The 62305-nt window shown below is 41.7% G+C and overlaps 1 long non-coding RNA gene across 1 annotated transcript; it reads left to right on the top strand.

The window, feature by feature from the left end:
* The first annotated feature begins 2509 nt into the window (after positions 1-2509).
* Positions 2510-19803, top strand: LOC116083481. The gene is made up of 3 exons (XR_004115740.1): positions 2510-2716; positions 17293-17454; positions 19200-19803. It is a non-coding gene; the product is annotated as an uncharacterized LOC116083481 (long non-coding RNA).
* Positions 19804-62305: the final 42502 nt, after the last annotated feature.

Here is a 62305-nt window from a genome sequence, read left to right as displayed (position 1 = left end):
CACTCTGTAGACCAGGCTGGCCTCGAACTCAGAAATCCTCCTGCCTCTGACTCCCAAGTGCTGGGATTGAAGGAGTGTTCCACCGCCCGGCCCTTTTTTCTTTTCTTTTTTTTTTCCAAGTTCTTATTTGGATTTCTGTCACTAGCAAAGGAAGGACTCCTAAGCACTTTTACGGTCAGATACACCAAGGATAGTGGAAGGACAGGGAAAGAGAAGCCATGGGAAACTGTGTTTATTGAAGGACCCCATGAGCACTGTCAGACTCTTAATGCCGCACAAGGTCATGGTCACACTAAGCTCACTCTAAGATAAAGTACAGAGATGCATATGGTGAAAGCTGCTAACCAAAACCAAAGTAAGACCTAAGCTGACCTTGCCAGGAAGTCCTCAGGCCTCCTCATCGGCTCCAAACCATCATAAACCCTGCATCCTGGAGTATAACTCCTGGTTTCCACTCACTTCTGCACAACCAACGCTTTCCAAATCTCCTGTCCTCGAACCCCAGAATTCTAAGTATAATGTGTTCCCTGCTGTACAGAGCTCCTGTTTCTGAACACTGTAGGTTGCCAGCTAACCTCTTTGGATGAGGCACTAAGTTCAGTTCTATTGGAGATTCTCCAAAAAACAGCAACAAAAATCTGGAGGTCAGGATGGAGACACTCTGTTGTATATTGCAGATGTGTGTCCCAAAACAACAGGAACCGTCTTTGGATGAATTATCAAACAATGGAATGAAACTATTTCTAACTGTTTCAAGAAGTAAAATACACCAGAATGCACAAAGTGGGAGAAGACACATGGCCTTGAGCTGCTCTGGACCACAGCCAGTTCTAGGAAAACTGGTACCGCCTAGTTGGGTTGTTTTTAGCTCAGAAGCAGTGCTTGCCACAGCCATCTATGGCAGGGGCTTCCCTGTGGCCTGCCCAAGCTCTCTGGAAGGGTTCCCTCCTGTTCCATGTTTTCCAGTGTCAGGAGTCCACGTGGATCTAAAGTAAGTCTTAGCAGGTGACCTTGGGCAAATCTCTGGTTCTGAAGCTTCTGCTTCTCCATTTGAAGATGAAATTGCCCACCTTCACGGGGCTGCTACTACAAGCAAGTGACACAGTGCCTTCAGAGCGCTTAGGGGAGCCACAGAATAAGTCTTCAACCCTCAGCTGGTGCTAGGTGTCATTACGGAGGAATGCCACCACTATTCCCCCCTTCTTTGATCAAGATGAGTCCAGGGACACTTCCTTGAAGGTCTCTAACCTTCCCATCTATCTGTTGACATTAAGTCAGTCTTTTCTAACAAATATCCCCTCCCACAAATGAAATAAAAAAATCTACATTAATTTCAGTTCTATAGTGATACGTTCAGCATAGGCGTGGTTTTTGTACAATGGAAAGGACAGAGAGAGAGAAGGAAGGTTGGAAGAAATCTTACTTGTAAACACTATATTCCACTTGAAAATTTAATACTTCATTACAGAAGAGATACTTAATGTTAACCAAGGCATCAGTGAAACAATAAAACTACCGAGCAAAAGATCCCCAAAAGCCTTTTAATTCTCTGATAGAGATAACCGGGTATATTTACTTCATATAAAAACATGTATTTGGTCCGACATACCCCTAGTACTATCAAAAGTTTACTTTTAAAAAGATAGAGAAAGGTTGGGAGGCTATGGTTTAAATATATTCTACAATTTTAAAATTTAATTTTATACACTGCCATGCTGTTCCATTACATATGCAGGAAAGGGAAGAAGAATGTTTTTCAGACTTGAAAAAAATTAATCCACATTTCTTGGCATCGACAGATAATGTTATATTTAAAATATACATATATAATGTGAGACCCATTATCTAATAAAAGTCACGAAATCTAGCTTGTTCATTTTGTGACTTATAATAATTGGAAGTTGATCAAAGAAAACTACTTCCATTTTTATGACATTGTTACTATTTTTATGGACAAAATTTAAAATGTATGATAAAAATCCAATATACAATAATTGAAACATACAGTCCAACCCCACAGAGCTTTGATAAATCTGTTCATTCCTGGCCATTTTCAGTGTTGCTATAGTGAACAGTGTTGACAAGTGGCTGAAAAAAGCTTATAAATGGAATTCAGATCATAGATAAAACCGAACATAAACTATCTCGTAGCATTTCTGCATGTTGGGAGGCCTGGTTTGTGCCACAGATGGCCATCTCCCAATAATACATAAAACACTTCTTTCTGGAGCCCAGCACACATTGTTGAATACACAGGTCATTTGAACAGAACAATAATTCAATTCTCTTAATAATGATCTCACGAGGAGCCAACACAGACACAGGGTGATGCTGTTAGAGGAACAGAATTTGAAAAACCGAGTTTGAAAAATTAAATTCTTAAAAAGCCACCATGCTCTCTTGTCAAAATAGCACCTAAATGTATGCAGTGTTTAGAGATGAGGCAAGCTCGCTGAGTTTATTTTAGTCCCTTGAATTATACTGCTGTGTGTCTGCACCATGCTTCCTCAGTCTTCACGCTGGAAGCTTTCCGGGGAGGGTCAGTAATGGCCACTGAGCCCTCTATCGGCTTATTGGCTGAGCTCATTGATGAAGAAACCTTGAGTTCGTCACTTTCTCTTCTCTAATTGCTGAAGTGGCCATCATTGAAGATGACAGAGCATTTCTGAAGGACACATGGGAATCATTAACCAGCCCAATAAAATGATCTATTTATGTAAGTAACAGTTATTATAACCTCACCCCCATGGCCATATTTCTCTAGAATTTCTTTTTATTATTATTTTTAGGGCTACTTTTATTCAAGCTTGCAAGTCTTAAAATCCTGGAGTCCCTCCCTCTGTTAGCAGTGATGAATGAACTCAGCCAGGTAAAAGCAAACCTAGAGAACCTGCAGCATCTGCATGAGTCTCACTTCTGACACATCTGGAATGCAGCTCCCCCTCCTCCTTTTCTCGCTCCCTCCCTCCCTCCCTCCCTCTCTCTCTACCCCGTCTCTCCCCCCTTTGTCTTTCTTCCATTTCTCCCCTCCCCCATTTTTCTTTCCTTCTTTCCCTTCTTCTCTTTCTCCTATCTTTTGTTTTTTGATGGGTTGTTTATATAGCCCAGGCTGGCCTCAAATTCAGAATCTTCCTGTCTCAGCACCTCAAGTCCTGAGATTTTATGAACCCATGCTGCTATGTCCTGGTCAGGGTGATCATCTCTCTATATTTAGGACTAGGTCTAATGCTACTGAGATGATGTACCTTATTGTTACAGATTTATGTTGCTATCATGTTGCCTTTTGTTATAGCTTCATTTGCTAATGAATCAAGGTCTTTAAATATGCTGCGGGTTGCACTGAAAGATCCTTAGGTTTTAGGATCTCATTCTAGACTTGAACAGAGGAGTCATCTAAAACAAATGGACGAGCAAAAAGCAAATAAAGCAGAATTACAAGAGCAAAACGGAAAAACAAACAAATCCCAGGAATAATATTGATATAAAACTATTCAAATTGTTAACTTAATATCATACAACTTGTAAAAAGTCTTGCAATGACTGTTTTATAATTGAATAGTTTAATTAAAAGTTTCTCATCTACCTGCCCTTGTAGGTTTGAAAAAATTGAAATCTTTCCTATAAAATAGTTCTTTATGCTTGGGAAGCCATTGCCCTGTAGGACCTGCCTCTGCCCTGCCATGGCCACTTCTGTGATGGTGCTAACCTTGGCAGAAAAGCAGAAAGAAGAGCACTCATTCAATTTGTCCATGAAACAATGGCCAGGGCAGGGTGTTTGGGGGCACAGTGATACTGGGGGGAAGGGGAGAACACTGTTTTCCACCTGCCTGAGAAGCCACACAGGACATCTTACTTCAGCTTTAAAGTCCCTCCCCTCATCTCACTGATACTTCTCCCAGAAAGCATAACCCCACCTCTGAAAAGACATTGTCTAAAGGAGAGAGCAGGAAAGGAAATGACTGAATATAGAAGGCCCCAGATAGTGCAGAGATCATGTGCATAGCGGCATCTTAGAGGAAGTGGAGCCAGGACAGGCTTTTAAAAGGATCTCCAGACTTGGATGCAGCCTCCCTCCCCGCCCCCACCTAGAGAGGAGGCTGTTTGCTCTCCCATCTGCCCAGATGCAGATCTTTCTTCACCTGCACCAGAAGCCCTGTGTCTGGGTTCACATGGAAGCTTTTGGAAGGCAGGCAGAGCTTGCAGAGACCAAGCCCGAATCCTGCACCTTCTGATCAAAAGCTAAGATCCAGGAGCTAAGAAATCACACTCTTTACTAGGCTCCAAAGGGCAGAAACCAAAGCAGAGAAACAACATTTAAACTGCGTTCACTGTGCTCAGGATAATGCCATTAATTTGGGTCAGCCTCACAGCAATCCTACAAAGAGCTAAGAGTCATATCCCCATTTTACAGATGAGTTATACGAACACTAAGTAACTTTCCAAAGAGCAGATAGCTACTTACCTGGCAGAGCTGGGATCTGAGCCCAGACCCAGCTGGACTCCAGCTCATCTGTGGTTCTATAGCTCACATTAGAATCACTTGGAGAGCCATTAAACAATACTGATACCTGGGCTCAGTCCTAGGAATATGACTGTAGTTGATCATCAGTGGGGCCCATGACATCAGGACTTTCCAATTTTCTCCAGGCGATGTTGACGTGCAGCCAGGCTCACCAGCCATATTACTCTGTCTCTCACTACAGCTCACTCTCATGATCTCCGAGCCTTCTCTTGCCTCCCCATCACTTTGACTATTCCACCCTGGCCTCAAACTTTGCCCCAGCCCCAGTTTTCTTTCTACATAAGAATAGTCCTTGTGGTGGGTTTCAAATAGGTCTGCAACTTTTGGGACGTTGTAAGAGTGCAGCTGAAGCCTGCTGACATCTCAGGTTCGAACTGTGAATTCATTTACAATGGGACATAGCTAAGTGCATTTTACATAGGTATATAATGTGTATAGATTTTTTTTTTGAAACCCTCTAAGAGAAACAAGCCAAATAGTATAGAGCCAAGGACAGAAAGAACAGGACTAAGAGAAGGGGAAGAAGCTGGAAGCATTTTGCCCCTGCTCTGTTGTCTACCATGCTGCTTGAATATGTTGGGGATGTCTCACTAAGAATGTATCTATGCATTATGTGGGGAATTAAGCTTATATTTCCCACTACAGGAAATTAGGGAAGTTTTTTGTTGTTTTATTTTGTTTTGTTTAAGATATATAACCATCCTGGGCAGGGTATGCTAGAAGCTCACGACTAGGAATATAGTCCCACAGTTTATTATGGATACAGTAGTGTTTGTAGCCTGTCCTGGGGACCTTAATAGCATGTAACACTGAATTATAGACACCATAGTGTTGAAGAATTAAAGAGCAGTATGTTTTGGAGCCTGCCCCCCACACGTGTTTGATTCTTGGCTCTAACATCCACTACTTTGGCAAGACCTGCTATGGTTCTGAGCCTGTTCTCTCATCCGTACAGAACAGCATTCAAGAATTAAAGAAGCTAAATGGGAGTCTTCCTGGAGTGAAAATGAAGGAGAGGTGGCATCCGTAAATGGTAGCTATTGTCCTGTAGGAAAAATCTGTCCCTGGTTCAAAACACATACATTTTGGGATCATTAAGTACAAATAAAAGCGGGCTTCATGGATAATATCATCCTATCAATTAACCTTTCAAAAGAGTACAAAACACTCATGACACAACATGGACATCTGTGGGTACTGAGGAAGAAGCCCATGGCAATAACTCACTGACCACTGAGCCTTACCCCCAGTTTGAAGCAAACTTTCAAGATGGGAACTGTATGAATTTTGCAAAAATTTAAACGGCCAGATGTTTATTTCCTATTTAAAGTAAGAGGGCCTAGTCATGCAGACCTTTAATCCCAGGACTCAGGAGGCAGAGGCTGGCACACCTCTGTGAGTTAGAAGCCATCTTAATACACACAGTGAGTTCCAGGCCAGCTAAGGTTACATGGTGAGATCCTGTCTCAAAACTGAAAAATAAAAGAGTGATTGGAGTGTGGGTGAGTTATATCCCTCGGCTACAGAGGAGAAGCAGGACCCTGAATGTGAACACACAATCAAAGCTAAATCCTACTGGATGTTATCATTACAAGTGTTTTCTGTTTTATTCTGATTGTATATGCTAGAGGTCACACAGGGCCCCCAAAGACTTCAGTGTGCCAAGAAAGGTGTTTTGTTTGCCCCATGCAACATTTTTCAAAAGTGGTGGAACTGATTCTACATTAAAAATGTTTACTTACATAAACATACAAGTTGTATTTTGTTCTTGGAGAGCTGAAATATATATAATATGCATACTGAGGCTCCAAGGCATACTGCTGTTTAATTCTTCAACACTATGGTGTCTGTAATTCAGCGTCTACATGTTGTTAAGGTTCCCAGGACAGGCTACAAACACTACTGTATCCATAATAAGCTGCAGCACTATATTCCTAGTATATATAGGACTGATGTATATACATCATATATACCTATACCTGTACCTATTTATATCTATTATATACATATGAAATGATATCTAATGTTCTCATCGCCAAGAACTGATAAACATTTAAAGCAATGAATGATTTGCTCCTTAATCCAATGTGTACATGTGTAGAAACATCATATTGTGTATAATTATTTTGTGACAAGCAAGTAAGAGAATAAGACAAGAAAATAAATCTGGCTTATGTAGCTTTTTGTGGGCTAGCTGGGAAGAACTGAGATTCCCCAGTAGTCAGGGCTAAGAAGCCACAAGCCTAAATGCTCTCCCCATTCATTGGCAATACCTCCTTGCCTTTTAGGCACTGAATTTGTACCTATAAAACTTGGGATGTGTTCTCTGAGACCATAGGAATGCGGTTGGGATGAGGGATTACATAATTACATCTGCCTATGTATGCCTGCATTGTAGAGGTCCCCCAAGTAGAGGCAGCCTTTCTCTGTTTACATTTTCATGGACCAAAGAAAAGGAAGAGGGAGCTCTCTGAAGTGTTTTTGCAAAGAAACAAAAGCTGCCATTTATAATCTACCTGCTTTCTGCAATGAGCTCATATTTATCAGGGGACTATCATTTCTCCAACACCCTAAGACGCTTGTTGTCCCAGCAATCTCTCTGCGCCATCTTTGCCATCGGGCTGAGGAGTCTGAGGTTCTTCCCTTTCACACATGGCTGGGTCCTGGAAGAGAGAGCTGAACCATGACCCTTGCCTTCGATATATACAGAGAGATGCTTATCAACTTTAGTGATATTGACTTCATTTTTAATATCATAAAGTCAGTTGTGAATCAATATCTGTCCAATTCTTGTCTAATAAATGTCCTTATCTGAAAGTTATTAAAAACAAACAAAAATAGGTCCTATTTCCTTAACTCAGCTGGGAAATCTCCCCATGACAAAATTATTTCCCATAATTAAAAAAGAACAAGATTTGAATTTGTTATAAAAAGAATCTTTCATTTGCCAATGCTTTTAGTCTAAGTCATTTCTCCCCAGGTCACTGTTGACTAAGAAAAATTACAGGGCTGGAAATGTTGCTCAGCAGTACAGAATTCACCTAACAAATGCAAGGCCCTGAATCTTATTCCCAGCACACTGGGAGGGATCGGGAGGAAACCTCTAAACATACGAGTAAATCTAAAGGATACTATAGTCAGCACATGGGCCAATGCTCCACAGACAGCACTGGCCTCCTTTTCTCTAGCAAACACCCATCATGCCGCAGTCAATCCATCAATTCATCCTCATTCCTGATACACTAAGCAGCACACTTCTCCCCTCAACACTTCAGCATCTACTTCATCAGAGTTCAGTATTATGCCTTCACTTATGCCTTCACGGAATTGATTGGGAAGAGGGTCTAAAAGTCCAACATACTCCCTCTATTAGCACGCATCCTGGGTGTAACATTGGAGGGTCACAAAATAAAATAAAACAAAAGAAAGTGTTATAATAAGTAAACAAGATAAAACTCACCGTTGCAATCATTCTGAAGTATGCCAACCTGTGGTAGTACGTGTATTCATTCAAACTATTGTGTAATAATATCCCCACCATTCAACTACAGAATGTTTCCTTTTCTCTCAGTAAAACTCTGCCTGTTAGCCACCAGCTTTGTCCAGTCTAGAGCCACTCCCATGCTATAGTTTATCTTTCTGAAGTCAACTATCCTAGGTGCTTCATATATGTAGACACACACAGTGTTTTTTCCTCTGGAAGTGGCCCATTTCCCTTAGTGTAAGGTTTTTAAAGCTTGTCTATTCTGTGCCAGGATTGTCTCTTTTAATGAGGGAATCCTATTTCATTGGATGCATATACTGCAATTTTGTTTATCTTTTCGTTCATCAGATTCTAGGCTGTATCCACTTTGTGTGTGTGTGTGTGTGTGTGTGTGTGTGTGTGTGTGTGTGTGTGTGGTAGATTTTTTATATTTAGAGGAGATATAAGGTTCTTCCCTGTTAACTGTTATAAATACCATTCTGTGGACATGGGTGCACAGGCCTCTGTTCAAGTGTCTCTTTCCAGCACCATTTGGGTGCATGCCTTGGAGTAGAAGGGGTGTATCATGTACTAAGCCTACATTTAATTTTTTTCAAGATCTGTGGCTTTATATATATATATGTATATGTATATATATATATATATATCATAAAATATATATTACTAAAGAGTACCATTTGATGGTTTGTGACAAACATATACTAGATTTTTTCCCCATTTTTCTTTTTCAGGTTCTTGACATATAAGAAAATATTTTAGTCAGGAAATCAGTGATTTCTGTGACCAGAATTCCAATAGGAGAAATGTAGGCTTAGATGACATCAAGGTATCCAGAGATAGAATCCAGTCCTACCAGCATTTATAAGGTCTTTAATGGCTCTCACAATTCCCTCTGGGAGTTTGCAAAGCTAATCACCCTTCTTCCACTACTGACTATGAACACTTTACCTTGTGTAAGCAACTGCCACATCTCCTTTAAAGAGGGATGTAAGCGGAAGAATGGGAACTCAATTTTCAACTCCTTATTTCTATCTCTCCCCACATCTAACCAACACACAGACTCTCCAGAGTCTGAGGAAGCTCAACAAGCAGTGGGCAAAGTTTATTTTATAGATCAAGGGTTTATCATTGATCTGAAACACACATAGACACACTCACAGACACATACATACAAAACAATGTACATAGCCATATGTTTCTGCTAGCAGATTCACCCAAAACTAGTAATAGTCTCACAGGGAGGGGTGTGGAGAAAAAAAAAATTCTCTGATTCTGCAGACAACATTAAATAGTAGCTGGGCCTGGTGGCACACACATTTAATCTCAGTACTTGGGAGGCAGAGGCCAACTGGGTCTACAGAGCAAGTTCCAGGGCAGCCAGGACTCCATGGAGAAACTGTGTCATAAAAAAAAAATGAAAAAGGAAAAAAAAGAAAGAAAAAATATTTAGTAAATCCATTTCTATTTCTATCACATGTCTAATGTGGCATGTACCTGATTTAAGGGTTCTATATTTAGTAATTTCTCATATAGATACATTTTTAGAACTATGCCAAGGTATATGTGTATGGCTGTTCATGGCCACATATAGGGTCACAAATTAATTACTGGAAACAATCCAAATAGCAATCAGAAGGGAAATGTTAAAAAAGCAATCCTGAGAGACTACATTTCACTAGTGTAACTCACTTTACCCTCTTGGACACAAATGAAGTTACATCTTTAAAAAAAATTTTTTTCCAGTGGCATTGGGGCCAAATATCTGTGTACAAGATTAGAACCAGAGGACGTTCACTGGCTGTCTCCTCCAGCAGGCCTGTCCATCCCCATGAGTTGTTCAACCACCCTGAGGCTTTCCTCCTGCAAAGTGGCCAATCCTGCTTCCAAATGCCTCCTGGAGAGAGAGCCGAGAATCTGATTAGTCTACTAGGAGTCCTGTTTGCAGCGTCTGTTGCTCCTGCTTGCCACAATATGACTGTTGAAAGCTGCAAATTTAATAAGCAGGGACTAGCATCTCAAAATAAGGTTGGGGACAAAAGGGTTGACTGGCTTTGCGAAAAATAGAAGTAGAGATTATCTTGTTTATCTTTAGACATTTTTGAAGAATGTATACCACAAAATTGAACATAGACTCTATCTAAACAGTGCTATAGTTTTTTTCTTTTAGAAAAAAAACAAAGAATAAATCAACTGTTGATCTAGCAGAAGAACAATTTTTCTAACAAAGGTATTCTGCAACAAAATTTGACACCCTTCGCTTTGTACTTTTATAGCGGAAGAGTGGGGTCACTTGCAAGAAGATGTAGAGGTTTCATACATTTTCCTAAGAGCCTCTTCTAGTCCTGTGAGGTTCCAGCTAGTCTCCTTTTGAAGCATGGATTTGGCTAGCATGACTAGCACTGTGTTGTTTTTCTCATTGTGAGAGGGCCCAGCACTGCCAGACGCTCATTTGCTTATGAAACGCTTGTCCAGAATCACTTCCAATGGCTTCATAACATCCTGCATCTTCTGCAAGATTAGCAACTTTGCACCGAAACTGAAATGCATTTTATTTACATTGTATTGTGGGGAGTTTATAACATCTGCAATCAGCAGAACTGGCTGGTGGAGAGGGGATAGATGCTGGAGTTAAGTCAGGGGAGCCCATTTAAGTGGAGACTGATTTAGTAAGTGGTCAGTTCGTTACTGGATATTTTCCTGTTAGGACTAATTTCTGCTTCCCAACAAAACTTAGCAACTACTGGGATTCAGGTAATGATGATGGATAGTTGGATAACAAGGAACTTCCACACTGTGCATCAGTAACTAGGAATACAGTGTGTATGAACGTGAAAAGCCATTCACAATGTATTGTTATGGAAAAAAAGCCAACTCCAAATGAAGAGTATAACTGTGTTTTTATGGATAGTTGTAAAGCATTAAAATGTAGCAAAAAAAGCTAGCCTGAAAGATATTGCAAAGGAGCAGTAGTAACTCTGAAGGGTGTGGCAATGAAGAGAGCCCGCCAGAGTAGCCTCGTTTTTAATGAGCTTTTAAATTGTAAAATTCGATAAAAGCCAGTTAAGAGTATTTTTTTCAATAGTTTATCCGAGGGAGGGTTAAATAAAGAGAAAGAAGGAAGAAACAAAAAGGTAATTACTGAGAAGAGAAGAATGGATGGCGAGCAGGCCAGGTCAGTATTCAAACAAGGGATCCCTCCATTTCCCAGGCATGCAACTTGTTTCCTTCTAATGTCTGCAATGCTCCTTCTCAAAATAGTCAAGCCGCAGACGTTTGCTGAGACACTGTCATTTTCAGGGAACGATGTATGCTGCAGAGGACTGCTCAGAGAAACTCAGCGTCTGTAACAGCCATGGGTGGAGGCGTCGGTGTGCAGAGAGGGGAGTGGGCAGGGAGCAAGAGTAGAGTCAAGGTGTGTCCAGGGCCCAGAAATCTCATCCTGAGATTGGCAGGAGTAAGATGCTCCCTGATGCCATGGGCCTGACTATCCAGGCGCTGTGCCCCCACTTTCGCCCTCCAGAGAAGGTTATGTGTCCCGGAAGCCAGGTCAAACTTCCTCTCCTCTTATAAGTTCACTTAGAATTCCCCCTTATACAAATGAGGCATCCCTAGTGCCCTGGCCCTGGCCAATGATAGATACTCAACCTGAAAGCTCCTACCTCTCCCCCAGAGGTTTAAGTAGCCTTTGTTCCCCCCCATTAAACAAGCTGCCTCACTGAAGCTATTTCCCAAGAGTCTGTTCTAGTGTGCTCACAGACACCCTAAGTTTCTTCTTGTCCCAGCCGCTCCTCACTTGCGCTCTCATGATCCACTGATCCCATTCTCAGGGTTGACAGCACCTCTACAGGCAGGAAAGTGGAGCCAGACCGGCAGCTGTTCTTCAGAGGTCTTAGAACATACCTGAGGTAAGATCTGTACTCCTATGGTCTAGCACCAGGTACAACTGTGAATGTGGAGGAAACAACCTGGTGACTTCTCCATCTTGGCTCCCTCTCAGACTCTGCTAGTCCAAGCATGAGATGAGCCTCCTCACAGAGTGAAAATGAGATCCTTTATCATCCACAGGAGGAGAAATCCACTACTGGTACAAAGGCCACTTAGAATTTCACCTAGATGCTACAAGAGCTGCAGGAGGCTTTGAACTGAGATGTTTAACATGGATGCGTGCTAGCATGTTTATCTCTGCCCTGTCTTAGGAATGGGGAACCTGAGAGTAAATCAGTGTTGCTCTATTGCTAAGGATGGAACCAGGATTTGAACCCAGGACCTCTACCTTCAGAGCACATGCCCTTTTTAAATTTGTTATGGTCTGTTCATTTGTCAAGTCAGATTGGGGTGATCCTCACATGGTCTTTATGCAAGGCAGTTTAGCCCAAGAGAAAAGAGGAAACAGGCTTCAGAATGGAATTTGGAGAAAGGTAACCCAGGCTGCCAAACAACAGCACCATCCATGAACTCTGCATAGGCTTCCGGAATGAGGGGTTGCCAAGTCTGCTGTGCACTTGGGTCTTCCTGCCACTTCTGGAAATGATCCCTGTAGGGCAGAGTTGAAGAGCGTTAACTGGGCAATACGTTCTCTATTATCCAGCAAATAATCAGAGATGTGGGGTTCCGCACTAAGCTGTAACAAATGGCTTTTGGGAAGTTACCATTGTAGACACTTCAATGGTGGGCTCACTGTGTATGCCATACTCATATGGAGGACAAAGTGTTTATGTGCACTAATTGACCCACCAACTGTGGCCATGTTGTATGCCGAACCTGGGGCACTCCCTTGGGTCAAGTTATTCTTTAAATTTTAAAGCAATACAAGGAAGGTACTGCTTACCTACTTCGTAACATAACTTAGATCTGTGATCTATTCCAAAAGGGATGCATTAAAAAGTGGTCGTTTAAAAATTCTTTTCTCATCAGTCAAAGTTTGTTACGTGTGTTTGTTCATGGGAGATGCACTTTAGTTTAAAAAGTGGTTTGAGTTCACCACCGCAGTCATGAAAAACAAAATAAGTTATCTGTCACTTCATTTTTCAAAAATGAAAATAAACTGCTTCTTGGAGGTATTCAATATTTTTTTTTTGTTGTTTGAGAACTTCATGCATGCCTAGAAAGTGCTTTGATCATCCCGTCTCTATCCCCTCCCCCACCCCACCCCCTCCCTCCACCCCTCCTCCACACCTCCATCCCTCTTCCACCCCTCTCCTGTTTTTCCTATCGTGTTTCTCTTTCAACTTCATGTGCTCTTTATGACGTCCACTTAGTGCTGCCTACATGTAAGTCCTACCGGAACATGGGCAGCCTCTGGGGCCTCATCACTGAAGGCCTCCCTCCCTTATCTATCACCAGTAGTTCATCAATTAGGGCTAGAACTTCGTGAATCCGTCCCCCATAGTCTTAGCTAGGGTTCTTTTTGTTTGTTTGTTTGTTTGTTTGTTTGTTTGAGATAGGGTTTCTCTGTGTAGCCCTGGCTGTCCTGGAACTCACTCTGTAGACCAGGCTGGCCTCGAACTCAGAAATCCGCCTGCCTCTGCCTCCCAAGTGCTGGGATTAAAGGCGTGTGCCACCACCTCCCGGCTTAGCTAGGGTTCTATGGTTGTGAAGGCACCCCATGACTATGGCAACTCTCACAAAGTAAAACATTTAATTGGAGCAGGCTTACATTTCTGAGGTTTAGCTCATTAATGCTGGAGAAGGAGCTATGAGTGCTACATGTGGATCAGCAGGCAGCTGGAAGAGAGAACAACACGGGGCCTGGCTTGAGCTTCTTAAACCCCAAAGCCTGCCCCAAGTGACATACTTCCTTGATCAACACCACACCTACGGCAACAAAACCACACCTCCTTATGTGTCCCTCCCTGTTGGCCTACAGGGGCCATTTTCATTCAAACCACTAGACCCTCCTAGGCCTGGAATTTGGGAGGTTTGCTCTTGTGGCATCACAGCTGCTGTGAGTTCATGGTTCACTGTGCTGCCACAGCCAGTGAATACATCTTCTCAGCAGATGGCTCCTACCTTCTGCTCTTGTGATCTTTCCACCTTTCCTTCTGATATGATCCCTGAGCTTTGGGGAGGGCAGATATGACATACATGTCCCATTTAGTGCCTGAACACTCAAGTCTCACGTTCTTTGTAGAGTGGCCATTCTTGGTCTTTTTAGAGTAGTACACGGAATAATAAAAAGCACTCTCCTTTAAAGAAAGTCCCTTGTAGTCATTGTTTTGAAAGACTTTTTTTTTTTTTAAAAAAGCGTCCTCAACATGTGTGAAAATAATTGTGTATACTAAGTACAAAGTCTTTGTCTCTTTTTATATCTGAGAATGTAAGGACATAGCTTTGGACACTATAATGTTTTATAGACAACCCAAGAGTTTGTGTGAAATGATAATTTACAGGTTAGAACCAATATTAGGATCCTAAGCATTATTGTCTAAGAACAAAGTGTTTTATTAATGAGCAGGCCTGGCCATCCACCTGATATTCACTTCTTAATAAAAATCTGACAGTGTCTCTATTGTCACCTATGCAGTAAATCCTCAGATAGTATGTTTGTTTCTTTGGGGAAAATGGTCTTAAAAATAAAACAAACAAACGAGTTCACTACTATACTAGCCCTAGTACCCCAAAATGATGGCATTCATAAATATGCATGGTTATATTTAAATAATTGTATAATTATAGTCATATTTAAGTTACAATTAGATGTATGAACTTGATGACCTCTGAATATATTTGCATATTTGAAAATTCTGCATATACACACGTTTATCTGTAGCATAGTATATCTTCTTTGAAGAGAAACATCAAGATACCTTTTACATGTTAGTTAGGAAGACATAAAAAACTGTACTACATTACTAAGATCTTTTAGAGGAGCCAGCACCTTGGTAAGCTGACTGTCTTGTGTAACTGCCAGAGTCTGAAATTATTATTTTGTAATAAAAGCTCTCTTGGGTCAGTGAGTTGGTTGCTTTCTCTTAAATTTTTCTTTTAAAAAATTCTCTGTAGTTGACCTTGTGGTCCACCATTGTGCTGCTGAGAAAGGGCTCATTGTTTTCAACTGAGAGCTTCATATAGCAATGACAGACCATCTCAGAAATTACAAGCCACAGGAGGGAGGTGGCCCTTCCACCAGGTGCCACCAGGCAGTTGACAAGGGAAAGGTGATGCCATCTTTGATGCATTTTCCCCATATTGTCTTCCTGAGAATGTCGTTGGACACGTTAGCGTCTAACGGAACACCAAGTTATATCATTTAGTATTCCACACATGCCCCTTACCGGCAGTCAGGGAAACTCAGACGAGAATACTGCATCCAGGACTTGATTGTGATGACACATGGCAAGATGTCAAGCATCTCCAGAGGTCTTAGATGTTTGGCCTATTGCCATTTGAGAAATGGCTTCCCAAGGATATCAGGGAAAACTTCTCAAACTGGCTCTCGAAGTAATTCTTAATGCTTGTCTTGGACAGGTAAGACACTCTATGGTTTTATAGATTCTGCAAACTCTCTACTGTCTCAGAACTCAAGAAAACTTAATTTCTAGAGCCAGCAAAGATACATTTATATACATATCTTTAAAAAACATACGTAGTTTCATTGCTTTATGCTAAAAGACTTATCCTTTTCATGAAAAATGCCAGAAACACATCATTAAAAAGTTAATTTGATTTGACCTATTGAGATAAGAATCCAGAGAACATGGTTTGCCCCCAAGTGAGTGAGACATGGAGCCCTATGACAGTGGATGTGAGAGAAAAGAGGGAGACTCCCCACCTCCACCATACACCCAGGTTCTCAGCCGAAGAGAGGGTTTCTTCAGCATTGTTGATTCTTGTTCTTTTCAAAATCATTCAATTCATTTCTGAGAAAAAAGTAAAAGTCAAAATATTTTTGGCTGCTAAGCATGCGTCTGTGAGCACAGACTTCTCTTGTGCTCTGCCTCCCTCACAACTCCTCTGAGCTGGAATCAGAGAAAGCTCCCTCCAAAAAATGATATGACCTTGATTTGCAAATCACCAGCAGGAACATAGCAAAAGTTAAAACTTTGCAGCCCCGATGTCACAGAAGTATTCCTTTCTATTTGCCAAGAAGGGGGAAAAAAATCCCAACTCATGGCTTGAGACCATATTGTAAAATGTAAATAACATTTTAATGAGCACCATGGAAGAGTGAGCTGGGCCAGTCGCCCACCACTAAAGGGCTGGATTTAAGTGCACTTTGGGTAGTAATGAAACTAGTTTGGTGGTCTTCGCCTCTGTAGTAGACATTTTCCCACACTAGCAAACCAGCACAGGATTCATGTGATCCCATACAAAGGGCAATTACAGCTCTGCCCAAAACCAGAACTGGAGTATGGATGGGGCAGCTGGAGGAGAAACCAACAGAGACATAACAGGGAGCCTTTTAACTCAAGTTAAACTCCTGCCTAGACTTAGGAGAGAAAAGGGGGGGCGTAATTCCAGGCGCATCTTTCTTTCTGTCCACCTTCTGCAATCTCAAATGCTGCCCGAGGTGCTGTCCTCTTTTCTACTTCCCTCACTGTCCGTGATCTTCCTTCTCTGAGAAAATATTCTCAAAAGCATGGACTAGAAGCCAGAGCTGACTTCTGCTAATTCCAGCTCAATGGGGTTATGGGGGTGAGTACCCATATCTAATGTAGATCCTGTGGGAACTGTACTCAGGTCTTTATTACCACTTCTGATTCCAAATTCATCGTCTCTAACTAGATACATCTTGCTTTCCCTTAACCCAGGCACAGCCCAAGTTCCTACCGAAAAAATACCTTCTTTTCAGTTTTACACCTGTCTATATGAAACCATTAATGCTAAAAATGTCCATCTGATAAGCCACGCTGTGCTTACCATTCATTTTGAAAATGTAAGTGAACATTTAAAGATACAGGGAGGAAAACAACTCCAGACTTAAGTTGCTAGATTCTTGACCTCACCCTACTTTGTTCACTGTCGATCTGTTGGAAAAGGACTCAGCCAGTGAATCTGTTCATGACACTATCTCATTTAAATCCAATATCCTCTGTGGTAAGCTGGGAGTCTGTGCCTTCTCATTGTCACCTTTGGAATAATTGTTCTAACCCCAAACCATCAAAACCAGACAAGATCCTCAGAGTGGTTCAGGGCTATCCCACTTGGGATGCTAAGGCGAGGCAAGCAGTGCAAATCTTACCCCGTCTTGGGATGCCCTGATTTGGATACAGAGGTATCAGAGATTCAGAAACTGGTACCTTTGGAGAGTCATTCATTAAAGCACATTTCTTTCTTCTGATTGCAGGTAGAGTTCCTTGGACAGCAGAGGGAAGGACCCCACCTTCATTGTTCCCCTCTCCTGTCCCCACCTACCAAAATACAACAACCCCATCTTCAGACAGAAGGCATGCTGTCTCATGGAGGCTCACAATTCCAGCCCTTAGGACTATCCTGAGGTTAGACTCAGGTTCTGTGTTCCCAGTGGCAGGGTAATGTGCCTTTCTTGGAGCTGGGCCTACTTTGCCCTAAGGTTAAGTTTCTACACAAAGAAGCCTTTTTTAAGAGTAGTGCTTCAGGCCTCCACACTAAAGGTTTGTGTCTGTCATCTTAGAAAAAGGGAGCCCATAATAAAACTATGGGAGCCAGCAATAGAGAATTACAACCCCAGATTGGGTGGTGGGGGGGGGGAGGTCCTGCTTCAGCCCTGCTAAATTCTGAGCCTTGGTCTCTCTGAGGAAGAACAAGAAAAGCAGAAGGAATTTAAGTCATTTGTCAGACCAGGAGAACAGGGTGCTAACGGAGGGTCTACTGATTCTTGGCCACTACCCTGGTACTAGACAAGCTGGGAGATAAACAGTTGGGGAGCGGGGAGGGGGGGAGGAGGAGAAAAGCTCCCACAAGTCAAAGTAGCCTGTGCTGTGCAAGCACCCAAGCTGGAGGCTATATGTATGGTGCTGTGACTCAGAGGATAGCCAGTTCATTTACAGATAGTATGGAACAAATACTACTAAAGATCTCTGGGAGTGCCCCTGATAGGCAGAAATGGAGGGGACATCAGAAGAAGGGCTGGAACACAGCAAGGGGGCTGGAAGAGAAGCAAAGGCTGGTAGGCTATCTCCTCCAGGGTCTGAGTCCAGGCAGAGAGAGGGCAGGAAGCCCCCAAGCAGACCCGCCTGCTTTGGAAAGCACATGGTTGACAGAGAATAGAGGAGGCACTGCGGCCACCTGTCCAGCAGCTCTGGTTTTGGCAGCACAGTCCTGATGCCTGCATTGCTGGGCCCAGCTTGAGAGCTTCCTAAAAATATCCCTGGGGCTGATGCAATAGCAGTGTGTGATGGTGCTTCATTGCCATGTGGTGATGATGGAATAACCTGGTGATGTAGAGAGAGCCTTTCAGGTCTTCATGGGATTTGACCCAACGAGCCCAACTGAGAACCAGCCAGGTGTCAGAGTGGTTAGTTCTCCGGTGTGGGAAGACCTGAGTTCCCATTCACCCATCTACATCACTGCTCAGTCAGGGCATGACAACCCAGGAAGACAGTCCTAAGTAGTCCTTTCACAAGCCTTCAGCTCTCTGAATGTCAAGCGAGGCAAGGTTACCTAGCCGACTTTCACCCTGAAGAGAGTCCCTTGCTCTAGGATCCCTTCTGGGTAAAGACCAACTTGTGGTGGGGAGAGAAAAAGGAGCCAGACCTGGTCTGAAAGAAGAATCAAAAGCTACTCAGACAGAGTAGCACCCTAAGTTAGGTTATGGTCATCTCCAAATAAAAATGGTTGGTCAAGTTCTATGCCAGCTCTGGTTGTGCACAACAATTTGAATTTTGCAATGTGACTTCATCTTGCCAAAGAGTGCAACTCTTTTCTCCCTCTCCCAGGCCATTCTGTCTCTTAGAGGGTCAAGTGGGTCTGGCCCCAAAGGGGGAAAAAAATGCCCGTTACTAAAATGTAAAGTGCCAATCACCCCTACCTCCATCCCCACCCCTAATGCCCAAAGTGTTCAAAACTAAAAGCTGCGGCATCTCTTCAGCAAGTAATCAACACAAGTTGAAAGACACATGCTGTTGCATTTCTGATCAGATTGTATGAGAGGCAGGAAAATATACTACCCCCCGTCCCCCCTCCCCGCCTCTTTTTAAAACATTTTTTTTGGTGGCTAAATGCATGTCTGTTTAAAGAAGCCACCAGGCAGTGCCTCTCACTTTGTCTTGGCAGGGCACAACCATCAGACGAAGTGGGAGGAAGAAACATTAACTTCAACAGCTGTTTCTTGACCCCGGCTGTCAGTCTTCCCAAGAATAAATTTTGGAGAGTCCTATTTGAAACAAAGAGGGAGTTTTGGGGGAGAGAAAAGTTGGTTGGTTCCAGGGCAGCCGCCCAAAGAAGCAGGGAACAAGATGTTTGCAGTTACCACGCAGCCTGCAAGCCTCTGCCGGGTGCAGGCAAGGAGCAAAGTAACTTGAAAGCTCCCCTCTCGGCGCCCTGTGCCTGCAGCTTCCCCCCCTAACGCGCGCCCAGATCCAGCGCCGGTGGTAAGAGCCGAAGCTCGACTACAGTAATTCCCCAGCTCGGGCGGCTTGAAACTGCTCGGGCTGAATAGCATTTGCTGTTCCGTCCTGTGACAGCCTCCCGCCGCCGCTGCCGCGCTCCCTGCAAAGCAGCTCTCATTATCCCGGAAGTTGTGCTGACACAGTCTCGCTGCCACCAGAAGTTTGTCAACATCAAACTTCTCCTGTGTGGGGTACGTTCACCTTCCACGAGTATTTAATCGAGCCAACAAGCAAACAAACAAACCCAAATAAACCTGCCCGTGATGTCATGGTCTTTTTCCCCCTCTCTCTTTCCTGGAAAGGCTGGGGACTGTTGGGAATCTGCTGGTGGACTCTAAGAGCGCCTGTGGGTTTCTGGGGGGGCTGGGTCGGGGCGGGCGCAGGGACCGGCCCGGGTGGGCAGTGAGGAAGAGGCTGCGGGGGCAGTTGGGACTGGAGGCTGGAGGGGCTTGCAGAGAGAACTGGGGCCGAGGGGCAGGTTAGTCCTGCAGCCTGTTGGCTTCCGCTTGTTTTGAGGTTGCAACAACTGGGCGAAGGTGGCTTTGCATCCTAACCCTGCCACAAAGGTTATTTGGAAGCAGTGGCCAGGCAAAGCAGGCGAGTGCCCCCCCTCCCGTGCCCACTGTGCATTTAACACTCTTACAGGACGTTTAAACCTCTTTAGGAATAAAGGGCGTTGAGGTCATAAAATGCATTTTGAGACTTAACACTGCCACACAAGGGGAATTACTGGGATAGGACCACATCTGTCTTTAGTGAGTCTGTTCAGATACCTCAGCGGGCTCTCTAAACTTCAGACTCCGTGCCCTCTCAGCTCTCCTCTTTAGTTTAAGTTGCCAGGCACCTGGTTTGGGTGCTTGTGGTTTCCAGTTGCTCCCCACTTAGATGCTTTGGTGCTCCCCTAAAGTTGGGGTGAGGAGTGGACAGGGCAGCTGGGATTAACTCTTTCCCTTCCGTTCATTTAGACGTTCCTTCCTGTTCAGAGGCTGGGTGGGCCTGAAAGAACTGAGAAGAAGGGGCCTTCTTGAAGCTTGGGCACCACAGTTTTTCCAGGAAGGGGCTGATGAAAGGAGTTGCTGATTTTGACTTTGGATCTAATTTCCAAGGGCTCCGAGCTACTGCATTCAAATCCAGGACCTTAGATAATGGGGTTGATACCCACTCTCTCCCATCCCCATCTTGCAACATCAGGTTATACACAGCCAACTACAAGGGCCCAGTGTCTCAACAGTGGGCAGACCAAAGCCTGGCTCCTTGGATTGGAGTTGTATCCACTGAAGAGACAGCAGTATTGTTCCCTGTCCTCAAAAATAAATTTGAGTGGAAATAAACATCTGTGAAGAGAATTATCTAACTGTACCATTGCTAGAATGGGGAGGAAGTTGAATCCACTTAGGGAGCCAGGAGCTAAGTTTTTCTTCTTGCTGGTCTGCTCTTAATGACTATGTGCTTAGAAAAATTAGCCTGTAGGCGTGTATCTTCAATAGCAAGAAGACACTTTCCTTGTTTTTCAAACTAACCTAAAGAGGGAAATTGTACTAGCTTCCTGGGCTCAGATATGTACCAAAACCAAGTAACAACCAGAGGGAAGAGAATGCCAAACCTGAAGATTCTGAGTAACAGAGGCATTTCTCAGGATTGGAATTTACTTTTGAGAAATACATAGATTTAACTCCAATCATAAGGGAGGGGGCCCTTACACATATATGGTCCCACGAATATAAACCACACCCAAAGCACAGGGGGAAATGTGTCTTGCTGAAAATACAGTTGTTAACTAGAGTGAATTTTCCCCTTTGGCCTTGCTTCAAAAATTTCCTATTATCCAAACTTCTTTTCTTAAGGTTATGTTTTAATCTTATTTATTTATTTCCTCATAATCTGCAAATGTGACTCAACATGTACCACAATGGGTGCTGTGAATGGAGGAGATGTGGAGGAATCCATCCATAACTCCATATGCATGGATATTTTGTCCTGGTTGTCAATCTATCATAGTGTAAGAAGCCTGATTTATAAAGGCTGAAGGGCTTTAGCAGAATAAGGTATTGCATGGTTCATACAGTTGGATTTATTTACAAATAAAACTAGTTTGCATTTCTGTCTTCGATTTCCTAGTTTCACAAGGATAATTTCCATAGTTTTCTGTTTCTCTTTCAAGAGTGGGAGCAGTGATCACAAGGAAACAATTTCTTTATACAGCGACATGAGCTCTGTGCGCATCTGGCTTTGGTTACTTTGTAAGGTAAATATCACTAAATGTTCAATGGGTTCTTTGGGGATGGAAGGCACTGGACTTGTGAAGACAGTCTACTATGAAATACTGGGGGATGCAATGCAAAAGAATGTCCAACAAATGGGTTCCATCACAGGTAATTGGGTCAACTATGGTATTCTTGAAAGCGGAGATTCATTTTTAAAAAACTTAAAAAGTATTTTTAATTTAATTTTGGTTACATTTAGGTTATTTTAGTTAGTATGGTTATTAGAATTTTACCCCCAGGAATTAAATTAGAACAGAATCCTTTAAAAAAATATATACTTTCTAATGAATATATACTTTACTAATGAAAATGTAGTCTTTGTTTTAGTGTTTGCTAATTACATTTTAAATAATGAAATTTTTGTAATTATTTTTATTTAAGGGCAAAATATCTGTATAGATAATAGCCAAAGCTAACCAAAGTGCTTTAAAAATTAATGAATATTAATGAAGTTCAGGAGTAGCACAATACTGCCCCTGCCTGTTTCAGGAAAACAAATGTATTGACTCCATTCTCCTAAAATAACCACCTTTAGCTATGGATGGTTAAAATAAATTTATTGCTAAAATGATTGTACATGATGTAATTTTTGCAATTCATGAGACTTGGCCCTGTTTACTAGATTTAGATCTCTTTCCAAAAACTAAATCTGTTTTATCTTTTGACATGCCTGAATGCCATTTCTGTTCATTAATTTCCCATCTCAACACGTTTCTCTCTCAGTTTTCTGGGCTTCCCTTCCCCCCCTTGTTTTAGCGGTCCAAGTACAGCGCTCAGGGTTTTCAGGCCTTCGTTTATAGCTGGTATACAGACAGTAGCATCGTTACTCAGCACTTCCATTCATCCTAATTTGTTTACACGTACTGGAAGCTGCCCATAACATTTTCCAATGACAGTGACAACTGGACATCAATCAAAGGACCCTACCCACTTCAACCTTGTTTGTATGAAGTTAATGCTTGTGTATATTTCTTCCGTAACAGAGGTGAGGCTATTGTTTTTTGGTTTTGTTTTTTATTTTGTTTTGTTTTTGTTGTTGTTGTTGGTTTGGTTTTTTTTTTTTCCTAGCTTGCTAAGACAAGTTTCCCAGGCAGATCAATGGTTAGCATTAGGCTAGATTTTTTTTTTTTTTTAATCATTGAACACCAGATAGACAAAGGAATAGAAATACCATGTGAATTTAAAAGATCAAAAATCCATTCTTTTAAGATAATTTTTGGTACTCTAAGTTCAAAGTTTCACAGTTTTACTTCAAATGAATTTGCAACAAGAAAGATAGAATCATTTTCAATAAGCTAGCAAATTTAGGTCAAAATTTTCATGCCCTGTTGGGAGCAGGGTGGGATATGAGGGAGGGGGGGCTGGAGGAAGGAAGGGAGGGAGATTCTTGTTTCTGTTTGGGACTTACTGAATCCGAATCACTGTCGTTTAGACACTGCTGCACCCTGCTGTACTGGTGTGCTGGACTCCACTGTGTGATTTCTTTTTGTTCTTCTCCAGAAGCAGTTGAGTCGTCAGTGCAGCCTGCTAGGTGAAGGTGCTTGTTTGAGACTTGATGCCAGGTTTAATCTGAGATTATTCTGGCTGCTCTTGGAGTCTATCCTGTAACATGTTGTTACATGTCCAGGACATGCTGCTGCAGTCCAAAAAACAAACAAACAAACAAAACAAATGAGGAAAACAAAAACAACAAAACAAAACAAAAACCAAACCAAACCTAACACATAGTTTATGTGTTTAGCCAAAATGTGTTGTATGATAAGATTAGACAGGAGATAGTCTAAAATCCTAAATAGATTAGCAAACCCTTGATAATAATTATAGTTTGATGTCTTATTATCCCATGGAGTAGCCAGTTTCCCCTCTAAAGTTGTCATGAACTTTCTTTGTCCATAAAGAACAGTAAAGGAAAGTTTACAGCTTGGACTTACTTCATCTGGAACTGGTCTGGAGTGAAGCTAGACTTTGCACCGGGGACTTGGGGTCATAGTTTCGCTTCCCATTGCCCATGGCAGGATGTTTAATTTCACTCCTGTGACCTAAAGAATTTGTAGTGACGTTTGAAAAGTGGAATGGGGAAAGTCTCTCCAGTTCCTAGCAAAAGTGGGGATTAGATAAATAACGCTCCACATGCCACTTTGCTCAGGACTTGTCGCTGCGATAACTATGATGCATGTACTATGTTAGACGTGTGGAAGTCAGTGCTTTTCAGAGTTTGTGCTGTTCTCGCACTGTGGCCATCCTCAGACTCATTGTGGCAATTATTTTTGAGCACTCAGTGTGTTTTGGGGTCCTGTAGTGCTTTCTTTTCAAATTTGCTGAATATAAGATAAATGAGATTTTTTTTTTTCCTAAATTGTCTTTTCTGCAAGCTAGACTTGTTTTCTAAAAACCCAGACAGGGCATCCTGCTCTGTTTACAGCTGGAGACAGAGTCCTGAATGAGGGGTGAAATCTGGCTCTCTTGCTTATGATTTTGGGGGAAAGTAATATTTTTTCCATATAGATTTATGTCTGAAAGCCAACTGCTTTCAGGGGGAAAAAAAAAGGAAAGAAAAAAAAAAGAAGCTTTGGTTTCGTTAATAAACAATACTAACTCAGTTCAAGATGGCCTCTGGGAATTAGATATGGAAAGGCTTAGGCTGCTCCGACTTCAGCTTCTGAGATCTGCAGCTTATGAGATGGCCACCCACCTAGTGGCTACATAGTATGTTTATTTCCTATAATTTCCTGACAACTCCGGTGAGATACACACACACACACACACACACACACACACACACACACACACTCATATATATATCTTAAGCCCCTGTGCTCGGGAGCCTTGTAAATCTTTTCCTGGACCCTGGCTCCTTCTCATGGCCACATACTTGTCTTTTCTCTCTGCCATTACCAAAGCATCCCCTGACCCCATCCCCAGAGTTTGTTCCATCGGGCCTCCTCTGGAGCTCCAGTAGGTGGCTGTGGAGTGGAGGATACCACCCTAGGTACAAAGACTAACAGATTTGGTGGTCACTCATATGGTCTTTAAGGCTCAAGTTAGCCTTTATTTATTTCCCTAATATCCCATCTCAGAAAGGTTATTTTTACCAAAGAATCTTAAGGGTGGAGATATTCTAGAATAGGCATGCAAACTGAGGCTACACTCAGGCTGTGTTTCCTGGAGAATCTACCACTCTGGGCCCCAAAGCCCTCTAAAATACTTTATGAACACTAGAGGGCTCACAATGAATCCCCCAATGCCTTTAAAAGTCCCACAACCCCAATTAGCTAGTGCTTGTAACTATATCAGGCCCATTTCTATTGTAAGGGCAAGAAGAAGCTTTGGGGTAGGCTAAAAATGACAAGGAGACATGTCTCCCATCCTACCACTCCAAGGAGAGGACTATAGGACAAGCAGCTGAAAGGACGCATACCCAGGCCAGACTCTTGACGACTCCTGGGCAGTGGGCCAAGCACTGGGCCAAGCACTGGGCATGGGTCCAGAGGCTGGGCCCCTGCCCAGGGCACTCACTGGTTCAGAGCCGGCAGAAAAGAGCAGTCTTGGCAGCAGGAAAGTGAGTTGAACAGATTGGGAAAGAGCAAAACCAGGCAGTCCAGGACACTGTCTCACTAGGTCTGATCAGCCTACCAGCAAAGGGGATGGAGCCTCAGGCCTCCTGCTGCCTGGAACTGGAGCTAGAGGAGGTGGGTGCTGGAAGTAGGATCCAGTCCCAGGAGTGGACAACACCCAGTGGCCCACCTCAGGGAAGCAGGAGAGGGATAGAGCATCGCCATGCTGGAGAGAAAACCTTGGCGTGGTATTCCTTCAGTGATATAGGATGTCTCAGACTAGCTTAGTGTTTTAGCTTCATGTACCCCTGAGAGCTGAGTGGGTCCAAAGATCAGGATTCCTGAGTGCCCCTCTGCTGTATAATGTCTATAAAATTTTGGGGTGTCCAGCTGAGAGGCTACTTTGAGAGAGGAATGAAAATCTTTCGATCCTATTAGTTCATTTCTCCTTTTCAGTTCTTACACTAATTTTATAAGGGAGCACACACAGACACAAATACACACAAACACAGAGATACACACACAGAGACATACTTACAGGCACACACAGAGACACATATACAGACACAGACGCACAGAGATACACACAGAAACACAGACATACATACATACAGGCACACACAGAGACATGCACATACAGATATACACAGACACCCATACACGGATGGATACACACAGACTTACACACACAGGTACATACACATACACAGAAAAACACAGACACCCATATACAGACACACACAGACATACACACACAGGCGCACACACACAGAGACATAGACACACACTCAGAAACACACAGATACTCACCCACAGATACCCACACAGCACACACACAGACACCCACACAGACATACACATGCAGGCACACACACAGACACCCACACACAGACACACACACAGACACCCACACACAGACAGACAGACGCAGACACAGACACAGAAAAGCCTCAAGACAGCAACAAGATAACCAAGAAAGGCTGGGAGGCCACCCATCTCCACGCACTATAACACATTCCTGCTATTGCTGTGAGCCACTGTGGCTCTTTTTAAGGATGAAAAGGTGGAAAGCCATTCTTCTTTACTCCTAAAGGAAGATAAAACAGGCAGTTTCCGAAATTTTTGACGTGGAGGAATGAAGATAGGCAATGGTTTGGAGCCAACAGAACAAGAAAGAGAATCAAGTATGGGCTTTGTAGGACTCCAGTGGGGCTTGAGTGATGGGAGACTTCAGCTGGCAGCTCGCATAGTTAACTGGAGAAGTGCTTTCCCTTTTCTTTGTAAGCAGCTACCAGCCAGTCATGGTGGCACAAGCCTGTAAACTCAGCAATGACTAGGCTGAGACAGGAGATGAGACCAGTCTGGGTTCATGGTGAGACCCTGTATTAGCAAGTAAGCCAAGCCAGACCTAAAATCAGATCCTGGCTATGTGGTAGAGAGGACTCTGTTCTGCGTTTTGTTTTAAGAGATCTCATAAGTGCTTTTTATATGTGCTGAATTCTGAGAGCTATAGACACATGGTTTAAGAAAAATATCATCCTCTTTTTTCTTAACTCATGAGAAAAATAGACTTCCCTTTCTTCTGCTATTTTTGGAAGCTTTATAATCCCTTTGTGGATGCCTTTCTTTCTGTTTACCTTCAGGATAAGATGGATGTCATGTTGGTATGGCTGGCAAGAGAGAGTTACTGTCTTAGTCTGTCCACTAACAACCACAGTAACAAAAGATTACAAAATTCAACTTTCTAAGTACTTAAATGTGGTAACTCCGTGTTACAGATAGAAAAATGGGCAAAGAGGGGTAAGACCTCATCCCTAGGTCAGGCTGAGTGGGAAAATTCAATTTCAAAGTAGTCAAGGGACAAGATGCCCCAAATCAGTGCTAATCAAGTCGCTTAACCTCTACTTAGTTGGGTGGAATCATCGAGTTAATTCATAGATTGTATTAGGAAGCCAGTCCATGGTTTCTACACATTGTTCTCGTTTGAGACCTTGGTGAACAGGTGAAAAGAAATCTCAAAGCTAGACTCCATTGCTGGGTTTATCTAGTGTTGATCTGGATGATATTTGAAAATCATTTCTAAACACTCAAACCAACCGATAGAATATCTATCTCTAAATGAATGTACATGAAAATCCAAAGACAGTTTCTTAAAAGAAAAGCAATAAGTAGCTGCGATACTATGCGGCCTCTCTAGAGCTTTGAAGCTGGTTTTAAGAAATTGATTTGGTTCCATCCTTACTTTATGAAGGCCATAAAGCCTGTCTCCTCTTCCTGGCTCATCTCCCTAGACAGGGTTTCCAGCACTCTCTAGCACAGCTTTGCTCCTGTTGTTCCCAAGCTGAGAGCACACCTTTCTGTTGGGAGTGCTGCAGTTCAGTCCTCACTGCACACTGCAGCTGGTGCCTTCTCTGGGAAGCGCCCCCATCCCCCTTCCCTGGGGAAGCTTACTGTCCTCTGAGCTCCCACAAAACACAGCTACTCAGGCTTCCCACACTGTAACAAGACAAGAGGCTGCAACGGTTTGTCTCAGGAGCTCTTCCGGGCCAGCCAAACACTGTGATTTACGTATCTTTATGTATATCACGAACCAGCAAAGTCTACAGTGTATTTTAAGTGCTATATAACACTTGTTAAATGAATGAAAAGGTTTAAGTGGTGTGGGTTGTTTCTTTATTAAAGTGAGGTAGGCTGTACAAGGGTACCTCGCCGGTTTTTCAGTCAGCCAACCTAGAATTCTCTGTCATTCACTGTGATAAAAAGACATGATCTTGAAGAACTGGACGTGATTTTTATGCATATAAACTTCCTGCCTTTCTCTGCAGTAGTACAAGTATTACTAAAGGACATGGTCTGATGAGGTTACTCAGTGGGTAAAAGTGCTTCCGGTGCAAGCCTGGAGTCTTGAGTTTAAGCCTCGGAGAGGAGGATAACCAGAAGGTTGTCCTCTGACTTCCCCATCACCCACGGTGCACCTACTCACACAATAATAAGTTCAGAATTTCTTTTTCTTTTTACAGAACATACCCTAGGATAGATTAGAAAACACAACTAGACACCGGACAAGATCAGTTCCGGAATCGACATGGCTGGGAGCAGAACTCAGCTTGGTCTTGGTTTACTGGCTGAGCTGGATTTATACTGAAAGACTTGAAGAACAATAACATCTGCTGTTCATTCGTGCTTTTCAGTGCTTATGAACTAAGCTCTCTCTTCCCTCCATTTTTCCAAAGATTAGGGAAACTCTGCTCCCTTTAGCCATCCTGTGCCAATGACACAGAGAGGCAGAGGAAGCAAACTGAGCAGAGACCTGTCTTCACTTCTCTTGGCTAAGACCTTTATCTCGAAAAGTGATGCCCCGTAGTTCCACATGTCACCTGTGCTCGAAGGAGTGGAAGTTCCAGGTTCTGCAAACTCTGAGAAGTCTTTCTTTCCAGCCTTATCCAAAACAACACCGTTGCATTTCTCCCCTCTAACCACCCTGACCATGATTAGCTTCTCCTTACAGACCCTTTTACATACTCTTCCCTTTGTCCACTAAGCTTTCATTGCCCTTCTATTATGTAATTTAAACTCAGTCTTCACACAGTAGGAGTAATTTCCTTAACTTCTCTGGTCTAGCCTCTCTCAATCTCTCCTCTTTCCCTTGCTCTCCCCCCAACTCTTTCTCTATCACCTCTTTGTTTGGTTTGGTTTTCTTTTTTGAGTCGGGGAATCACAGTGTATCTCAGAGTGGTCTTGAACTTGTGACCCCCCTGCCTCAGCCTCCCAGATGCCGGGGTTACCAGTAAGCATGGACACACACAACACCAGGTACCCTGTCATCACCTTAGCCCTTGCCACCATAAGGAGCTGAGTTTCAGTCCCCAAACCCATGTAAAAGTCCTACCATGGTGCCTACTTATTCAGTGCTGAGGAAGCAGAGACATGAGGATGTGTGTAGCTTATTGTCCAGTCAGCCTAGCTGAGTTGGTGAGTCCCTAGTCCCATTGAGAGTACTTGTCTCAAAAAAATAAAACAAAAACAAAAACAAAAAACCCAAAACAACAACAACAAACCCAAATGTTTCTTAGAAACAATTCCCAAGGTTGAGGGCTCTCCTTGGTGGTTTATTTATATCTTATTAAATAATATTCTCCTATTTATGTAAACTTTGAGAGCAAAGACTTTGCCTAGTTTTTGCAACATTGTATCTCAAGTTCCTAGCATGAAGCTGAATTCAGAGTAAGTCTTGATAGAATGAAGTCAGGCAGAGAAGCAGGCCTGCATACATATACTAACTAAATATGAAGTATGTGTTAGGAAAAAATCCTTTCCCCAAATATACTGAGATAGGAGAACCACAAAATAGACATCAGCATGTATTTTGGTTGCATTTCTTTCTTTGACCCTCTCTTATGCGCCAGGCTCCCAGATCAATTTAAGGATACATTATGAATGACAGACACATTGAGGCTCACTCTCCGGCTGCCATTCCTTCCCTTTACTAGGTACAAGCTAATGGTAACTGTATCCATAAAATAATAATGCAAACACAGCATGTGTATAGTGGACCAAGCTATGTAGTTACATTACATGGTATATATTCTTTAGTGTTGGTGCTACACCCTTACCAGTTCCCTTGATTTTCATAGGACCACCAACCAAAGGCATTTTATCACCTTTAGTTTTAAAGCTAAAGAAAGGAACCCTCAGAGGCATTAAATTTCTTATTCAAGATTACTCACTTGGAATGCAACCAGAGACCTTGGTCTGGATGACACTGATGTTATCTTTTTGGATATTAGAGATAGGCATGAGAACCAGGCAGAAATGAATCTGAAATTCTTCCACAGTGTCACATTCCAGTGTCCTAGTCTCCAGCCACCATCTCGCATCTTTCTGGTAATAACAAGAAACAGAGAGACTTATGCTCTCAGTATTTTTTCCTTCACGGGGGGTGGGGTGATATGGTTCCCACTCTCCTGGATTTTCATTTCTATCAGTCTCTCTATGTGTGGGAAGGATGGCTTGTTTCAGTAATTCTGACAAGTTAAATCAGTGTGCCCTTCTAGATTGGGTCCTGGAGGGAATATATTACTTCCTGGCAGAATTCCTTGGCCAGAATCCCCCTGCTCCACCCTCCAGGAAGTCACTTCTTGTCTTTAGTGGATTAGGTTTCAAAGTTTCTTCAGGCAGAGGTTTCTGTGGCTTAGCCCCTGCGGAGGTTTGGAAGGCCGATTATCTTCATGCGCTGGCAGAGTATTGCACAGGACTTCCCCAGTATCCTTGAAGCAGGGTACCTCATCCCTGGCAATAGTGGGGAGGATGATTCATTTTCTCTTTGTGGCTGTTTTTGGTTCAAGTTCCCTGACCACACTTCTGCTAAGCACTCTTCTGCTTATACTGTCCCAGTCTGCTCTCCATATTTGCTTTTCAGTGGCCCAGACCTTGGCACTCCTATGAGCAGTTCACTTGGGAGAGTTCACTCAGGTTTATGGGGTGCTGTGATAGACCCAGCCACAGTGACTATACAGCAGCAGCAATGGCTTTTCAGTAAGGTTTGGACAAAAGTGGAGTTGGAGAGTCAGCAAGAGAGGCTAGACACAGTGGCATGGACGCTATGTCTATCTCTTTAACTATATTTCTCATCCACCCCACCGACCGGTAGCTTCTAATTTGCCACCTGACCCAGAATTCCACATCCTGTCATTCAAACCTTTCTGCCTCTTTGCACTGGTATCTCACAGACTTCCTGTCATGATTTACTCTTCTCTCTTCCACCTTCAACGTCTTCCTTTGACTGGTCCTTTACCTCTAGCCCAAACATTTCTCTTTTTAACTAAGCTACTCACGGTGCCAATTTACACCCTTCATCTCATTTTTTTTTCACCTTCTATTCCATTCTCTGTTAACCGCTTTCAGCGCCCCTGGGCCACAGCGGAAAGTCTAATGACATCTTTATAGTGAGGCTAGCAGGACGTCTCTTTTACACTGGGCAGTGTCTGCCATTTATCTTATTCCAAGGTTCTGATCCAGCTGCTCCAGCCCCACAGGTCTTTCTCCACACTCCCTCTCTGTCTTCTATAATGTTCCTCCCCTTCCACCTATTATCCTGGGGTGATCTACTACTCCGTGGTTTTAATTTTTAAATATATGTTGATGATACTCAGAACTCTATACATCCAACACAGTGCTCTGCCTAGAACTTCAAACATTTGCTCAGTAAAATACACTGATGCACCAAGGATGCTCCAAATTCAACAGAATTAAAACACACCCAATTGTCACACTCTCAAGCCTGTTTTCAGGATCAGTTACCTAGCCACCATGCACACAATATTGTCAGAATCACTTTTGTCTTCTGACTATCCAACCAACCACGCTGTTGACATTCCAAAATATTTAGGTACTTGACTGCTTTCCTTGTAGCAACGCTGATGGCTACCTGCCCACAAAACTGTCTTTTTCTCTTTGACTGGGAAACAAAACAAAACAAAACAAAACAAAAACAAAGAGCAAGCACCAAACTCCGCCATTTTGTTCAGGCATCCACGTGATTCTCAAATGTTACGTGCTTTAGGAAAACCTGGCGTGAGTCTCAGCTCCAGCTTCCATGCAGAAGTTTTGGTTTCCCTTTAGCAAGCCAATCACGATAGTTCCTACTAAGGAACAACTCAGAAATGTTTAATTAGTTCTTTGCAGAATATTTAATGACTATGAAGAGAAGAGTTGTTAGTGAACAAGAGCAGAACCACTAGGTATTTCAAAGGAGAAGGGAAAGTCCTGGCAGCATTGTGGGCAGACTAAATCTTGTTTCATTTTCCTCATAAACTGATTAGCCAGCAGCTGTCATGTTCTGCCAAGTCTGTTGCTTTCTCTACCTTCTACTACTTTAGCTATTCTAGGAAGACATCCTAGCCCCTCCTCCAACACACATACACACACACACACACACACACACACACTATGCATGCCAGATCATCCATGCCTCTAACTACTCTAATATTCTAATTAGCTATTCTAAGGAGAGGTGGAGCCTTTTGTAGAAGGAGCAGAAATATGCTACATGCTAACACAAACCTGTGTTACAAGAGAAGCACACAGTATGAGACAGTATCAGGAAAGCACCAATGACGAAGGTTCAGGAACCTCCATGTTCTGCAGCTGTAGAGGCTGGATATCTTCTTTCCTACACTCTAACTCTAATGTGTATGGTTACTGAATTTGAAGTGTAAAATAACCAGAGAAACACTCTCTTAGGACACACCCAGCTAAATCTGTCACCAATTTAGCGGTTAAGTACCATGCTTATAAAATGCCTCCTAACAGCTTTGTTATTGATGCTCGCCAAGGGCCAGTGATGATTTACAGGAAAAGATATAAAGGTCTCGTTTGTTCATCTCCCTCTGAATATTCTATATGAAAAATAAACATCTCCAGAGCTTTCAACAATTCCTCTAACCTCTTATTTTGAAAATTTTCAAGTATAAAGAATACTTATATCCTTCACCCAGAATTGCCAATTATTAATATTTTTGTATGTCTCCCAACATGTAGAAACACATGTTATTTATTTATTTATTTATTTTGGCGAATACGCTACAATCAGTTGCTGATGTCATGGCTTGCTGATGTCATCCTCTATCATGTATCTCCTAATGACAAGACTTCTTTTCTACATAGTCATTGCTGTCAGGACATGTAATGCCAATACACCAGCTTGCCTAACACACAATTCACACTCAGATTTCTCTTCTGAATAAAATAACTGTTCTGATTCTGATCTTTTAACTTTCTCCCCTTAACTTCATGTTGGTAAGACTTGTTCATTCTATTTAGCTGCTGTTGGTTTTCTTTATTTGTGTATAATAACCCTTTTACAACTGTCATAACATTAATACTTGTAAAGGGTTAAACTTCATTCTGTAGAATGCTCTACATTATTTACCTCAGTGCTGGATTCAGGTCAGATGTGTTTGGTAAGAATTTCATGTTTAAAACAAATCCTTTTTCTACAGACATTGTGCCTTTAATCTCAGAACTTAGGAGGTAGAGGCAGGTAGGCGGATTTCTGTAAACCAAAGGCCAGCCTAGTGCATAGAGAGTTCTAGGTCAGGCCGACCTACATAGTGAGAGACTGTCTAAAAAATAAAGTAGTTCATTTCTTAGTATAAGAAAAATTTTGAGAAGACATGGGGAAGGATCATCTTGTAATCTCTACTAGAATCAGAATTGGTTACTAGACATACTTCTGGGCATGCCTGTGAGGAGAGCTATCCCAGAGCCGCTAAGTGAGGAGGTTAAGAGCCGTCATAACTGCAGGTAGTACCATCCCACAGGCATGAGGTCCCAGGCTGAATAAAAAGGGGGAAAGGAAGATGGAAGCTGGGCATTAGTCACCTCTGTTTTCGGACAGCAGGCGCACTGTGGCCAACTGCCTCACACTCCTGATGCTGTGCCTACAGCCACTCCCATAGCCAAATCTTCCCTGCCAGGGTGGACTGTACTCATGGTGAGGCTTCCATTTTTCCTTAAGTTGATTATTACAGCACTGACGCAGTAACTACTGCAGTTACAATCCGTGCTGTTGTTTGGATCTCTCCATCCCCCCACCTATAATTATATTTAGCAGCTGAATTATTTATAGTGGTAGCTTCCCAAATGTAAGACCACAATATTCACGTACTGAACACTTACTAAAATAAAAAGGACAATTACATTTGGCAGTTACATATTTTTATAAAATTCAAAATTATTGGTTAAAATTCATTAAAAAAAACATTCTTAACATGTTGGGAAATAAGATTGTCTCAAATCCATAATTGTCTTGGTTCACACAGATCTCACAAGTTTACTGATGTGTAATATCTCAGACTTGTAGATCAACACTTAAGTTCAGTGGCTTAAAGGTAGCATTGTGAAATATAAGGAAGAGATTAATGCAGAGTCCAGAATCCTCAAGTTTGTCCCAAGACCTCAATAAAATCATATGTCCTTCCTGGATTTGCCTCTTATACATAATATAAAAAGAGAACTTGGAATCTTTAAAATTCTATAGTTTAGATTGGGTTCTTAGTTTATTGGTTTTGTTGTTGTTTTGTGCTGGTGGTAAAAGGGATTGACTCTGGCCCTGGCACATGATAGGCAAATGCTCTCCACTGAGCCACATTCCTAAACCCAAATCCCATCATTTTTTTTTTTTAATTTTTATTAGATATTTTCTTTATTTACATGTAAATTTCTCCCTTCCCAGTTTCCCCTCTAAAAAACAAAGAAACAAACAAAAACAACAAAAACAAACCTCAGCTGCCTCCCCACTCCCCATGCCTGCCACCCCACCCTCTCCTGCTTATTGGCCCTGGCATTCCCCCACACTGGGGCACAAAACCCTCGCAGGGCCGAGGTCCTCTCCTCCCATTGATGATTGAATTTGTAATCCTCCACTATACACACGCTGCCAGAACAATCAGTCCCACCATGTGCAGACCTTGGTTGGTGGTTGAGACTCTGGGAGCTCTGAGGGTACTAGTTAGTTCATATTGTTGTTCGTCCTAAGGGGCTGCAAACCCCCCAGCTCCATTGGTCCTTTCTCTAACTCCTTCACTGGGGACCCTGCACTCAGTTCAATGGATGGCTGTGAGCCTCTACATCTGTGTTAGTCAGGTACTGTCAGAGCCTCTCAGGAGATAACTAACTATATTTAGGCTGGCTTGTCTTTCCTTCAGTCTCTGCTCCATAGTTAATCTCTGCCACTCCTTCCATGGGTACTTGGTTCCCCCTTTTAAGAAGGAATGAAATCCCATCATTTAAAAGGTTCATTTTGTCTACAGTTAATTGCTAAATATCTTTCCGAATCATGCTTACTCATCATTGTAAATGCTTATGCCCTGTGCAAGATCAAATTAGCTCCGTGTTTGCGTTTGTTTGTTTAATCTCAAAAAATAATAGAAGAGTAGGTAGGTGCTGTGGAAAGCATTCCATCACTTTCTATATGAAGCAGAACCTCATCTGATCAGTGACTGTCCTGTCTGGACTCGAGTACTTTAGGTGACACAACTGGATGTCCCCGAAGAATAAGATCAAGTTGCAATTTTTCTGAACATTTCTGACTAGCTTTAGGTTGTCTGTGACAATCTGTGACATCCTCTACCTCCGCTCCTCTTACCATTCTCCAACAGTGAGAGCCTGCACCTGAGTGTCGCTGCCTGGAACGCACAGTTCTGTTCCTCTCTAACCACCCTCCTCTCTCATTGCCTTCGAACTGCACTGTGATGAAAGAGAAATCCCTTGGCACTTGGCTCTCACTATCTGGTCATCAGCTCCCTGTGAGTAAAGCTGTTGTTTGCTCAGCTTGGGCAGTCACATCAGCACTTCTAATTACACCAGGTACACTTGGCCATTTATTTATATGCCAAACACCAAGTAAAAAAATTGCATAATATAGAACAGTTGTGGAGGGAAACAAAATATTAATTAAGAATTGTCTAAGATGGGGGTATGCTTTAGGATAAAAATTCATATTTTATTATGCTGTCTCTTGACCAAGGGAATGCCACTGACTACATCATATGCTAGTCATATAGAAGAATAGCAATATTTTCAGATGGAAAAAAAGAGAGGTTTGCCAACTTGTTGATGTGAAATGGACAATGCTGTATATGTAACCATCAACTATTGATGACTATAGACACAGGGAGCAGCAAATATTGGCTCTAGTGTGTTGGTAATGTGCACAGTTTAAGTTGAAGGCAGACCTTAACAAACAGTCGAAGATGAGACGTGTGACAAGGAGGGTAGGGATGGTTGGTAAATATGAACAGTTATATTTAGAAATCAGAATAAAATATTAGAATCAGACCTTTAAAAAAAAAGCATTCATGTTATGAGGCCTAAAAGGGCAAAATCATTTCCCCAGAGATGCAGCTCTCTGGGGATGGAGCCAGAGGGATGACTGCTTTCAAGGTTAAGGTGAGTCCCCAAGGTTTCCCAGCTACCATTCGGGCATCCTAGGGCCTCGGGTGGTGCAGGGCCTGCCTAGCAGAATGACTGCTTACTTTGTTCGGCTAGAACCAGACTGTCTGCAGCTATTTAACAGATTGTGGCTCTACGGAAAGATGTAAACTAGAGTAGTTCCAGTATTAAAACGCACATGAGTGTTTAAATATCAGTAACCATGTCTGATCTGTTCAGTCATGGGGTTTTCCCCATAGCAATTAGTCAATAATAGTATAAAGTTGAAAATTATTTGAATTTCATATTTTTTACTTAAATGCCTCATAAATGTTTCCCACAGATAAAGATGCCCATGAGAAAATTGGATAAAACCCTATCTTGCTTGCTTCACAATCATCCTCTTGACTAGGTCACCATGGTATTTAGCTGCTTCAAGATGAACAGAAATAAAATATGGTAAAGGCCAGGGAAAGAAAATAAATCCAAGCAAACCTAGGTTTCAGTAAACTCACCCAGCCCTCACCTGATAGAGGTGTGCTGTTGAGTGTGAGTGGCTGGAGCCCATGGGATCCTGGGTGTCACACAGTGGGAACATAGCTCCGTTCCTTTTCAAATGTTTGCTCACCTGAAATGAAACGTTGGTGGAGAGCAGAGTCATAGAGCACATTTGCCTGTGTCTCCATTCATATCAGATTCTCGTTTCTGACATTATTAAAGACGGCTGTCTAATTTGTTATTGAAGGTTCCTGCATAGCTTGAATTTTGGTTTCCTTGGCTTTCTGGCTTTCTAGTTAGCTGGTGGTGTCTGTGAAGTTCACTCAGAGTACTTAGTGCCTAAAATTTCCCCTGATCATTTGTCTTCTCTTGACTCTAAAAGGAGACTTGATCAACCAAATAAATTCGAGTAAAACATCAATAATAAAATCTGAGGTCTGGTGGTAGTTGGACACACCTTTAATCCCAGCACCTGGGAGGCAGAGGCAGGGGGATCTCTGTGAGTCTGAGGCTATCCTCGTTTACAGAGAGTGTTCCACGACAGCCAGACTACAGAGAGAAACTCTGTCTTAAGAAAACAACCAGTAAGGACTGGAGAGATGGCTCAGTAATTAACAGTACTTACTGCTCTTCCAGAGGTCCTGACTTCAATTCCCAGCAACCCCATGGTGGCTCGCAACCATCTGTAATGGGATCCAATGACTTTTTCTACTGTCTGAAGACAGCTACAGTGTACTTGTATACATAAAGTAAACAAATAATTCTTAAAAAAACAACAACCCAATAAACAAAATCTCTGGATGGATGTCTTGGGCTGTTGTCTCCATTGATACACCTGCTTTCATAGTCAAAAATCCACAAATGTTTTAGTTAGGAACTCTTTTTTTATTAGAGTAATTAAATTCATTAACATGAAAATGAATTTAATTTAAAAACATAGGTGTTGGGGGCTGGATAGATGGCTCAGCGGTTAAGAGCACTGACTGCTCTTCTGAAGGTCCTGAGTTCAAATCCCAGCAACTACATGGTGGCTCACAACCATCCGTAATGAGATCTGACACCTTTCTCTGGTGTGTCTGACAGCTACAGTGTACTTACATAAAACAATAAATAAATCTTTAAAAAAAAAAACACAGGTATTAGGAACATAACTTAAAAGCCATTTTGTGTGACTTAAAAACCACTTTGTTCAATTCAAAAGCTATTTTGTGTGACGTGAAATATTGTGGTGTCTGAGCTTGCCACCACTGGGCAACTCTGAGAAGAGCCAGGCCTCAGAAGCAAGCAGGTCACTGGGCAGCTCAAGAGTGCTGAGTTCAGAACGGACCTTGTTACGTTAGTGAGCTACCCCCAACGTGATGTTCATGTGCTGGTAGACCAACCCCAAACTGTGGACCCTGTGAGTACTACCGCCCAACGAAATGATACGAAGATTGGAACTTTGGATCGCTAAGATTGCACTGCTAGTGCTCCCCAAACTCAGCTTCTCCACCTTCTGTTACCCATCAGCAAGAGGACTTCAGACTCTGTGCAGGCGCCCTGGCTTCAGTGACCACTGAACTGTTGCTGAGTCTACACACGCCTCCCTGTCAACACTAGCCATTGGCCTATCCTCTCTAAGACTTCCTAGTACTATCTTCCTGGCTGCTACAGCGGGAGTGGGGGAGGCGTTGAGGGCTGGGGCGAGGGGGGACGTCACGGGAGATTGGATCGAGCCTGCAAGTTTCCTGAGCATCCTCACTGGAGATTCCCCAGTGGAACCCTGCAGCAGCATTTCTGCCCGAGCAACCGTTCCCTGCTTGGTGAAAACGTTTGTTTAACGTCTACATTAGCACACGGGTATATATTCACACAAACATAAGGAACGTCTGTGTGAATAAACTGAGCATATTCGAAAGACAAATCTTGTGTGGACATCCTAATTGCTAAGCATCTTACAGCCCATAAGCCCTGCTCTCTGCACAGGGAAGATGAATTTCCATCTTAAAAAAAATTTTTTTTTTAATTCACACAGAAAATTAGGATTCTCAGAGCCCTAAGTTTACTCTTCTGGCAATCGGACAGGCATCTAGCTGTCCTCGATGCACGAGTTTCCCTTTACTGCCTGTGGGGATGTGGATGGTAAGCTCCAGAGGCATGCAGTAAATGCTGGCAAGAGTGTTTCTAAGCCAACCTAGCACGAGGAGAAAAGTGCTTGGAAAAGAGACAATTCTCTGTGGAAGATGGATAAGCTACACTTAGAAATTGCCATTACTGATGAAAAAAACTAATTGCTTCTCTCTCGCTTTAAAAAAAAAAAAATTCCTCCAGTTCTAGAAGGAGAAAATCCTTCATGTCCTCCACTTACAGTGTTTCTTCCTTAAATCTATAGTGATCCCTGGACACTCAGAGCAACCTTCTGAGAAGATAGACTGTTGATGTGCTTAAGAGGGAAGACAGGCTGGAGACATGGCTTTTCTGAGCTTGTGAGGCAAACCAGGGGCCCTGGATTCAATCCCCAGCCAGTTGCTGCTCCTCATGCTTCTAATCCCAGCACTGGGGAAATAAGACAGGAGGGATCCTGGAGCTTCCTGACCAGGCAGTCTAGCTGAAGTGGTCAGCTCTGAGTGAGGGAAAGACCTCTCAAATAAACAACGTAGAGAGAGATCAAAGCTGACACTAGATATTGGTCTCTGGCCTCTGCTCAAGCACTAGGCTTCTTTCTATATGGGTGCACAATGCATCGCACACATGCACACATACACACCACGCATACATGTACATACATGAGAGAGAGAGAGAGAGAGACAGAGAGACAAAGAGAGACAGAGAGACAGAGAGAGAGAGATGACAATGTTTCTAGGTCTGTGGCTGATTAGATCAGCAACTGATTTATTAGAGGGTCTACGGCCCGGATGATTAACTCCTGCATATGACATAGGCAATAACACATTAGAAGAAACCACCATTGCAAGTCCTATTTTGGTCATCTTTTAGGGCTTTAAATTTTTTTTTTCTAGACAATTATACTCAAACGTACATTATTTTTTCTCTTTAGGCTAGTGACTTATTAAGTTGGCAAATAAATCACATTTTTTTTTACATTTAAGGACATTTATTATAACATATTAAAAACACATAGTGGGATGTTTGGGCTGAAGATTAGAAGCAAGAAACTCAGATCTCTCCCAGTGACTGTTCTTCATGATGTGCCATTGTGGAAAAAATATAGGCTTTGATATAAATCCAAGATCTTAGAGTTATTAATTGAATTATAGGAGGAAGACATTTAGTTTTCCCCAGTCTTCATATCCTTATCTGTAAGCCAGAGCTAAAAATAACACACCTCTTGTGATGTTGTGAGAATCAATTTAACTCATACTCGTGAAAGCACTTTGTAAAATTTGAAGTTAAATAAAAAAACTATCTTTAGAAGAAAATACACAGCACTGTCCATTCATCAAAATGGAAACAATACATTATTGTGTTTGTGGTACCAACCTTTCAGATGCAAAGTCCTTGCCAGCCTCACTTACTGAAAATGACTGCTATAACCCATTCAAGGTTAACGCTGTCATAGAACCAGTTAACTCTTTAGGGTAAGAATTATTAGAATTTATGAGAGGAAAATTCAGTTTCTTTTCCTAAAGAGGCAAATACCCATTTAAAATGAATATCAAACTAAGTAAAAAGACAAACAAGACAGGCTGAAGGGAAATCATACCTACTGCAGAATGATAATAATAAAAAGTCAGCAGTCATATTGATTAAGATGTGGCAAACATCAGAAGATCCGAAAACATTGGATTAAAATGATATTTCTTTTTAACTAAATAACGGTGTAGTTGTGGGCAACTGAAGGCTCGTTGAGGGACTCAACCATGTCAGCACTTAGTCAGCAATTTGGATGCTCTCAGCACTTAGTCAGCATTTTGGATACTCTCTTCATCTTCCCATCTTCCATCATGCTTGTCATCTCATGGGCAACAACCCCAAAGTGCATGTCTCAGCTTCAAGCACTAACATCAATACCACAGACAGAGCACAAGAAACACCTTCAGAAAGTCTGCTGAAATATCTAGCCCCTTTGTCAGAAAGCAAAATATTATCCGGGGTGACCCTGACAATTCTCTTTTGTCCTGATTGGTCAAAGCCAAGCCAAATAGACTCAACCAACTGCAAGGAAATATGGGAAAATATTTAGTCCAAAGGGGATATAGGGCCTGGGACTCATGAGGATTCATTTTCTGGGCCAAAACTTACAATGATTAAGAAAACAAGCTTCAGTCCTTAGGATAAAGGAGAATGGAAAAAAACCTGTTATATACCTGACAAATGGTTATCTAAGATACTTTGTATGTGTGCAAATATAATAACTTATACTCTGTACACAAGGAACATTGTTTTTGCCCTAGAGAAGAGAGGTTTTAAACAGTATGTGTAAATTTCAGAGATAGGACAACAAATAAAACACATAGGATAGCAAAATGTTTCTGATCAAAAGCAGTTCCCCTTCTCCCTCTGAAGCACAGCTAATTGATCACACAACAATGGTTGCTTTCTGTCTTGTGAAATACAGGTCATTTGAAATGGCCATCTTAACATTTTACCCAACAGTTTTTATCCATTCAAACAGAATGTCTGTGATTTCTTACAAGATACACAGCTCCTGTCAACTGTAAGCTTTTTCTCTTTAGTCATTTTAAAATTTGCTTCCTGCTCTGGGTTGGGCTTTGCTAATCCAAATACCAAGTCAGAGGTAAGAGCTCTCTGCCAGCATGGGAGGGTGTTGGGACTTGTCCTCCATTCAGGGTATATCTCCCTAGAAGCCGAGTTTAAATCATTTCCTGATTTTTTTTTTTCCTTAGAGCTAGCTGTAGCCTGTGTCGGCGTGCTTTTTAATGAACGCCATCCCTTTAACCCTGCTGGGTCTAACTAGAGACACACCACTTCCTGATGGCGCTGAATGTCTTGAGGAGGAGCCCTCGGTTCATAGGCAAGGATCATTGAGGAACAGCCTGGGAAGGACATGGCAGTGCATACTAATTCAGATTCTGGATCCCTAATAAATCTTAAAAAGTGATCAATCCTAGGACTTACCTCTGCTGGCACGTAAAATGAAAAAATATAAAAGCCTTCTTCTCTCTCACACTTTAAATACATGACTTCAGTAGGATTTGTCACCTAAGACACCAGATGAACTGAGCCCACTGGCAGAACAAACAAACAAGCATGCACCCAACAGAACAAATGCATGCAATTACAGCTTCTTTCCTGCCCTTTCCCTCAGCATATGCCATCTTTCAGTCTGATTTCAGATATTAGTAACTAATGGAATAATACACAGGAAATGAGTACCCCCTCCTCTGCCCTGTAAATCAGAAAAGTCATTTCAAGGAGCTGACTGAGTGCAGGGAGAGGCATGTGGCAGGGGAATTGAACCTTAATGGCCACTCAAGAGCAATAACCCTCCATCTCTCTGCGAGTTAGCCTCTGTGCATGTGTGTGTGCATGCATGTATCTGGGTGTGTGTGTGTGTGTGTATGTGTGCATGAGTGTGTGAGTGTGCGTGCATTTGTTTTGAGGTATGCCCTGTAGCTCAGGATGGCCTGAGCTCACTGTGTAAGCATTCAGGCTGACCTCAAACTCACAGCAATCCTCTTGCCTCAGCCTCCTGGCTGCTGCTATTAAAAGCATGAGCCATCATGCCTTGCTTTCCTGATCTCTCTCTAAATTTCTCAGGCCTGAGAGGCTGTTGACTGATGGGTTGAACCTATGGATTGAGAAGTTGTCTGTATGCTTTAAACACCAAGTGCAGGCTCTCTGTAAGAACTTAGTATTACTGACGGGAAGATTGGTTCTTTTCAATCATGTAGAAGGTCACTTGGTTTTGGTATTTAAAAAAAATAATGAGGTATTCTAAAATAGTTAATTATATGATTTAACCCTATATTATCCATGAAAGAAGTCAGAGTTGTGGACAATTTGATATTAATACATAGAAGTCATCAAGACTCTTGACTGAATATATTTTTGCAGATATCTTTTTTTTTTTAAAGATTTATTTATTTTGTGTCTATGAGTACACTGTAGCTGTACAGATGGTTGTGAGCCATCATGTGGTTGCTGGGAATTGAACTCAGGACCACCCCCACTCACTCTGGCCCAAAGATTTATTTATTATTTTATGTAAGTACACTGTAGCTGTCTTCAGACACACCAGAAGAGGCCATCAGATCTCATTACAGATGGTTGTGAGCCACCATGTGGTTGCTGGGATCTGAACTCAGGACCTTCGGAAGAGCAGTCAGTGCTCTTAACCGCTGAGCCATCTTTCCAGCCCTTTTGCAGATATCTAAATATGATAAACAGAGGGCCAAAACCTCATACAAGCACTAGAGCAAGGGTTTGGGTGTCATAGACGCCTGCTTTGCTTCCTCCTGTTGTCAGTTTTTCTCCTTCCAGTTAGGAGTGAGTTCCATCATATCAAAGAGCAAGCAAAGGGTGTGCACTGGAATCATCCAGGAAAGCCTAAAATATGACAATGCTTGAGTTTCTCCTACTGGATTATCAGCCTGTAAACCCTGCTCATCAAGATGCCCTTTAGACATCCCATGTAGTTTCCATACCAATTTTAATTGATAATTATTGATCTAGTTTAACATTTTCCAGAACATATGGTTTTCTGATGCCATTTCCCAGGGTCAGAGGCATTATGGTTTTGCTTTAACACTTTTGGGGAACTTCTGTTGGACCAAAATGAGTACTCCATCTTTAATAATTGCAGTAGTCACAGACCACAAAGAACAACGTTCATTTAATCTATGTCCTTGTACAATGTAACACACATTTATAAATATACATACTTAGAAAGGATTGGCTCTATGATTATGAAGGCTTAGAGATCACAATGTTTAAAAAGGTGAAGAGTCAGGAAGGCTGATGGTGTGAGCCTTGGTTTGAAAGCCAGTAGACTCAGGTTATATCAAGAACTGATCAGCTTAGAAGCCAGTATTTCTTCTTCTTTATAGGAAGGCCAGCCCTTTATCCTATTCAGGATTCAGTTGATCAGACAGAGATATTAATATTAAGAGAAACAATTCATCTTATTGAATCTACTGATTCAAGTGACAATATCATCCAAAAACATTCTCACAAATGTTTTTGTGATAAACTGAAAATAATGTTGGTCAAAATGTCTGGGCATCTTTTTGCCAAGTTCAGTTGACACCTAAAGTTAACCATCACACCAACATAACACTCAAATAAATATCATGGTTTTGATGGATAATTAAAAGCCCAAGATCAGTGAAGACATAATAGAAGCTGACTCCATGAGATATGGTGAAAAAACAAGCCTGGATAAAGAACAACAGACTGCAGGCATGGTGACACAATCACCATGTTTCTGTACAGACTTCAGGCATGGTGACACAGTCACCATGTGTCTGTAATCCTAACACCAGACTACAGGCATGGTGATACAGTCACCATGTGTCTGTAATCCTAACTACAGGCATGATAACATAATCAGCATGTGTTTGTACAGACTGCAGGCATGGTGACTCAGTCACCATGTGTCTGTCAGGCTACAGGTATGGTGACACAATCACCATGTGTCTATAATCCTAACACCTGGAGGGTAAGGCTAGAGGAGAAGGAGTTCAAGATCATCCATAGCTACAAAGCAAATCCAAAGCCAGTCTGAACTACATGAAATTATGTAAGAAGAGAAGAAGAAGGAGGAGTGGGAGAAAGGATGATAATGAGGGCAGAGAAGAGGGAGACAGGAGGATTGAAAGAGGAGAAAGAAGGAGGAGGAAGAAGAAAAGAGAAGAAAAGAAAGAAAGAAAGGGGACAGCCAAGGTTACACAGAGAAACCCTGTCTTGAAAAAACCAAAAAGAGAGAGAAAGAGAGAGAGAAAGAGAAAGAGAAAGAGAGAGAGAGAGAGACAGGAAGATTGAAAGAGGAGAAAGAAGGAGGAGGAAGAAGAAAAGAGAAGAAAAGAAAGAGAGAAAGAAAGGGGACAGCCAAGGTTACACAGAGAAACCCTGTCTTGAAAAAACCAAAGAGAGAGAGAGAGAGAGAGAGAGAGAGAGAGAGAGAGAGAGAGAGAGAGAGAGAGAAAGGAAGAAAGAAAAGAAGGAAGGAAGAAAAGATACTTGAAAGTACTGAAGAAAAAAATGAAAAATAAAACACAAAAAGACAAACTTTTTATGCTCTTGGATTGTTGGAATTCATATTGTGAAGATGCTGTATTAAAAGAACTCTACAAATTGACAATCCATGTCAAAATCCCAATGCTTTTCTTTGCAGAATTGTAAAAATTAGCCTTGGGGACTGGAGAGGTGGCTCAGCAGTTAGGACCCTGACTGTTCTTTCTGAGGATCCAAATTTGGTTCCCAGCACTCAGGTTGGGCATCTTACAACTATCTGTAACTCAAGCTTCAGGGTGTTCTGAGGCATCTGGATTCTGTGAGCATCTGTACACATGCATATACAGATATACACATATGCATATTTTGTTTTAAACTGATTCTTAAAAAATCCAAATGCAAATGTAGAAATACAACAGACCCCCAAATAACCAAAGCAATCCTGGAGGTATCACAACACCTGATCTCAAACCATGCTACAAAGTTATAGTAACAAAAACAGCATGGCAGTGACATGAAAACTGGCCTGTAGACTGGTGATGACTATTCCTGATTGTCAACTTGACTACATCTGGAACAAATGACAATCCAGAAATGAAGGGCACACCTGGGATCCAGATCTTGAGGCTGGAAGACACAGACTTCTGATCTGGATCTTGACTTGGGATGACACACACTTTTGGTCCAGATCTCGAGGCATAGTGGCCATGAAAAGCTTAGGCCCAAGCAAGATAGTACATTTCTTTAATTCCAGGAGACTGAGGCAAACATATCTCTGAGTTCAAGGCAAGCCTAGGACAGAGCAAGTTCCAAATCCAGGTGTGATACATACCTTCTGCTGGGAGGCCTACATAAGGACAATGGAAGGAAGGCCTACATAAGGACAATGGAAGGAAGACCCACTCTTCTTTGCCTGCTTGCACTTACTGCCAGCGCACATGTTGGAACCTACTTCTTCAGGATTCTAGCTTATACAGAAGATGAGCTGAAACAACTAGCCTTGTCTGAGCAACTACTAGATTCTGGGAAAATGCCTCCTTAAGACTTACCTGTAGATTATGGATGTAGGAATGTTCAGGACATTATTTGTGTTGCCATCCCTGGGCTGGTGGTCTTAGGGGTTATAAGAAAGCAGGATGGGAAAGCTGTGAGGAGCATAGAGAAGCTGCGTTCCAGAGGCTGCTAAGGTTGTACATCAGCCTAGCAGATGAACTTGGTAATATGTAAGGTTTTCCCAAGTGATACTGGTTTTTAAGTCCTGAAGGAGTCCTGAAGAGCAGCTGAGGCTCAGAACTGTGTATTAAGGCTAGAGTTCCTGAAGGGAGGCCAGCAGAGCCCATTCATGAAGGTTTATCCTCAGTTGCAGCTGAAGCCAGGACTAAAGGGATCATGAACAGATGTTGAGGCTTGGTACCATGACGATAACCCAAGAGAGGTTATTGGTGAAAGTTCAGCCCAGTTGCAGAAGGAGATCCTAGCATTTTTGAGAGGCCAGAACCATGGAACCACTGCCAAGGACAGCAACAACTGTGGAGTGGAGCAAGCCTGAGCCTAGGAGACAAGCTAAATATGCTGTGGGAGCCCTTTGGATCCTGAATCCTAGAAATCTGAGACTGGCCTTTATAGTGTTGGGTTTTGGTTTTTCTTTGATATGATTGTGACTGTGCCCTGGGCATTCCATCTTGGCATATGAAAGTATGTGACTTATTTTTAATTTTATAAGAACCCATAGTTAAGAGACTTTAGACTTTTACAAGGATTTTGAAATTTTAAGGTGATTGGACTATTTTAGAGAGACTACGGATATTTTAGAAAATGGATATACGTTTTGAACTCTGAAAAAAAAAAGACTTTGGCTGTTTCAAGAGACAGAACCTTTAAAGTTTCAATGTTTAAAGATTGATACTTTCAAAAGTTGAAATGTCTTACATTGTGATGTTGATATTAATATGAGATCTCAGGGATGACCAAGACAGGAGATGGTATGGGTAATAAGTGATGTATTGGTATGTCAACTTGACAAGAAGTCAATTGTGCTGGTCATTTTTATGTCAACCTGGCAGAAGCTGGAGTCATTTGGGAAGAGGAACTCTCAATTGAGAAAATGCTTTATGAAATTTGTCTCTAGGAAAGTCTGTAGTGCACTTTCTTGATATTGATTATTGATGTTGAAGGGCCAGGCTCACTGTAGGTAGTGTCAGCCCTGGGCTGGTCATCTTGGGAGTTCTAAGAAAACAAGCTGAGCAAGTCAGTATGCAGCACTCCCAGGGTCCTTCTCTGAATGAATTGCTTCCTTGATTTCCCTTAGTGATGGATTGTAGTGAGAAAGCTTAAGTGAAATAAACCCTTCCCTAAATTAGCTAGGGTTTCAGCTGCTGTGAAGAGACACCATGACCATGGCAACTCTTATAAAGAAAACTGCTTATTTTGGCTGGCTTACAGTTCAGAGGTTTAGTCCATTGACATCATGGCAGGAAGCATGGCAGTAGGAACATAGATGTGTTGTCTGACAGGTAGCTGACCGCTCTCATCCAAATCAGCAGGCAGCAGGAAGAGAGTGAGACACTAGGCCTGGCTTGAGCATCTGAGAACTCAAAGCCCACCTCCAGTGACACACTTCCTGCAACAAGGCCACCTCTCCTAATTGTGCCATTCTTTATGAGTCTATGGAGGCCATTTTCATTCAAACCACCAAACCTCCCCAGGTTGATTTTAGTCAGTGGTGCTTTATTGCAGCAATAGAAACTCATAGTTTCTAAATAGAATACTCATTAGTTTCAAATTGTGTGTCATTTTAAGGATGATGAACTCTTGTACCATCCTCTTCCACCTACTTAGGATAGGACTCATTTCTTTGACCCCAATATTTATGCTGTATTTACTGCCTCATTCTTAGTTACTTTGTATCCATTTGATAGTATTGCAGTGCTTTTGTTCAAGTGACCATATTATTTTGATTTTTCTTTATAATTTCATGCATGTCATTCTACCTAGATTTTATTAACCTAGAGTTACATGAAAAAGACAACCTCAGTTGAAGAATTGCTCTGTCAGATTGGCCTGAGGTCATGTAAATGAGAGGTTGTCTTGATTAAGGGTTGATGTGGAAGGGTCCACATCACTGTGGAAAGCACCATCCCTAGGCAGATAGGCCTGGGCTGTGAAAGAAAGCTAGCTGAGTATGAGCCAGTGAGCAAGCCAGTAAGCAATGCTCCCCTTCCTTGGTTCCTGATTCTGAGTTTCTTCTTGAGTTCCTGCTCTTCCTCTTGATCTTATAACATATAAGATAAAGTAAATCCATTCGTCCCTAAGTTGCTTTGTGTCAGAGTGTTTCAACACGGCAACAGAAAGGAAACTAGAACAGAATTGGTGCCAGACAAGTAGATTTGTTGCTGTGGTGGATTTGACCATATTAGTTTAGGGGAGGACTGTAGAAGGTTTAGAACTAAGAACTGGAAAAGCCATTGAGTGCTTAGAGCTTAATGGGCTATCCTGTGGGATCTTGGAACATAAGAACGCAGAGAGAAATGCCAACAATGGAGGCCTGGTTTATGAAGTGTCTTAGGGAAGCAAAGACTATTAGGCTGTTTGTATATCTTTGATTAAGAATCTGCAGCTGTTGTTCAACCGAGGCTTAAGAATCAGCTATAATTAATAAGCACCAATGAAGTAAAACCTACACTTTATTAGGACTGTGGATGGTGGGCAGCTGAGGTTGAAGAATTGGCTGTGATTAGCAAGATACCAGTGCCAATAAGGTGAAATCTTCCTGGAAGTATTTCCTTGGGTCAGCACACATAGGCCGTGGTCAGGGGTAGGGACTGGGGGAAGTCTGCATCTCCGGCTGTAGCTGAACATGGCTGTGTGTAAGACTTGCCACATGATATAATGGTTTTGGAAGCATAAAAACTACAAGATTGAGGGATCATAGAGAATGGATGGGGTCTGGCACTGCAGAGCCTGAGAGCCCATTGGTTAAGGTGCAGCCTCAGTTGCAGTAGAGACCCCAGGCTATTGAAGATGCCAGGACCCTGTGACATATTACAAGGACAGCATCTGGAGTGAAGTAGAGCCCTGCTGGGCGTACCAGACTGTGCCATGTGGATGACAGAGCTGAAGAAATGGGGAGGCCTGGGCCTTTTTAGCCACGAAGATCACAGTGTGTTGAACATTGAGTTTGATGGGCAAAGTTTGATTGACATTGCTAGATTTGGGGTTCAGCTTTGATCTGACAGTTCCTTTGCTCCGATTCTTCCCATTTTGAATAAGAAAATTGTACCTTATCTTTGACTTTACAAAAGACCATAGTTAAGAGACATTGGATCTTAAAAATCAGACCTAGGATTCTTAAAGTATTAAAGACTGTGGGACTTTTAAAAGTTGAACTGTTTTATATTGTGGTGTTGACATGAAATTTCAGGAACCAGAAATGAAAGAGTATGGCGTAAAGTGGTTCTCAACCTGTGTGTCACGACCCCTTATGACCCTTTTCATAGGGGTCACATATCAGGTATCCTGCATATCAGATATTTACATACATTACAATTTATAACTAGCAAAACTACAGTTACAGAGTAGCAATGAAAATAATTTTATACTTTGGGTCACCATGTCTTGAGCGACTGGATTGAAGTGGCACATTAGAAAGGTTGAGAGTCACTGGCTTAAAAAAGGATTATTTGTGTGTAAAGTGGGTGGATATTGGAATGTCCTGGTTGCCTTTTATTATCAAGTGGATACAAACTAGTGTTACCCAAAGAGAGAACTTCAATTGAAGAAATTGACACTATGACATTGGCCTGTGGCTATGTCTATGGAAGTCCGTCTTGACTAAGGATTGATGTGAGAGGGTCCAGTCCACTGTGGGTGGCACCATCAATAGGCAGGCAGGTTTGGACTGTGTAAGAAAGCTAGCTGAGCATGACACAGTGATAAGCCAGGAAGCTGCATCCCCACCATGGTTCAGGTTCCTGCTTAAGTTCTTTCTTTGGCTTCCCTCCATGATGGACTGTGACCTGGAAATTTAAGCCAAAGAAACCCTTTCTGTTTCAAGTTGGTTTGGGTTTGAGTATTTTATCACAGCAACAGAAAAGTAACTAGAAGACATGTATACAATGTGTCTTTACAAAAATAATATCTTAATGAGTTTTTGAGAATTTCATATGGCATTTTGATCATATGCATCCCTCCCCAACCCCTCCCAGGCCCTTCCTTACTTCCTTCCCCACCCAACTTCATGCTCTTTCTGTTTAAAAACCTGTCCAGTCTAATCTGTGCTGCCTATATACTCTTGGATGTGGGGGTCTGCCATGGGGTGTGATTTATCTACTGGGACCATACTGTTAAAAAAAATGGACTCTCTCCCCTCCCAGTACTATCAAATGTCAGTCTCTCTTTAACTAGGGGTGGGACTTAATTCTTGCCCCTTTACTCCATACAGGGATTCCCCCCCCCCCCCGGGTTAAGCTTGCAGAAGTCTTCTGCATGCTGTCACAGCCTCTAAGTTTATTATGTGCAACTTCCTTAGTCATCTACCACCTTGGACTGTTACAGTCGTTTTACCCATTTTTGTACAATGATCTCTGTGCCTTTGAGGGAAAACTTGACATAGTCATCCCATTTAGGGATGGTCATTTTATAATCTGTCTCTCCCTCTCCCTCTCCCTCTCTCTCCTTTCCCTCCTTCTCCCTCCCTCTTCCTCTCCTCCTCCTCGCATGTGTATGTCTATTTCTCTCTCTAGTTTCACTGAGACAGGGTTTCAATGTGTAGCCCTGGATGTCCCAGAACTCATTCTGTAGACCATGCTGATCTCAAATTCAAGAGAGCCACCTGCCTCTCTCTGCCTCTGCTTCCTGAGTGCTAGGACTAAAGATGTGCACTCCCATGCCCAGCTTTTATTATTTTATTTATTTTAGCATTTTACTTTATTTTATTTTTATAATCTCTTAATCTCTCTGTGTTCACTGGTTTTGGGTCTTTTTGCTTTTGTTTTTTGTTTTGTTTATTTTATTTACTTATGTATTTATGTATTTATGTATTTATGTATTTATGTATTTATGTATTTATGTATTTATGTATTTATTTATTTATTTATTTATTTATTTATTGAGACAGGGTTTCTCTGTATAGCCCTGGCTGTCCTGGAACTCACTCTGTAGACCAGGCTGGCCTCGAACTCAGAAATCTGCCTGTCTCTGCCTCCTAAGTGTTGGGATTAAAGGCGTGTGCCACCACTGCCCGGCTTGATTGCGGGTCTTTATGTTAGCTGCCATATCTTTCAGGAAGAAACATCTCTGATGAGGACTGAGAAACTCTATGGGTGTAATGATGTGATTAGGGAAGTTTTAAAACTTTGTCTATCATAGGAATAGTAGTGCATTCTCTCCTATGACTACAAGTTCTTGGTTTCAATAACGGGGCTAGGTGGGTTTTAACTTGTGGAAACGGACTTCTACAAGTTAAATCAATTGGACTTCTACAAGTCCAATCAGAAAGTGGCTAACTGCTCCTTTACCATCCTTCCCACTGCTGCATTGGTCTAGACCACTGCCAGTGTCCCACCATGACAGCTGCTATTGTTGCACATTGGGTTTGCTGCTGAATAAAACTGATGATTAATTTTTGTAGTGTATATAGCACTATACACTACAAAGAACTATGAAAGCTAGCTAGTAGAATTGAAGCTTCTATGTTAGCACCAGCTTGGTTTATGATGCTAGCATGTGGTGACCTCAGCAATAGTTCTAGAGGGTAACTGAAAGCAATGGCAACAGCCTGTGTGATGTTTGGCAGCCTATGGAACCATATCGTCCACCAACTTCAAAGAAGGCAATTTATTCCTGGTACTAGGCTTGTAGTTATATACTATATCTTGATCATATCCACCACTAATCCCTGCCCCCATGCCCTGGACACCCTTTCCCACCTTCATATCTTAATGTCCTGTCCCTACCATATTCTGAATCCAATCAGTGCTGCCTGCAGGAATATCAGCTGATCGCATTGGACTGATCTTTAGAAAGTGTTATGCAGATAACCATAAGTGCTGTGAGTTTGTGAGTGAACAGTCATGTCAAGTCCAGAAGATGGTGCTTCATAGCACAGCTCCCTGCACTCCAGGCCCTACATCCTTTCTGCCCCCTCTTCCACAATATTCCCCAAGTCCTGGTTGAGGTATGAAATATATGTGTCCCATTTTGAACTTAGAACTCAGCAGTCATTTATTCTCAGTACTTTGACCAGCTTTGAGTAACTGTTGCCCTGCAAAAGAAACTTTCTGAATAAAGTTGAGACCAGCACTAATCTATGGGTATAAACATAAATATTCAAAAGGTAGTTGACAACATGCCCGTTTAGCAAAACAACAGTAGTGGGTACCCTTAACCCAATAAGGCCTCCCCCAAGGTATGGGCTTTGACCAAGTTTACAGTTCTAAGCATGAATTCCTTCTGTGGGACAAGTCTAAAATCCAACCAGAAAGAAGTTGGTTGCTCCTGTGTCAGTTCTACCACCATTGCACTAATGGGCACGTCTTGTCTCGAAAGCCAGTTTTGTTGCATTAGGATTCATTGCTAGACAGTATTGTTGAAGAACTGTCTACCCTACTGGCCTGTGTTGCTGCTCTATCACTGTGAAAGCTAGCCACCAGGCAGGAAATGTTAAGGATAATCCCAGTTTGTTTTTTTGTCCTGCGACCAAAGTGGTTTTGTCTTTAGTAATAGACTTTATACCACATAGTTATGGAAGGCAAACAAGAGCAATGGCAAGACCCTGAGGTGTGTGTGGAAACCTCTGAGGTCTTCTGAGCCAGGAACTCACACAGATCTCATGTGAAGAATGTTTCTGGAATTTTTATGGGGATTGTATTGAATTTGTAGGTTGCTTATAGTAAGACAGTCCTTTTGCAATATTGATTCATCCAATCCATGAGCATGGGAGATCTTCCCTGCATCTAGTGTCTTCCTTAATTCTTTTCTTTGGTATTTAAAGTTTTCATAAGAATTCTTGCACACTCTCAGGTTCAGTCCATGGTATATTTTTTTAGGCTAGTGTAAATGGGATTGCTTCCTTATTCTCCTTTCGGTTTGCCTGCCGTCAGTACAGAAATGATGAGTTTCCTGTGTTATCTTTGTATCTTGCCACTTTGCTGAAAGCATTTGTCATTTCTAAGAGTTTCCTGGTGGAGTCTTTGGGGTCTCTTCTGTATAGGATCTTATCATATACAAAAAAAGGAAACTTTGACTTCTTCCCTTTCCGTGTGCATCCTTTTTATTTGTTTCTCTTGATTTATTGTTTTAGCTATAACTCTCAGTTTTATATTGAATAAGATGGGAGAGAATCGACACTATTTTTGTTCATGTTTTTAGTTAAATTTTTGGGGGCATTTCTCCAATTTAATAATATTGGCTATAGGCCCTTTATATAACATACATTATTTTGAAATGTGTTCCATATATTCTTAGTTTCATTAGGACTTTCTAACATGACTGGCTGTTATGTTTTGTCAAAAGCCTTTTTGTGTGTCTATCAAGATTTCCGTCCTCGAGTCCATATATTTAATTTATAACATATTGATTTACATAATTTAAAGCATTCTTGCATCTCCAGAAAAAAACCTAACTTGATGACAGTGGAGGATCTTTTTGCTGTGTTTTTGATACTTGCAAATATAGTTTTGCAAGTATTTTGTTGATAATTGTTGCATATAAGATCATCACGGAAATTGATCTGTAGTTTCTTTTCCTTCTTCATTCTCTTTCTTCCTTCCTTCCTTTTTTTTTTTGTGTGTGTACGTGTGTGTCTGTCTGCTTTTGATATTATGGTAATACTAGCTTCATAAAAGAATTTACTAATGTTCTTTTCTATTTTTTAAATTAGTTTCAGAAACACTGGTGTTGACTTTTCTCTGAAGGATTGGAAAATTTACCAGTGAATCCATCTGGAACTAAACATTTTTAGTGGAAAGATTCTTAATAACTACTTCAATTTCAGTACTTGTTATAGATCTGTTAAAACTGTTTAACTAACCCTGTTTTAATTTTTATTGGTTATACAAATCTACAAATTCACCCATTTGTTTTCCATTTTAGTGGACTATATGTTTTCTAGGTAAGACATAATGATTTTATGGATTTCACTGGTATCTGTTGTACTAGATCTGTTTTTATCTCTAATCATATCATAATCATCTCCAATTAATCTCTAATTTAAGGACTCTTTGTTTAAGTGTTTTTAAAATCTTTCTATTGGTTAGTTTGGCTGATTCTTTGTTTGATTCTTTACGTTTTTGTTTGTTTCTATTCCGCTCACTTCTACCCTAGTCTTAATGTTTTCTTTCCCTCTATTAGATTGTGCTTGACTATTATTATTTTCTAGATCTCTAACGTTTATTACTAAATCACAAATGTGAGATCACTCTGTCTTCCTAACATATGCAGTTGGAGTTATAGGATCCCCTTATAGGACTTCAGCGACAGTGGCTGGCCTGCTGAGAAGAATGGACTTTGCAGTGTTTGAACGGAATGTTTGGTAGATGTCTCTTAAGTCCACTTGCTCTATGATGTCATTTAATTTGCATATTTCTCCATTTTTGTTGTTTTTTTATGTTGTTATTTTGGTTTTTGTTTCTTTATTTTTTGGTTTGGAAAGATCCATTAATTGCTGAGCGTGGGGAATCAAAGTTACCCACTGCTATTGTGCAAGAGTAATCTGTGGCTTTAAATCTAACATTACTTGTTTTATGAAACTGGGTACAACTAGTTTAAGGGTATATATGTTCAGAATCACGATTTCCTTTAAGGGATTATTTCCTCAATAAATATGAAGTAATTATCACTATCTTTTCTCACTAGTTTTGATTTGATGCCTATTTTGTCAGATATTAGAACAGCACTTGCTTTGTTCCTAGGTCCATTTACACCCAAAGATAGTATGCGTCTTTTGCAGTTAGGTGTGTTTCCTGGAGACTGAAAATAAATGGGTCCTGAATTTTGATCCAATATACTAGTTTGTGCCTTTTGATTTAGAAATTGAGATCATTAGTTTTCACAGTGAGTTTAATACTTTATTCATTTAGCAGAGTGGTACCCATAGGTTCTCCCCTGGAGAGACCTATCTAACCACAGTGCCTTGGCTCTAATAAATGATTATGTGTATGAGTTTTAATTTGTGGAGAAGCGCTTAAATCCAATAGGGAATTATCTGGTTTTTACCGTGATGTCCATAGCAGTGTTGCATGGGTCAGCATGTCTTGCCAGGCCAATCATTGTTGGAGCTTACAAGGTCCACAGCTAGTTAAATGAGGACTCCTTTCCTCTCTGGCAGCATGCATCACACATTTCAGCCCTATGAAAGTACTGAGTAGGGCTGAAGACTCCAGGTCAGCACCAGTGTGATTTCTTATGTTCCTTGATTCCAGTGAATGGTGTCTTCAGCAATAGGGTCTTTGCATTAGATTCTAGAGGGTAATCAAGAGCACTGGCAATATCCTGTAATGTTTGGGGGTCTATGGGACTCTAGTAGCCAGTAACTCAAAGGTGGTGACCCATTCCTAGTGCTGGGCTTTTCGCTATCCTGTGGTATTTAGTAGGGATATAGTAACTCTGTTGTAGGGTAACTATATTTAAACTCTTTATATGTGTGTATGTATAAATTTTAGAAAGCATCTACTGTAGTAGGTTTCCTGTGGGTGTCTTCCATGTTAGCTATTCCTTTCCATAGTTCCTTATCTACCTTGCTCTCCCATCCCCTTCCCATTAAACCCTTCTTTTATCATTATTCCCTTTAACCCTCTTGTTTTATGTCCCCTCCCTTAAATCACCTCACCCCCAACAAGGCCCGTCTGTTTCTTAACCTCTAGGACTATTCCAAATGGAACACATGTATCTGAAAATTCAAGGCTAATATCTGCAAATGAGAAAAAAAAATATGAGATATAGGCCCCAGAGGAAAACCTCCTGGTATTACTTTGCTAAATGGATATGGTATTAAACTGACTCCTAATGACTTATTGTACTACCTGTAGATTAGTTCATGGTGCACATTGGTGCATTGGTCAATCCTCATTAGAAAAGCTTCTTTTTATTTTTTCAGTAAAGGTGATTAACACAGAGGCCAATAACTGATCAAGGTGCAGAGAATAAAAGACTGAAATGCTGAGCCCTAAGTGGGGTATCTATTTCATGCCCTTTTCTTAAAGGTTCAGGGATCATAGTGAAAAGGGGTATGGGAAAGATTGTAAAAGCTATAGGCCATGAGTGGCTATAAAGAAGTGCTGCTTTCTGTGCGTAGCAGGGCGGTTGTACATATGAATTTACACCAGTTGAGTCAGCATGCTCAAGATCATCCTAGAGTCAGACCAGTAAAAGTTCCAGCATGAGGAGTGGAGGTAAGTATGAAGCCTTCCCCCACCCCCATCCCCACTTAAAGACCTGTTATCAGTTGGTAACTGCAGCAAGAGAGTCAACTGTGTTTAAACTTGCAGCACCTGGTGGGTTGGCCTTCTTCCAGTGAAAGCCACACATCTAAGACTATATGGGTAGCACCAACTATACTTGATGGGTTTTAAAAAAAAAATCCCACAAAGTTGGCTCTAAGGAATGGGAAATGGAACTGTATACAATTCTCAAAGAGCTAATAAAAATCAAGAAAAAATAAAACTAGAAAAATATTGAGTGGTTCCTGAAGCATTCAGGGATCAGAACAATTTGTGGTATCAGATATTCACCAGGGGTCATGGAAGGTATTTTCCATGTATTCGGGAAACTATAGAAAATTCTAAATAATATGTATGCACTCCCACCCCCACAGGCATACACACAGTACTGTTAGAACTAATAAAAGAGTTCATGTCCCAGAACACAAGATGGGTTGGTGTGCCTACAATCCCAGCACTTAGGAGGCAGAGGTAGGAGGTTTGCAGGTTCGATATGGTGAATATAGTGAGACCTTGACTTGAATTTAAAAATATCTGAATAAAGATGTAAATGACTATAAGATATTAACATAAGATATAAGATTAACAAATGAAAGAAGTTTGAAAAAATGAATGAAGTATTTGGAGTAAAATTAGTTATTACATGATGATATAAGAAAGAATTTCACATTCACATAAAAGTGAGAATTTAAATTGACAATCTAGGTTATATAAGATAAACTTTAAGTCAAAAGCCAACACCTTTGGCTAATTTTCTAAGATCATTGAATGGACAGTATGCTTTTTAACTCTATGAAGAGTAATGATTAAAGGTATGGGTTGGGTCAATGAGGCTTGTGATGAACAGAACAGAGAAGAGCAAAGAGTAGGTTTAGACATCCAGAAAGAGAAGGCACGGGATAGACAGGTGAAAGAGGTAACCACAGTCAAAGAGTGAGAGTGTGAGTTTGAGGTGATGTTGGTATCTTGACAGGGTCTGATACTCATGCTGGAGGGAATGACATGTACAGACAAGGTCGGGAATAGGAGTGCCAAGCTGGAAGAAAGGCAGGAACGTTCCGAGCTCGGCGAGTTGGGTGTAAGGGAACGGAGTTGCAAAACAAAGATGGAAAAACGTGTTTCGCGGGCAGGTCACTTCATGAAACAACTGTACAACTTGAAGTCTAAGTTAGCAGCTGTGACAGAGGTCCAAATCAACACAGTAAATACTTCTTGTTTAGATCATAGACTGAGCTAGCTAGTGCCTTTGTTTTAAGAGGCACTAGCTAGCCTCTTGTTTCTTTTTACCTGGATGCTTTGCCCTCACCTACAAAGTTAGAACAACTCGCTACTAGGTTTATATTCTAGTTGACATAAGGACGCTCTTGCCTTTTACGAAACCAGTCTAGAAGTTGTACGTTGAGGATACCATCCTCCTAGCCAAAAGTTAATCATTAGACCACACTTAGAGGGACATAGGGAATAGAGCTTTTAGGAGGACAGGGGTGCCCTTCTGTCTAGATAAGATTAACATCTGTCTCTAATCTTCTCTAGACAGGAGGGCACCCCGAAGAAACCTAGGAAATCTTTGTCTTAAGTTACCATCTTAAGACAAAGTCTTCAAGATTGTGAAGGCCGGCTTGGACAATGGTAGGTGAGAACTCTGTGGTTGGAGGGGGGGAAGATTCAGGTACCTGAGTCAGGTGATAAGAAATGAGAGCAAAGGTTATCAGGGCCCATGAGCTGAGTTTCAGACAATGAAGCCACAGGCACTTTCAAAGGGCTGTTGTCTCCTGATCTTGTATCCTAAGTCCATTTCCTTTTCCCATCTTGAGTATTTCAATAAATAGGGTAAAATGGAGCTGCTCATTAGGGTCACTTTCTGATCCCTGAATGGACTTGGAAAAAAGTGTCTTTTTCCAGAACAGAGTTACAAAACTGTACCTTTCTTTCACTTCTCATGGGCTGGGCTGTACAACGTGTTGATGGTAAAGGTAATTTACGGCAGCTGCTCTGTATCCAGCTGTGTTCTATAACCTCTCTGTGCAATGACTTCTGTCTTGATAAAATCACAACATTCCATGTTGGGTCTTTTTGAGTTATTTTTTTTTAATCAAGTATGAAACAATTTCCAAAACATTCAACTCTAGCTTTCTTTGTTGTTTATCCCAAAAGACTGAATTAATACATTAAAAATTCAAAGATTTCAAGCTGTTGCTCTGTACACAGAACATTTTTTTTTCTGTCCACATTTCAACCTGGTCTCAGATGAACCTTCTCTTTCCTTTTGTACACTGAAGAATTTGGGTCCCCAAGATGAATCACATGTATCTTCAGTTAATCATGTATACCCTCCAAATCATGTGGAATTATCTAATTAGACACATAAAGAGATAATTTTACGTGGCAGAAAGAATGGTAATGAAGCAGTTATGTAGAAAAATAGGATTTTTTTTTTTTTGAAGGGAGAGTTGCTTAGGAAAGGACCTGAATCTGTGGCTCTGGTAATGCATGTGTTTATATGTATCTACTCACTATCTATCAATTATTCCATTAAAAATTGTGAAAAGATGCCAATTTTATGGCATTTGCTAGGACTGAAAGATTATAAGGTAGCTCGTGTGTCAAAATTGGAATATCTGGGTCATGGCTATACACAGGAAAAGGAAGGGTCATTATGCAAAGCTTTGTAAACATTCTCTAATTTATTATCTGGACTGAGAAAGGCAAAGGCTGGTGTGGTGGTTTGAATGAGAAAAGTACCCTAAAGGCTCACATATTTGAACAGTCGGTCCCTGGGTGGTGTGCTGCTTAGGAAGCCTATGGAACCTTTAGGAGGTAGATCCTCCTTTAGAGGATGTCCCTGGGGGACGGGTCTTGAGAATGTTTAGCTTTGCCCCACTTCCAATTCACTCTCTTTGTGTAAGCAAATGTGATCTTGCTTCTCCCTGCTCCAGCTGCCTGCTGCCATCCCTCCACAGCCAATAGGGATTCCCTCTCTGGAACCATAAGCCAAAATAAAGTCTTCCGTGTCAGTTTTTATCATTATATTTTATCATGGCAACAAAAGCAACTAATACAGGCAAAAAAGGTCAGAAGAAGAAGAAAAGAAAGATGCAGAAATAACTGTAACTGTGTTTTGGGTGTTAGTATGAAAGCAGGAGCTTTGGAAATGAACTAGCTGATCGTGCATACGTGTGTGCCTGCCTGCCTGCCTGCCTGCCTGTCTGCCTGCACGTGTGTGCGAGCGTGTGTGTGTGTGTGTGTGTGTGTGTGTGTGTGTGTGTGTACGTGCGCACGCGCTGGAATGATGGCTTCCCAGCGGAGCTCACATTTTAACCTGGCCCAGATAGTTAATCAGGAGTTGTCCAGGAAAGGCAGCCGTGTAGTGAAAAGAACATTGTGATCCAGCGTGCAGAGAGGTGAGAAATATGTCAATGCCCAGTGATTCTGTGTGGCCAACGTTTAAGGCATGTGAAGTAGTGCGGAGGAGGAAGGTTGGAAAGATTGGTGAGGGTTCTGCATGTTTGACTTGGATTCTATAGTTATTGTGGAGTCTCTTGAAAGTTTAAAACATACATAATAACAATCATAATTGTGTTTTAGAAAGATGACTGGGGAAAATAAGAAAATGGAGGAGCTCAATTCACATGTTTTTATGTAGAGAATATTGGTGGCACACCCACCACATTGTAGCAGCTGGATACAATGCATTATGGGAACCCACCACATCCTAGCAGCTGGATACAAAGCATCACGGGAACCTGTTGACTTTCCTTCTCATGCAGCTTCACGTGGTAATGGGAAAGCCAATTGGAAATAAAAATGCACATAGTCATCAAGTAGTAAAGAGTCTTTTGGAAAACACATGGCAGGGAAGTCTTTGCAACTGAGTGACCATACCGGCCTACAGAGGAGCTCTTCCCACGGAGTGCAAAGAAAGGTACACTTGAGAAAAAAGCACACAGCCAGAGCAGGGCGAGCCAAGTGCTTAGGCTCCTTAGGCAGGAGGATTGCATGTGTAAAGAGAGGTGTATTAGAAGGGCTCTGCAAACCAAAGACGACAAAAGAGACTTCCATTCCAGTTTCCAAAATGGGCATGGGGCTAAAGAAACGCTGACCACCTTTTGAAGAGCACTCAGAACATGGAGTCTGCTGTTTAAAATATTTATGCTTGTCAGGCTAGAACTGGATCTTCCTTTGTAAATAATCTTCAGGCCACGATTTTAGAGAGGGGTAACTAAGTTATGTTCCGCTATCATTCAAGATCAGCAACTTTGCATTTACGCGGTGAAGCCTATTTACTATTCTGAGACCAACAACGGGTTCCCTTTGCTTTGTTTTGTTTTGCTCATTTGGTTTTGGTCTCTTGTATAGTTTAAGCCATTCGTTTCCCTTTTAGATGCTCAGAATTTGCACCCGATGATCACATTTTAGGGAAATATCCTCAAAAAAAAAAAAAAAAAAAAAAAAAAAAAAAAAAAAAAAAAGAACCGCACTGGCTGGGATGGGGTGTATAGAAACCCATCATGCAAACGAGAGATGAGAGGAACTGGGAACACATCTGCTCATCAGGATCTGGCTGAGTGCAGCACGGGCAGGGGATAAACCCAAGTCAGAATCTGCAATGAGATCATTAGTGTACCATCCCGGTCCTGTACTCAGACTGCAAGCATGTTTAATGCACTGAGCCCACCTTGAAATGCCCCTCGGCCCCAAGAGAACAAAGAGCCAGGCCAAACCAGGAGGAGGGAAAGATGCGGAGCAGTCCATAATGTTGTTGGTGTCACGCTCTGTACTGAACAGAAGAAGAAAGGTATTAGAGAAAGTTCTGTCCTTCTGGCTAGCTGCCTGCCACCTAACACTGTGGCAGACCAACAAGGAAAAAGTAGCTATATCATTATGGACTATATCAATAATAAATTATAGAAATACCTTCTGTACATGGAATAGTACCTTGAATTTATGTGAATTATCAATATTTATGTTTATACACCTGACCATTCAATATCAAAAAGAAAATTAAAAAGTAAATACAATTTTAAACTATTTGCTTTATTTAACAATTTACTTTATTAAAACAAATTACAAATATGAATAAAAGTATTAGAGATAATAATTTTTAAAGGGTCCAAATTAGGAGAGAAATAATGTTTTTCTTATTCCTCAATAAATAAAAATGGCCTTGGAATAAACAATCTATTTTTACCATGTATAAAAGAGCAGCACTGTGAATCAAGCATTCTATCTAAATTCTAAATATTGGGTTTCAGCACAGAGAAGGTCATGGTTTAGAGCAGTATATTTTCATCCCAAATCTGTTCCTTTTTAATTACTAAAAATACCTCCTAAACTCTTGTACCATAGCCCTCATTGATTCTAAAACAATTCCACTGGCAATTATCAAACATTTAAAAGTTAATACCTTCTGTGTAGAAGGTGCTAACTGACCACCATACTGCAGGAACACAAAATGGCCAAAGCTGCCCCAGTGACCATAGAGTGCCAAACAGAAGTACAAAGAGTCAGACTATGCTGGGTGATGCCAGGTGATACAAGAGTGTGAAGGGAGAGAGACCCATGGGTTGGAGAAGTCTAGGCCAGGTTTAAAGAAAACCTTAAATGTTGATGTGTAGAGAAATGTCAATGGATGGAAATAAGTGTTGATGGGTAGAGAAAATGTCAGTGGATGGAAATGGAACAGAGTGGGATGAGGACACAGATTCTGGTAACAGGAAAGGCTCCTACTGTGTGCCATGGGAGTCATAGACGAGAAGAAGGACTACCAAGTGCTGGTAAGGGTTCCCTGGGCTCAGACGTCTGCCCGAGGAGTCTAAAGCAAATACAGTCTGCAGTGGAGCTGCATCGAAGCCAGCATGACATGATGTGACATGACATGGCCCTGTTTATGCTCTGATGCTCAGGCTTTTGTACTCAGTTGCATTTGCCTGCCTGAAAAATGAGGGTGGCTCC

Source organism: Mastomys coucha, unplaced genomic scaffold (genome assembly GCF_008632895.1).
Source record: "Mastomys coucha isolate ucsf_1 unplaced genomic scaffold, UCSF_Mcou_1 pScaffold8, whole genome shotgun sequence".
NCBI classification, from domain to species: Eukaryota; Metazoa; Chordata; class Mammalia; order Rodentia; family Muridae; genus Mastomys; species Mastomys coucha.
The sequence above is the reverse complement of the archived record's forward strand: the minus strand, read 5'-3'. Positions and strand labels throughout refer to the sequence as shown.